The following is a 67,434-nucleotide window of genomic DNA, read 5'->3' on the forward strand; positions in this document are numbered from 1 at the left end:
CATGGGGTTGCTGTACAACAGAGGATGAATAAAAAAATTGGTGTTGCTTCTGTCCTGTGGCACTGCAAATGCAGCTGGCCTTTGGAGAAATACTTACTACCCACTGTTGTGGTATGGTTATAAATTTTAATATGGAACAAGAAATTTTTCTCTCTACTTGAGTGGCAGGGATTTAACCTTGGGTGGCTGTATATGCCTGTAAGTAGTAGCTATGATAAAGAATTTTTTTTCTTAGCACATAAATAGATTAATATAAGAAAAAGGGCAAGCAAGACTACATGAAGGAGTCCAAACAGTTCAGCATCTCAACATTATTAAAGAAGAAAAGTAAAACCTCAGGCAGAATTTGTTTTTCCATGCATTTTCTAAAATCTTTCAGTGAAGAGGATGATGAAATATATTACCTGGTAGCCTGAGATGGAGGATGTTATTTATGAAATTGTCAATTCATGAAAAAAAACTCACAGGGACATGTCAGAATTCATTTGATGGACAAGTCATCCCCATGTCTCCCTGCTATGCATCTCTTAACTAAGTGCCCGGGAAGCTGGGATGCAATTTGTATCCAAAGCTCCCTGGGAAAGGAGGAGGCTGATACGGTTTTGAATAGGAGAACTGCAGGGTTCAAAAGTCTCCCTATTAAACCCAGCAGCACCAAACTTGTGATTTTTGCTGAAGCATGTTTTTAGCTGTTCTATTAAAAGTTCTGCCAAGAAGCTTTTGTTTAGGTCCCTTAGTGAGCAGCCAGCTTTCTCAGGATTGCTGAGCCCTCAACTGCTCTGCTGAAATCAATTTATCAAACAGTTTCACCACTGACCCCACATTGATTTTAGTCCTGATCTGCATTTACACGAGGCTGTGTTTCCCCTGTCCTCCTGGGATCTGCCTCTGCTGCTCACCTGAATTAGCTTCCATGCATTTGCTGTTTCAGGCAGCTGGGCAGACCGATCCCCTCTTCATGATGCTGCCTTCCAGGGACGCCTCCTCTCTTTGAAAACCTTGATTGCACAGGTAAAAGCCCACAGGTAAAGAAAAGATTGGGAAGCAGGGTGGTTTCACATGATTTGCATCCATGAACTGGTAATAGACTGTATCAGGGCATAAGAAATATGACTGTATGAATAATATATCAGCACAAATGCTTTTGGGCATGTATTAGTTTGCTCAGTTAAGATGCTGGGGACAAGCCCAGGACAAAGACTATTACAGCTTGTAGCTTGCTATATGATAAACAATGATCCTTGTGCTCTTTCTCAATGATACACCATCAAACTGGGCTCGAGAATAGGGACAATAAATATATATAGACTATTAAAAAAACCCCCAACAAACAGTAGAAAGCTATAAAAGTGCATATTGCTTTATGTAAAGGGAGAGCTGTCAGCCTGAAACCTTCTGCTCCAAATGGAACCAGAGGAAAGAGAGGAGGAAAGAATACACTAGAAAGGACAAGAAGCTGGATATGAAAAGGGATAGGTTATGGTTCTTCATGCTTTGCCAATTGTCTTCCTTACCACTTTGATTAAACTCAATGTCCTCATCTGGCTTGAATGGTCAACTGTCATCCCTCTTCCCCCTTCCCCCACAAGGCAACTGCAGAGAAATTAATTCCCTGAGTGTAAAGCTCTATGACTTGGCCATCAGACCTTTTATAACCAAGGTAAATAATTTTTACCAGTGTAGCCACAGCTCAAATGGAGAACATCTTCAAGGAGTGGAGCTGCCGATGTAAAAGCCTCCACTCCAGACTTTTATTGAACTGCAGCTAAAAGATGTTGCTGTTTACAGACAGTGTATTTTTATGGAAAAGGAAGTGGTGGAGGTTAGGGATAAAAAAAAAAAAAGAGGGTTTATTCACTGAGGGATTTGATGGTTTTCTGACCCTCTTTCTCTCACTTATGCTGACCTTACACCATCTGATTAGTGGAGCACCTGGAGTAGTGGTTATTCACTAGATGCCCTGGTTATGCACTGGTCACGGTTATACACTGGAGAAGCACGCAGTGTTATGGTTATCCATCATTTAGTTAATCCACCCTTTCTCCTTCTCTAGAAGACATTTAATTTTTGGAGTAAAGGATGAGGGTCCTTGCGGATGAAAAGAGATCAGGGCAGTAATGTCTGTAGAGCCTGAATTGGAGCTGATTCACCACGCCTTGATAAATGTAAGGACAAATCTGTTCATGGATCAGCACAATCACTGCTCATTGCTTCTAATACAGTTACACTACTAGCCTAAAATTAAATGTTGGACTATACTTGAGTATATATGGGACACTCAGAAGTCTCTATGGAAGGACCATAGCTTTCAAGAAAGCAGTGAGGCTTTGGCTCCATAGGGAATGCCTGGACATAAGGAGATTATGTAGTGCTGGAGATTGAAAAGAGCTCAAGAACTCACCGATGCCTGTTTCAGCACCCAAACAAGAGTTTGATTTTTCATGTACATTGAAAACAAGGTTTAACATGAGCAATGTTTGGCAAACAGCCACAGTAAGATCTATAACTCATTCTCCTTTTCCTAATGGAAGTGATTGCTGTTTTGCCCAAGATATCAGTACTTATTCTTTCACTTGCAATGACTGAGTTTTATTTGTTAAATATATACGTATATATATATGTGAATAATGATTGAGAATAGGTCTCCTTAGGAGTCTCTAGAAGACATTGATCTTGAAGGAATATGCTGATCATTAATTATGAAACAATTATACAATTAGAAAATGGAATCATCTCAATATTTTTTCAAGGTTTTATCTATTCTTCTGGTACTATTGTAATGCATGGAATAATTTTAACGACAACTTTTACATTACTAATATTTTCACATGACCTAAACCCGATTGTTTTTCTATCGTAGAATGCCTAGCCTAAAGTGATTACAGTGGTTGCTTTTAATACTCATGACGTCAGGACCGATGACTTTTTTACAGTGTTATGCTGCTCCCAGGTATTCATTTCTGCCCATCCCAATGAGTACTGCATATCAAAAAGTGCGTTGCTGCCATCTTGTGAGCTGTCCTGTCTATAGCACATCAGGTGGAGTCAAACTGCGTTTCAAAACATGCCATCAAGCAGAAAACAGAGCTGCTTCCAGGCCTGGTTGTAAAATCTTAATTATCAGGAGATTTAGTTGCATTCTGGGGAAAACACACATGACTGTTGTTTTGTCCTTTGTGAATATGTCTTTGTGCAGGAATAGGTGTGGCAACTGTCATTTAGGTAAATACCTGTACTAATGTGTTTGTAAATCACTGTTCTTTCTTCCAGTGTAAAACATTTCCTGAGTGGTCTAATAAGAGGAACTGATCTGTGGATGAGATTTGTCTCATCTATCTTATAGGTTTACCAAGTACTTACCACCTCTGAAGGAAACAAACTAGGTACTCCATATAATCAATAAAAAAACTTCTAGGACATAATTCATCTGATCTACTAGAAACAGCTGCCTTAGCACGAGATGAATCATATCTTAGGGATATCTCCCTACTGAAGGAGCTGCCAGCTCCAGCAGAGCTGTTGATACTTGTGCCAGAGGCATCCTCATTCAGGGAGGTGAATCCTACCAGCTGTAGCTCCTGGTGGTGGACTTATTAGAGGGGGGTAATGGCACCCTTAGAAGTTTAAGAAACATGATGTCTTTCCTGTGATTGACTGCGCATCATAAACACACTAGAAACAGAAGGCATAGCTTGTCCTTGCTTCTTTTTTCACCCCATCACCAGCTGTGGTATGTGGGGACAAGAACTGAAGCACTAAACAGCACTAATCCAACCCAAGCACCTTCCCTGGACGCGCACCCAGTGACATGATGCTCTCCCGCCATGGTCTGACTGCACCCATGCGAGCTCTGGGGGAGCTGTGGTTTGTGTTTTCCCCTCACACCCTGACCCTGCGTTGCAGGGTTTCAACGTGAACCTGGTGACGACGGACCGTGTGTCAGCTCTGCACGAGGCTTGCCTGGGCGGCCACGTCGCCTGCGCGAAGGTGCTGCTGGAGAACGGGGCCCAGGTGAGTCCCGGGGAAGCCAGCTGGGACAAGGGCACCTGGAACTCAGGTGCTCCCTGCATCAATGGGGATGTTGGGCAGGCTGTCTGTGTGGCAGGGCCAAGATGCAGATGTCCAGGAGCGTCCCAGATAGAAACGTGGAAAAATAAAACAGTGCTTTGTTTCCATGGGTGATGGATTTGCCTTCCCCTTGCGTCACATCATTATTCTCTTTTGTTTTCCTTCTGTGTGTGAAACATAGTTGTGATTGATGGAAAAGGAATGAAAGATGCTAGGTGAAAATAACCTTGAAAAAGTAACTTATCCCTTCCCCTCCCCTCCAGTAATGATCTCCGGCATTATCTCTGGTTTTCTGTGGGATGGTTTGGAAGTCTCATGTAATTAAAAATAGATGTTCTTGAAGCAATGAAACATTTTATCTGCTAATAAAATAATAATTCCCACAATCGGACCTAGGGTAGAATACATGTTAACAATGGAGATAAAGGAATGGATGAAATATGTAAGAATATTTTTATTTTAACTGCATTTCAAGTACAATTTATATGGCAAGAAACTGAGCAACACCAAAACAGGCAATCAAGCTATCCTCTGCAGAAGGAAACAAATTTGTTAACTTTCTAAACTCTATGCCAAATTTTAATCCCTTAGAGGGATGAAAGGAAACCCCCTTTCTAATGAATTTTACTTGATTTTGGTATATTAATGCCATTGCCTTTTTATAACTCAGAGAATCATTTCTGAACTCTCTGTTGCTTTCCTAAGAAATCAGCCTATTCCTAGTGTAATACATATCTCCAGCGTTTTTTGGTTTTAGCTTTCCCCCCAACTCTCTGCTCATAAATAAAGTCAACAGGCTACTTTGTAACTTCTGGAAGAACATATGCCAATCTGCTGCTCTCCTTTTTTTGCTGTGCTTTCCTTTATTTCCCTGTGATACCAAACCATTCACTCCACAATGGCTGTCTTGCCATTCTGTCCTCTTTTACCAGTTAAACCAATACCCAATGAAGAGGGAAACCAAGGAAATAATTTTTCTTCTTCACTTATCTCCTTGCTTACCCTTGGTTACAAGCTTGCCTGCATTGCTGTCCCTGTTGTGAAGTGATGCTTATAGACCTCCAGTGCCTCCAGCAGCTCCAGCCACATCTGCCTGATGAGACTGGGGGGAGGTGGGGGGCAGTGGAGATCTATACAAATTGGCACATGCTTGCATAATCCATTGCTCTTCTCTGGTGTGCCACAGAGTTAGAGACATGCAGATTTGCTGCATGAATTGCTCCTGAGGGCTTGCTAAACACAAGCTGAGGGCTGTTAAACACAGCATAAACAGGCACACGGTGGGATTCTTGAGGTGTCCAGCACAGGGCCAGGAGTTGGACTCAATGATCACAATGGGTCCCTTCCAAATCTGCATATTCTCTGATTCTACAATTCTATGATCTACAGCATGGAGCACAGCATAAGCCAGGGATGCTGCTGTCCCAGCAGAGAATGGTGACAGTGGTTCTTGCCAGGTCATTACATTAGAGGTGGGGGAAGGAAATTGTTTCTCTCTTGCATAGACACGTGCATATGGACTCTTTCAAGCTCTTTTTCTGTTTGGGATTAAGACTATGTTTCTGTGAAAATTTCTTTTGCTGGAAACATGGTTTTGGGTGAAAGTATTAAATGTAAAGTAAATGTTTTCATTTGAAAAGCAAAGCTATTTTCATCTGATGCTGTTCTACCTTGAGGCCAGATCAAACTATACTGTACCCATTATGGGTGCATAGGATTATGAAGATATTCAACTTCTCCATATAAAAAAAAATAATAAAAAAATTGCATTTTTAGCAGCTCCGGGAGGAGCATTAATAGCAGGCAATGTCACTGCCTTCTGGCACTAGTTATCTGGGAAAGAGTGCAAACATCAAAGGAGAATGTTATATATATGTCACAACATATAACTCAGAAAGTTGTAAATAAGATAATTTCTGAAATTACACATGACAAGAGTCTCATTCTGGTGCATTTCTGGTGTGTACATGAGGCACAGTCCAATGGCGTTCCTTTTAAATTGGATTATCCTGAGTGTATCTTGCCATTCCAGGTCAATGCAGTCACCATTGATGGGATCACCCCACTGTTCAACGCCTGCTGCAGTGGCAGTGCAGCGTGTGTCAACATGCTGCTCGAATTTGGAGCCAAGCCACAGCTGGGAAACCACCTTGCTTCGCCCATTCACGAAGCAGTCAAGAGAGGTAATGTTCAGGGTGTGAATGCAGCTAACAATAACTAAATGAGGAATGCATCTTTCACTGATGACAAAATATTTTAAATAAATAACTTCCATACCAGTACAGATAAACAGGCTTAGCTTTTTCGCAGCTCTTGTTCCTCATAGGTTGCACCTGGGTGTGTTCTGCTCTGCAGCAATTCAACAACTCTTATCTCCACAGGTCACAGGGAGTGCATGGAGATCCTTCTGGCTCATGAGGTTGACATTGACCAAGAAGACTTGCAGCATGGGACCCCTCTCTACGTGGCTTGCACATACCAGAGGACAGACTGTGTCAAGAAGCTTTTGCAGCTAGGTACACCTGAAAAGGGGGCCAAGGGAGAGCTATGGTGGTGTGAGCCAGTGCTTCTGGTCTCTCTGAGCTGCCTCTCCACTGCAAACATCATGGGTTATTTCCACAAGTGGTGTTTGGGCAGCCTAAATCTGTGAGACTCATTTGAGGCTATTAAAAATTTCACCTGCATTGATGAAGAAATGATGATTTCCTCAGTTAAAAAAAAAAGCTGTAATTACATACACCTCCCTGGAGCTATCTGAATGTGAAAATAAAATTCTTTTACTTTTCTAGAATGATAACAGGAAGCACAGAAAATGCTGGCTAATATTACTGACCAAAATCAACTCTTGATTATGATAAACTGCCATGTTAAACATTAAATTCACCTATTTCTCAGGGGATGATGAAGGCAGCAGTAAAGCTGCTTGGAAGAATAATCACGGCAGGTCCAGGAACAGCCTCTGAGCTAGCATAAATTCTTCTATCAGTGTACATTACCTGACTTACACCTGCTTGAAGTGTGGCCCTGCTGTGCCCGGCCAGCCTATGGCAAACATTTTGCTTGCTGTGCTCTCAGAGTTATTACAATGAGATACCTAAAGATTTTGGGGTTTTTTGTTTGGTTGGTTTTTTTGTTTGTTTGTTTTGTTTTGTTTTCCCTGTGGCAATTAAATTAATATAATCCATGTTAGATTTTATGCTATAAACAAATTTAAAGAGGATATGGTAGACTTTGAACATCTGTTGGGTTGAAGGTCAAGCTGCTCAGTTCTGACCATCGCAGACAGGGTTTGGTGGCCTAGGGGACTCTGACAGTGCAGGTATTTGACCTGCTGAGTTTTGCACAGCTGCTATTGAGAGAAGGGAGTGAGTCCTGTGTGCTGTCTTTCTCCTTCATTTATTGAGGCTACTGGTGGAAACCAGCCTGTGTTATGTGGGTTCAGACAGTTTCTGCTGCCTCCCGGATCTAACCATGGACTCTTGTTCACTCAAGGAGCCAACGTTAACATGGGGAAGCGATTAGACACCCCCCTCCACGCAGCAGCAAGGAAATCCAGTGTGGAGATAGTTGTCTTGCTGACAGACTACGGCGCTAACCCAAAATGCAGAAATGCTGAACTCAAATGTGCCCTGGACCTTGCCACACCCAACAGCAAAGTGGAGCAGGCACTTCTGCTTAGGGAAGGTGATGATTTCCTTTCTTCTTTTATTTTAATTTTTTTTTTAGTAAAGCAGTATTTATTTTTTTACCTAAGTAGATTTTCTTGACAGCTTTTATAAGTAACGCTCAATATAAGTTCTCTTCTGGGTTACCTGCTCTGCTGCTTTCAAGCTTGCAGCCCATGACAGAAATGACTAAGAGAACTCTGTTTTGTTGCTAGATCTGCCATGTAGTGCCAAGGTTTTAGTGGACAAATTGTTCAGTTTTTCTGTGTTTTCATTTCCTGTCTACTGAAGGAAAATCATATGTATTTACCTATCAGGACTCTAAGGGTTAAAACCTACTGTAAAAGTTTATTCAAAGATAATATTTTAGTACCACCATCTAGTATTCAGCCCAGTACTGTGGGTCAATGTCCTGCTTCCTGCAGAAAAAGTGATGTGAGTGTGTGTGTCCTCGGCTGCCAGGAAAAAGCAGAGCTGTTTGCCAGGTGGCTATTCAGCTTCACAGCATGCAGCAATTCCATGTGGTTCATGGGGCTGCAATCCCAGCACAGACGAGCACTGCCCTTTGCAGCTTACCTTCAGCCTTCTTGCAATTAATTATCTTTCCAGCCTACTCAAAAAACTTCTGAGTAGAACTGAATGCAGATCCTCCTGTGCCTTTTTCACCTGCACCACATTTGGCCAGAACTTGATGCATCCAATAACAATAGCCCTGTGATATGGACTTGCTGAACTAATTCCGACCCCCCTTCCTCCAAACTCCGTGTTTCCCAGCTCACTAGTAGCTTGTTAGTCAGTCTGTGCCCACTCTGAGGCTTTGCCTGTGCAGAAGATGAATGATGCTCCTCCATGCAGTCAGCCTATACCTTCCCAACCCACCAAGGACCAAAGCATGATGTGCACAGAGGGCCCACCTCCAAACAGCTCTTGGATGGTTAATTAATAATTGTCGGTGTTGCACACAGGTTTTGCGCCAGTCCTTGAACACTGGTTGGCTTTATGGAGAAAATGAAACATTGGCTTAATATCCTTCTGTCCTATTCCCTTTCTTGATGACTTTTCATGCAGAGCTTTAATTTGCCATGTCGAAAACCTTCTGGGAGGACTTTTGCTTGAATGTTTCTTACCTCTTGTGACTCTGTCTCTGTATCTGAGATGCTCAGATGTGTGAGCAAAAGCAGTGCTGGCAGTTGTCCTGCTCCAGCTCCCTGTGTGAACCAGAGACTGTGGAGATAAAGAAATAGTCCAATATTAATAATTTTCTCTTCCTGAACTTTTCTTTTGATTTTAACTCTCAGCTTGTCACTCTCTTCTCCCTTACAGTCAGAGGGACTAGAGGGGCACTTCAGCTCCTGCTGGCTCTCCATTTTTCAGACATGAAGTTTCTTCAGCTTCCTCACCCTTAGTCACACTTTCACATACTTTGCTATGTCTAACATGCAACTTGCCTTTACCCCTACTTCTATGTTTTCTAAAGTTTCCTTCTGTTTGAAATAAGCATCAGAAGTTGTAGAGTTTTCCTACCTCCAACTTCTCCATTGTGGTTACTTAGATGACTCCATTTAATTGCTCCCCTTACTATTAAGTGATGTGAAATATAAACCATGTCTATTTTCCTAACTACTCTGGGAGATGGTAGCTTCTTTCTTCACTTCCAATCAGTAGAACAAGTGGTCTTTTCTACATATCTCATATTTTTCCATTAATTACTTCTCAGAGGGGACATTATCAGCCTGTTTAGGCTACTTTCCTGCAGTAAAAGGACAGATTATGGAGCTTATCTGTAAGATATAAGGACGGGCCTTTAAGCACACATCTTTACCCATTACATGTCAAACTCTGCTGTGATTGCTACTGTTTGGGCAGAAACTGGAGTGGCAGGGCTAAGACAGGGTTCAAAAACTGAGCACCTCTGGGCAGGTATAAAGGTTTCACTTGGATCAGCTCCAGCAAGAGGAAAGCAAAGGAGGAGCAGGGGCACATCCATTAGCAACTTGCATTTGCATGTGCAAACATACAGTTGCAGAAGCAATGGAGCCTCATATCTGGTGGGTTTGTGCCTGGCATGCCCCTCACCTGACCCATGGTGGGTGCGGTTGGGGCAGCTCCTGGTCCCCCTGCGGGGAAGCCACTGGGGCAGCACCACTGTGGGCAGTGCTGTGCCCAAGCTGACCTCACCATTGTCTGGATGAGTTATCCGGCAGTTTTCCTGCCAGTTGACCCTCTGATGTTTAACAAGAGCTTTTCACATAAAGCAGCCTTTACCTCGGGGCCTAGGGAAGGACAGAAAGGCCTCTCATCTTGGTGGTTTTTTGGAAGTTTTTTTTTTTTCCTCTCGATGTCTTTTTGCACAAAACTTTTGAAGACTTTTTATCTTTAATATGTTTTTCTTTCAGTCAGACTTAGTAAAAATTGGCTTACATAGTAAGAAAATATTTTGAGGAGCACTGATAGACTGACTGACATACATGTTCAGAGACAGTGTAGTCATATAAAAAGGCTAAGTTGTAATTACTATTTGTGCAGGTACCTGCTGAGACACCAGCAGTTGGAAGAAGCACATTCTATATATGTGAACAACTAACTGTATTTATCCTGTATCTTTATCTTTGCAAAATTGCTGGGAGTTGTCTTATGTCCTGAGCAAGGGCTATGTATCCCAGAGCTCTCTCCAGTGCAGACAACTTTATGGTATTTTAAGTGTTTGCTCAAGAAAAGATGCAGAAAAGCCTAGCAGTGCATACAGAAAAAGGATTTTTATGCTCGTAGTTTTCAAATTGCTGAACCAACTTTGACAACATAAATTAAATATGAACAATAATCTATTTAGCCATCCCTGACTTCAGCAAGTCACTGTGTAGTGCTTGATCTGATTTGCAAATCTTGCTGGTGTTTGTTGCTTTGGCTTATACTGCTGATGGGGTTGGGGGTGCTTATTCTTGCCTTTTCTTTTCCTGCCAGGTCCTGCCAGTCTTGCCCAGCTGTGCCGGTTGTGTATCAGAAAGCATCTAGGTCGGTCGTGCCTATATACAGTCCACAAACTGCACCTGCCTGAGCCGCTTGAGAACTTTCTCCTTTATCGATAAGTCTGTGACTGTCTTTATACCGGAAAAGAAAGAGGAACAAATGGTTGTTTACTGTAAAATTATTATAACAAAGAAAAAAAATCAGAGGCATCATGTACTGTCTACTGCGGATACCAAACATGAGCTGCTACGTGAAAGTGCAAATTGAAAACACCTTTTCACAGACAGTGAATGATATCGTGGATACAGTTCCCTCATGGTCTGTTGCCACATCCACTTACACCAGCCTGAGAGTTGTAAAACATGAACAGCTCTTGACATGTGTTTGACATCTTTGTAGATGCACATGCACACCTTCACCTACTACCTTGCCCTGCCCCCTCTTCCCCTCCTCCACTCCCCCCCCCCCAATTTTCTCTGCATTTAGGGCTATATTTATTTGTGTAGTATCTGTGCAGCTTCTTCCCCTTGTCTATCCAATCTCTATGTCAAAATCAAGGTAATGGCTGTTATTCTTTCACCGGTGTGAGAATGAAAGCTTTCAGTGCTGAACTTCAGCCGTACGTAACATATTGCACATCTTCTGTCAGATTTGACTTCACACCCTTTCATCTCTTTTCTATAGTCTAGTGGAGTCCTAGCAACTACCAGCAGGCTCTGGCTGTCCAGACACTGTACATCCCTGAGCCCAGCTGCCCCCAGCACTAACACATCTTGTCCATGGAAGTGCAAGTGATGTTACCAAAGCAAGAGCACAGGTTTGGAGTAAACCCACAAAAATGTGTGAAAGTCTTAAAAAACCCCACCTTTCATCTCTTCTGGAAAAAAATCCCTCCAAAGCTCCAATCACCTCAGATCTAGCTGCGTTCATTTCATGAACAATTTTTCTTAGCTTAATTCCAGAACAGAACAGTAAATGTTTTCACAGGCATAGCAGGTGAGATTTCAATGTCTGTCATTTGCAAGGTTTAAAGAAAAGCAAAGGAAGAAGTGTTGCATTTTTGGGCTTTGCATGCTCTGACATTCCTCAAGATAAATCCTTGGACTGTAGAGCAGGAGTGAAGCAGGGCCACTAAAGATGGCATCACCCAAATATTCTCTTTGTTATATTTTTCTCACCAGGACAGGTTTGCAGGCTTGTCGGCTCCCTCACTCCCTGTTCTAGAGGCTTTAGTTACTTTCCTGGGAGAAAGGATTTTTAGAGTGTTGTAACTTTGTCCATTGTGGTATTAATTTAAATAAATAACATCAGGGTTAGTAGTTTGGACACAGCAGAGCTGAAAACATGAACCTCTTTGAGCTGAGAAATGTGTGATCTAGTGACTGATGCAGTGCCGGTATGACTCTGTAAAGGTTTGTTTATTTTTCCTGTGGAGGTTGTTCTGAGGGGAGAAATGTTTTTTCAGAGCTAGGTTTTGGTAAACTTCTGCCATGAGACAGGCAATGATGTTTCATTAGTTGTAGTAAAATGGGAAGCTGAGTTAAAAGAAGGGTCTTTCTCCACTTTGCTCAACTTCACAGGTCCAAGAGGCTGCTGACAAGTTTTCAGGCTGTGAGAATAGAGGTTTCATTATGAGTTAGGCATGCTGATACTAAGTTTCACTGCCCATACAATCTTAAGTTAGGGGGCACTGACCTGCTGGACCCTGAATACAAGATTGGCTTCCAATCTTTGAGCCTTTGAGCTCCTGTCCCTGCTCCAGCAGCAGCAGTCTCTCTGGTTTGATGCTCATCCCTTAATGTTACCATGACAGTTTCCCTCTCTGAGACAAAGGTCGAACATTTCCTGTACTTCCTTATGATTAATTCAGCACAAGTAAGATAAATTGAGCTCTCAGCAGTTCATGAGACTGGACCTTCAATGTTACAGTCCAAATGAATGCAGTTTTCAGCCTATGTTTGCACATATTGAATGCTATCTGATGGCAAGAGCTATTGCTCATAAAGTTGTCGGTGACATCAATGACCTTGTATAGTACAGTACATCATGAATCTCAGAGATTTGAACACTAAATTCTCAAGAGCCTTTGAAAATCAAATACTATCAAGAAAGAAATGTCTATATTAATCTGATGTCAGCAGACCTCTCACAGTTCTATCTTTACTGCCAACTCACCTGCTCTATTTATAAGGTGGCAGTCAGAATACCATCTGCTATCTAAACAGAGAGACAGAGCCTCAGCTCCGTAGGTTGTCAGACTTGCATTGCAATCAAGGAACTAAGGCAATTTTTGGGATCTATTTCAGCCTGTGTAATGCTGAATTGATTTCCTGCTGCAATCATCAATGAAAGCAGTATTTCACTTGCATAGGATTTTAAATTGAAAAATGTGTCTCCATTAAGGAAATGCAAAGTCTGTTGAGCCTCTCAGGAAAGTTTATGTTAAGAAGCAGCACAAGCTGCCCTATATTTATTCCTGATATTAGCTTCCTATCAAAAAATCACCTCACCTTTTCTTCCTCCTGGTGACATAATTCTTCCTGAAATTCTCTATGTCAGAGGAACAGAGCCTCAATAAATCAGAAGAGAAGCTCAGAAGTCCTGACGTCAAGTAATTTCCTTAGAAACTTTACCTAGACTTTATTGCTCTTATGTCAAAAGATTAAGTTACCAATTTAATTCTCATTGACTATGCTTTGTGTTGTAGCAATGCATGGAAATAGCTGGAGGAGGTATTTAATTTTTTTGTGAACATGTTGTGTTATGTGAGGATAAGGAAAGACTGTGACAATTTTCTGTGAGACTACTGAATCTTGCTGGTGATTTTTCAGAAAGGGTTTGGAAAACATCTGTCATGCATGGATACAACTGCTTTTCCCTGGGCAGGAGAAGGGCTAACTAATCTCACAGGGTCTCTTTCCTTCAAAACTGGTGGTGTCTTCTCTGTCCTTCCATGATTTGTGACTGAAAACAGTTATTTGGGTAAAATATGGTTTTCATGAGAAGATAGATGTTTTTATGTGCTGCTATGTCCACTGCTATACAACATCCCTAAGACTTTACCCCAAACAACTGCCAGTACTGTCTGCTGCAGTGGAAAGTGCTGCATATTTCAACAGGAATGACTGCAAAATATCCTGGCTACTGGGAAAGTTTTTCCACTCAACAGCTGGGATAGTTTTTCCACACAAACTCCCACTGATTCTGAGTACAGACACTGACTTGCAGTGTAAAGCACAAGCTTGGGCTATGGATACTCCCTACCTGTAAAGTCCCTGCTCCTGAGTGTGTTTTGCAGGAGTGGCTTAAATAGGTTACTGATGTGCAATAGAAACCCAAAAGACTTCCTTTATCATTCTCAATCTGTTGGCACACTTTTCAGTTTTATTAATCATCTCTTATGAGAGATCCAGTTCGGCCTCAGAAAGGCCAGTGATGAGGACCTCACAGATCTCAACCTAATCAGATTTTGACTTCAAGCCATCATTCATTACTCAGTGTATGTCTATGATTGCTCAAGATCCAAAGCAAAACAAAATTAAATGGGCCTTTTATCAGCCCTGTCTTTATCTTTAAAATAAGCAAGCTTCTTGTCAGCATTCTTCCTACCACTAGATGTATTGTTGTCTCCAAAGTTCTTTGAAATCCATTTCTCTTAATTCCCACTGTATTTTTTCTCACACCACTGAGCCCTTGTTCATAAGCATGTCTCTCCTGATCAACTTTCTCCTGAATTCACATATTTCTTCTCTGCCACTAAGAAAATGGTTTTTAGTTTCCTTAGATTGAGAAATCAAAGTCTTCAAGAGAGGCATCTTAGTGAGGACCAGCCTTGTTGGATGTGTTATTTCCCTGGTTCACCAGGCTGCTGTGCTAGGGTTCCCCACCTCCAAACTTCGCTTTAGAGAAGGGTGTACTCCTGAGGCACGTGTAGTGCTCAGAGACTTCTCAGCTGGTGCATCCTTGTGGGAGCAGGACTGCACTTCTCACCGTGTTTGTGCAGTGCTGGAGCAAGTAATTTTGCCATACTGGGTGCTATCTGGTCCATCTTCAGGCACGGCACCTCCTCTTGCTGGCTGGCTGCACATAACCAGTTTGCTCTTATGTCTGATCACAGCAAGAGATGAGCTGCTGTTGTTCATGGTTTGCAGTAATTTGTAAAGATGGTTGTGGCAATGCTCCTCTCGCTCCCCCCCTTATTGTTATTTCAGCCTCTTGCCCAAAATCTGACCTGACAGGTTTCCCTGTAGTTGAGAGCAATTTTTCTCAAAGTCTTATCTGTGAGCATTCTGGCTAATGGACCACCTCCTCAGGAATATACAGCAGTGAAAATAAATAGACCTACAGATTTTGGAAGTGTTTAATGAACAGTTTTTTCTTGGAGTAGCTAGGAAAAGTTACATTCTAATTTGGCCTCTCAGTTCTCTGCTTTGATCTCCTGACCAGTTTCTTGGGTTCAAGGTGACCTCTGTCCCCTACAGTGCAACTCTGCGACTGGCATTTAAAAATACTTCAATCTCTCCAGGATTCAACTTTTCATAAGAGATGTGCCAGTCTCTGAATTTCTGTCTGTCCAGCTGAACCTGCCACTTACAGAAAAAAATTTAAAAGGTAGGGAAATGCTAGGCTGATGAAGTTTGCTGTCATACTATAAGAGCCAAAATTATCCACATCTGCCTTGAGGTGCCAACATCTGACCTTTCTAGGCAGATGCAGACTCTGAGGGACACTATCTGTCCATCCACCTGCGTGCTCTTTCTTCTTGTATTGGCACATGCTTGTCCCACTACAGGCAATGAGATGGGACGTTCATCTTCTCCCAGCTGTCTTCCCCCAGGGAATCTGAGTCTGGTCAACATCCACCTCATGGCATTTAGATTTCTTCTCGCCACACGTACTAGAAAGAAATATTGTGCTGCCCCCATGCAAACCCTTGTGAAAGGGATCAGTGTCCCTTCTGTGCCACTCTCTGCCCTCCACTTGCTGTCTACTGTGCAGGGCAGGAGGCACAGCAGCTGCCTGACACCTTTATGTCCAAACCTGACCAGTCTCCTGCAGCACAACTCTGCTATTGGGATTTAACACCCCTCCAGTCCTTACTGGATTGAAAATATAGGTGGTATGTCCCAGCACGGTGTTAGGGCAAGTCTGATCATAAAAACAAAACACATTCACTGACTCTTAGTTGAAAAATCTGGCCAACCTATATTCTGGAGTGACAGTTCATTATGCCTTTGTATATTTTTTTTCAGAAATTAACATTTTCCACATGACAATTGCTCCTCACTGTGATTTTTTTAACCTTCATTATGAGATGTATAATATATTATTGACAAATACAGATTATTCCATGCAAACCTTCTATGTAATTTCATTTTTATTTCTTGAAAATTTCTTTATCCTTAAATTTTGCACCATTTGTAGACACTCAGGATGCACATTGCAAGCAAATGGAAAATATGTCAGGTTTAGAATTAAAAGATCTTCAATAGAGTGTACCAGGAACTGCAGAAGAAAGCATAATTTGCATATTCAGTTGAGAATAGCATCTGGAAGGGGGGAGAGAGATGAATCAGCAAAACATGTCATTCAAGCATTTTGTTTAACAAGATGGCCAAAGCAACACAGTAGTCAGCAAATCATTACAACTAATATATACACTTAATAGCAATGGGTAAAGTTTCACGTGTGACAGATTTTGAACTTACTTTTCAGAGTAATCATAGAAGAGATTAAATAGAAAAAAACCTATTGTAAATGCCAAAAAAGAGCACATAGTCAATATAACAATTTTTGTTATTGCTGTACTTACTCTGTGGTATTATCATCTGCAAGTCTGGCTTACTATCACAGTCACAATCACTAATTTGTCTCACTTTCACTCAAGTGTGAAACTGAGGTCTGATAAATACAATTAAGTTCCAGCTAAGTGATTTTGGTATTTACGGTAATGATATATTTAATGCTTTTAGCTACAAGATGTACCAAACTCTGTGGTGTCTAGGAAGGGTAGAAAAAATAAAACTCCCAAACCAGTCTTTGTAGGGAAGAGAGAGCTTAAACCTGTGTTTTCTTGAAACAATCAAATGGAATAATACACAGAGCTTTCTAGTTTTGACCTTTCTCCCAGATGTACAGTCAGTGTAAAAGTTCTGAAAATTGTGAGACAAGAAATAACCTGCCCTTTAATAGTTTTCCCAGCCTGCAGGCTATGGCTGTTTTATCTGATTTTCTCCACAACACAAGCCACAGGACTTCAACCAATAATGGCCCTAACCAGGACCAGGCATTAGATTACTGCATCTTTTATAAAACATGGAAGTCATGCAGGCTTCCCTGCCCAGATGGCCTCCCTGGGAGCTCCTCTGCCACTGTTGGCACCCCAGCCCCTGGGAAGTGGTTGTTTGAGGCTTTGTCTTCTCCTTCACATACATCTGCTCTTGACCAGAGCCAGGAGCTGCTGCCACTGCCACTGTCAGCAAGATGGTGCACTGTGACAGTGGGTGGTGCCTGGCCAAAGCTTGTTGAGGTAGTGCCTGGGATTCTGGTAACCCAAACTTGTAGACAATAAGATGAAAATTAAGGTCAGTAAGGACAAACATTGATATATTGACTATGTGCTGGGTTTTCTGGCATTTGGTAGGTGAATTCCTAGGCACTGGTGATACAGCCAAGAGCAGCCTGAGGAGTATTAAGAAGGATTACAGAGCCCTGGGAGAGGTGATGAGGGACTTAAGGGACTCTGGAGCACAGGAATCTTTTTCATCAATTTTCCTGATCAAAGGGAAGGGGTTTGAAAGGGCCAGTCAAATCTGGTGAATGAACAAATGGTCACAGGACTGGTGCCACAACTGGGGTTTGGCTACTTAGGACGTGGGACTTGCTTTAAGAAACCCGATCTACTGGGGGAAGTCTGTCAGGGAAGAGGAGGAGCATCTTCAGTCACGGGCTTGCCAAGCTGAGGAAGAGGGCTTTAAATTACACTTGCAGGAGGAAAGGAACCTCAGTCCATACATAGCACTCCTACCAGTTTGATGTCAGGGCCAGTAAGAAAAAAACAGAGTCTGGAGAGGAATCAAAGGTCAGCAGGAGAGCCCTTGAAGAGCAGTCCAAAGGAATTTCCCCCACTCCAGACAGTCAGGCAGCTTTATCCAGGGCCCAGCTTAAATGCCTCTATGCAAACACACATAGCATGGGGAATAAACAAGATGAACTACAGATGTGCACACACCTGCACTGGCATCATGGAGATGTGGTGGGATGGCTCCTGTGACCAGAATGTTGGAATGGAAGGATACAGGCTCTTTAGGAAGAGCAGGCAGGGAGATGTGGAGGGGGTGTCTCCCCTATATCATTGACCGGCTGGAGTGTATGGAGCTCTGCCAGGGTATGGCTGAGGAGCTGACTGGGTCAAGATTAAAGGGATAAAGGGGACACTATAGTGGGGCTCTGCTACAAGCCACCTGACCAGGAAGACTGCATGAATGAGGCTCTCACAGACAGACAGGGGCAGCTCATGTTCTCAAATCCTGGTCCTCATGAGGACTTCAACCAACCCAACAGCAGGGCTTAGGCAATATTAGGAACTTAGGAAGTTCCTGGAATGTGTTGGTGATAACTTCCTTCTACAAGTGACAGAGGTGCTATGTTCTCACCAGTAAGGAGGGGCTTGTGGGGAATGTGAAGCTCAAGAGAAGTCTTGGCTGCGGTGACCATGGAATAGTGGAGTTCCTTAGGGCACCTGAAAATGTTCAAGGCCAGGCTGGATGAAGCTTTGAGCAACATGGTCTAGTGGAAGGTGTCCCTGCCTTTGGTGGAGCGTTTGGAAGTAGATGATCTTTAAGGCCTCTTGCAACAGAAACCATTCTATGATTCTCAGAATTTTGCAGCATACTGCCATATTTTTAGCTGTATGTTACCAGGGACTTGCTAGCAGTATATTTTTGTGGTGAATGGTTCATTTTCTGCCAGGTTTAACTGCTGGTTATAGAAGTTAACATAGCCTAATAGTATAGAAATTAGACAGAATGGGAAGGGAGAGAGATGTAGAGATTTCCAGAGAAAACTTGTTTTAACTTTTAGTTTTTGTCCTAGGAATGTTTGTGAGTGAAATGTGTTTTTCTCTTAGGAATTAAAGACTCCACAAGCCTCATGACTTACTTGTTTTATGTTGCCCATGTCATTCTCCACTAACATCATAAACATGATTCCAACTTTTTTTTTTTGTTTTTCATTGGTGGTAATAGTGTTTTTTGTTTGTTTGTTTTGCTTTTGGTTTAGTTTGGGGTTTTTTTGTTTTGGTTTTTTTTTTCTTGTGTGGTGAGGAACATGCTTTATAGTTTATATGTGGAAAAGGAAGACACATGCACTTACTGAATCCTGAAGAAAGTTAGAGCTAGGATATCAACAATTATTGTTCTCTGCCCTTTTCTTGCACTAGATGCTGACTAAATACCTATTTTTCTCCGGTCACAATGAACAAATTGTTCTAGGCAGTGACAATAACCCTGAATTTTATTGAAGGCTGGTGTACCACTCCCCATGAGGGTGATAGGTTTTACTAAACGTGGAAACAAGGCATACTTTCTTCACATTTTATGCATTAACAACAGGAAAAAAGTACACTCCTCAAATTCTGTGTAAACACTAGTGTTCCCTGTCCATTCTGTCTCCATCAGAATGTAAGTTGAAATATTTTTAAGGATATTGGCACAGAGGCTCATCCTTTGCATACTATTTGTATCTCATTATTCTGCAGAGAGATGCTTGCTCTTAACCGTTTCAGAAGGGGAGTTCCTGCTGCCTGTAGCCTGATGAGTGTAAAAATACTTTGACTTTGTCCCAAGAGCTTTGTGCCTTTCATTGATGAGTACCTGTCAAAGACCATTCATCCCCAAATGTCCCAGAATGGCTCCTAATTAAGGAATGTGATCATTTTTCTTTGCTACTTGTGTTTCCAGGATCACTACAGGTTTGTGGCAAGGCATATATATGAAAAATCCTAAATAATTACAGTGACTGAGGAACAGATTTTTTGGGTTGGGAATTTCCAAGACTTCAAAGAAAACTTTCCTCTAAAACAATGCCAACAAGTAAAAGTAAAGCCAGCTTGTTCCCACAAGCAGGTTCTCACAGCCTGTTGGTATAGAAAGGGCAAGAAATTTCCCCTTGAGCTGACACTGCTTTTTTCCTTGAAATGCTTTCCAATTCTACCCCCAAAGGGCTCCACTCCCCCTCACCCACTGTGGCAAGCCTCAGTTGCAGGGCACCACAGATGCTCTGCTGGGTGTCCAGTGGGGTGGCACCTTGTTTGACATTTATTAAAGTCTTTGAGCTGAAATTACTTATGAGTCTGCTACTGACCCATTGTAAATGGATGAAAAATACCTGGGCTTTTCATGCTTGTAGCAGCTTGGGAAGAAATATGGTTTTCCATTGACCATTAAAACGCTTGTTAGGGAATTTTTTTCTTTCCTGTTTTTTGTTTTGTTTTGTTTTTTGGGGTTTTTTTGGATGTGTCTCAAGAATGTGACTAAAAAGGTCCCTGCTTGGTACATTTTAACAGATAATTCTCTCTGCTGGTATAATTCTCTAGCAAAGTTTGTAATTAGAAGAAATGTTAAGGTGAGTGAGGGGCTTGCTCCAGATCTTCAGATGCCTGTCCCAATGCTGTCGCAAGAAGAGGTGATGAGAAAATAATACCCACCTTTTCAAGATGCAGAATGAATTAGAGAACTCGTTTTGTGGTCTGCAGGTACAGACAGCTTCCAAATCCACTCTGAAGAGGGCAGACATGTGGAGAACTGGCCTCTCCAAGGAATCTGAGGGGATCTGAGGATGCAGGAGCATATGGGTCTGGCCCTCACTGCCCCCCTGAAGCCCTGCCAGGACAAGAGCTGGCTGCAGACCTTTCTCTCCACACCACCAGCCAAAGGGTCATCAGGGTCCTAGGGAGGTTCTGTCATTCCTGGTTTGGGACATGGAGGATGATGCTGGGACCTGATGTGGAGTGGCCCACACACCAGGTTAGTGTAGCCTTGGGAGAGGTTGGCTAGAGTCTGCCGTGCACCAGGGATGTCCCCACAGCAGGGGGGAGGGTAGGGTCAGGCAGCCCTGCCACACATTTTGATCTTTATGCTTCAAGTAAGTCCTGCACTCCACATCAGTCTCCAGAGGTGGTTTCCCTTCTGCAACAACATCAGATATTCAGAAAAATGGCCAAGCTGTATGTCTGGTACTAAGACAAAAACTTGTATGTCTGTCAGTGTGCTCAGCTCATCATCCTTTAGGAAAGGAAACTCTTATTTTTACAATATCAGCATTGTGAATCAGCATCAGTTAGCTGTTTCAGAGGACTTTCAGCCTCATGCAAAACAAAAGCCAAGCTGTGCTTGGGGACAGCAAAGGAAACTTCTACCAAGGCACACTGCTACTGCTTATTGCAGTCCCAGCTTTGCATTTTCAACAGAGAAAATATGGATAGTTTCTGATCTGAGCAGATAATCTGTCTAACATCAGGTGAGTGGATTTCTTAGAACTGAAGAAAATGTTGGGAACAGTTCAGATCCTATGGGCTTGAATATTCCATACACCCTCTTCTACATTGTACCTCATGCCATCTTCCAGGATCAGGGCAGGGAGACAAGTATGTGGTTCAAGGGAGGCTAGGAATTTCACCCACCTTAGTAATATGCTAACAATCTTTACCAAAAGAAAATGAGAGTACCTGCTATGCCTGTGGGATGCTGGAGTAAACAGAACCAGATACGAGGTTTGGGAATATCTTCTCTGTCTGCAGTTATTGCCCAAGCAGTCGAACTGGCAGTGTCACTTTCTGCAGCACATTTTTGGAAGCCAACAGAGGCCCAGTTTTGGACAAGAGTTTAAGAGATCATGGGCTAACTTTTGTTAAAAGTTGTGTAAACCCACAAATTGCATTTTGTAAGGCAGTAGTGGCAAGGTGTTGGTAACTTTTCCTATGGGGAATTCCTGGGAATTCATGGTAGCGAGAATAGCTGGAATGTGCTGGCTGTTCCCATCACAAGGATGAAAAGATGTGTCACATGAGGGAAATTTTTAGAGGTAAGCTCCACCAAGGTCTGGAAAGCAGCCTGTGAGTGTGGGTGGAAGAGCTTATTGCAATGCAATGTGCTTGATGAGTAGTGAACATCTAACCCCAGTGAAACTGGGTAGAGAAGCAGAGGAGAGGAGACCCTTAATAAGATATCTTCATTCCATGAGCCTTTTTTCACTCTTCCATCTGCCTTTCCAATAGTTTTAGCTGTTACTGCTCTTGCCTCCTGGTACTGATAGGGAGTGGGAAGAGAGAACAGCTAGGGGAAGACATGCTTTGTTTGGCAAGACCCACCAGGGGCCTTTGGGCTTGGGAAGATGACTCATTTGCTGGCAGTCTACATGCAGGGAATATGCTCTGAATGGGATCTGCCATCATGAGCACTGCTTAGCAGAGCCAGCTCAGCTGACCTGGCTGAGAACTTGCTTGTTGCACATTTGGGTTTTCTCCACACTGGTCTCCCACACTGGGATTAATGGAAAACTATAATAATTTTCTTTTTAAATGCAAATTGTTTTTCAGATCAAATTAATGTCTTTGCGGACATAATTTTGCTTTCTTCAGAAATGGTTATTTTACACTGGAAAGTTTGGGAGCCAAAAAGATTTGCAGCAAACCAAAGAATTCCCACTGTTTTTCAAAACTAATAATGAAAAGTTAGAAAAGAGGAAGAAACAGAAATTAAAATCTGCTCTATGCCTGGATTTGGATTTCACTTAAATTTAGTATTGGACAAGTCTACCTTACAGTTTGCCAAATGCTAGCAGATTGTGACAAAAAAAACCACCACAGCTCTCAAGTATTAGGTTGAGACTTTTGCTGTTGTTACACCTACTGACTGCTTGCTGGCATGTACTTGTCACATGAGATATTTCACCACACTATTTACCTGGCAGTGTGGACAAACCAGGATTGCAGCCCATGAGACAGGACAAAAAAATACCAAGAAAGACTTGAAATCACTTTGAATCTTCAAAATTATTTGAAAAATAAAATAAATAAACAAACAAACAAAAAAACCCCAAACCAAAACCCAAGCAAACCACTAACTTTCAGGGTTTGGATTCTTTTTACCTGTACTGTAGTGTACATGTTTTAAATGTAGTTCAGACAGCAACGTCAAGACATATTTTGTAACATATGAAGATGCTTATGTAGATATTCACTGAGAGACAACTGGCACGAGTTGGTAAAAAATGGAGTGTTGCTGCTTTTCTCTCTATGAGGAGAATGCCCCTAATCCTCTCTTTTCCACAAAGAAAATACAATAAGCTTGTGTGCAAGCTTTCATGCAAAGTTTGTCCTTTCCGTGGGAAAATTTGGTGCTTCTGCACATCTGCAAGGAGTTAAAGCACCAGTCCGGGTGCTACTGACACCAAGGGGTGTTTGCTACTTTCTTCAGAGTTTATTTTGCTTTGATTTAGAGCCTCTCTTGTTAAGTAAAATGGCCATCCTGCATAAGGGAATAATTACTTACAGAGGTGTGTCTGGTCCCCAGTCAGGCAGATGGAATATTTGCAAAGGGAAGTTTCTGTGAGGTTGAGAGGAAGGGAAATGAAAACATTTCATGTCAGAAAAACTGTAAGAGAAGGAAGGCCTCTGGAGGAAAGACTTGATTTGAGGAAAGGAAATAGGGATAGAAGAACTGGACAATATTATCAGTTTCTCCAAAGGGGAACTTCTTCACTCTGTGTCAGCTCAAAGATTTCACAGCAGCTTTCCAAAGGAAACCCAGGTACCTCCGGAAATGACGCCAGTGATTTAATACTCCTATGGGCAAGTTCTGTCAGATTTAACTGCTGTGATTTAAAACATGGCTGTCCCAGATGTTTGCCCTGCTCCTTGGTTGGAAATTACTGCCTTAGAGGAGAATGTGGCATGTGCTAGTGTCTCAGGGCTCAAGTTTACAAGGTGGAGAACTCTTTTACAGGTTTTTGAACTTACATGAGGGACTGTGTACTAAGACAGTTGTGGCACCAGTTTGTTGCCAGTGCTGCCATCCCTTGCTTACAGGATATTGGGTAATCTCTGCTGAAAGTGAGGAGCCAGGCAGGGAGCGACAGCTTAGGCTGATGCAGTTAAATCTGTCTGAATTGTCTGTCAAAACCCTCCTCTCTGAGGTGTAGGCACTCCAAAGTCAGGGTTTGGTGGTTCAGGCATTGGACAGTGCTGGCCTTCATCCGCACTGAAGATGTTTCGCCCCGAGGCACCGGTGGGCTGTGCAGAACAAAGTGCATGACAGCACTGAGGGGTGATCAGAGCTGGGACATTTGGGTGTGAATTTAGCCATGTTTTTAAGGTGGGTTTCAGCTGATTATATGTACACACCTACATCTTTGGTCTTCATTTAGGGTTCCTTTATAATCAGTGAAGGCTTACTCTAAAGGCCCAACATCTAAAACAGGTAAGATGAATCATGGTCTGAAAATGGCTACATTTCTTCATTAGCTCTGATGAAAAGCTAGGATTTCTGGCTCTAATTCTAAAGCTAAATTGAACAAATCCTAAGTTCTGTGTCCAATTTTCCAAACATTTTCTCTAACTCTGTGGTTTTCATCCTCGGAAACCAATGCTGAATTTGCTTGCCAAGACAGATTTACCAGCAGTACACTTTTCATTTTTTTACACAATATTTATGCTAATAATAATAAAAATTGTAATACAATTGATGTGCACAATTAAAAAACTGATTAGCAAGTGGAAGAAAAAAATCAAGGTAGTAGAACATTTCATTGAATTACTTACAAGAATTACATTTTTGAAGAAGAATGCAAAAAGGTGATTCCATTTATAAGATATGCTGTAAACAGAAAAAGTAATAAGTGTCATAGGTTCCACTTTATTGTGCACTTTTATCCACTGAGGATGTTTGCATTTGAATAATAGGAAAGTGATTTCTCCAACCTGTCCTTGAACACTTCCAGGAATGAGATATCCACAATCTTCCTGGGCAACCTATTCCAGTGCTTCACCACAGTCTGAGTAAAGAATTTCTTCTTAACATCTAATCTAAACCTGCCCTCTTTAATTTTAAAATCTTTCTCCCTTTACCTGTCACTATCTGCCCATGCAAAATGTCCCTCTCCCTCTTTTTTATAAGCCCCCTTTAGGTACTGGAAGGCTGCTATAAGATCTCCCCAGAGCCTTCTCTTCATGCAGATCAACCCCAGCTCTCTCAGCCGCTACGTGTGTTATAATGAAGGTCTTAGGAGCCTCACAGTCTGATTTCCTCACTGCCCATACTGTTGTGGGAAAAATCAACACAAATAGAAAGGAATGCAATGGCGAAATTCATAAAAAATAAGATATTTCTTTCTTTTTTGCTCTTTTCTCTGTGTGATTAATTACCTCTTGTGCCTCTACTACAAACTCAGTTAGTAGAATTTAAAACTAGACTCCTTCCAACCTTGTTAATGTATGTGACACAGAAAATTGCTGAAAGATGAAATCTGGCCAAACAGAAAATAATTCTTCAACGAGAAGGTGTGCATGTGCTAGAGAGAGGCTGTAGTGGGCTCCACACAGGACAAATGCAAAGGGTGGGGAAACACAGGAACCTCCATTTTCACAAACTGTGAGAAAAAAAATTTATGGAGCTGTGATTTGAAAATAAGGTCTTACCATGGGTGAGGACCACAAAAGCATTTGCAGATGTGGCAAAACCTGGGAACTGAACTGGCAATACTATTTGAAAAGAGAGAGCAGGAGCCATTGTTTCCTTCAGTTCTTTGGGATCAGCTTGAAATCAAGTAGACCATCTTGTTCCCTAATAAGTGTAGATAAAACTGCAGTTTTCTGGGTGTTGGAAAAGGTGTTCACTTCTAATAGGGCCCTTTGCAGGTACTTTTCCTGTCCTTCTACCACATGATGTGAGAAACTTGGTTTTAAGTGAAAGGGGTAGGAGATGTAATTTGTTACATAAATATATATATATATATATACACACATACACATATGTAATGGTTTGAACGAATCCCTGATGTGGGTAGAGCTCCCTGCCCCACCTAAATCCAAACGGTCAAAGGGACCTGTGCTGGAATCCCCCTGCACTGTCCTAACCCTGCAAAGATATCTGTGCAAGAGTAGCAATGTAAAGGAGTCAGGCAAAGCATGTGGGAGATTGAACAATGCTGTCCTAGGGACTGCAGCATTTCTTTCAAAAGTAGGCTCTACTCCACTCTGTGCATAGAGGTAATAATCTCATCTCATCACTTATAAATTCTCTGAATGTCCTACCTAATGGCTTAATACAGTCTATGTCTGTAGGGCCTTTAGGATGCAAAGATAGGACAAAGTGTATTTTAAAATAGCTACATGCCAAGTAAGGGTCCCTTGTCTCCAGTTTGTCAGTCCAGGCTGGACAAAGATGGGAGAATCATGACAGAAACTGAAGATGCTGTGACTAAGCAAAGGCTTCAGGACCAGCCAGGGGACAGGTGTCCAGTTATTGGGAACATACCATGACCCAAAGGAGGAATCATGTCCAAAGAGTGAAATTACAGAGTGTGGTCCTGTAGCCCTGAAAGGAGCTGCAATTCTAAGGGAATGGATGTGGCAGTTGGATCTTGTGCTTTTTGTAACTTTGTCCTGGTCTCTTCCTCTCTAGTACTGGCAGAGGACAAGTGTGATCAAACAAGAAATTACTTTTTTGAACCCTATGTCTATTTACTCTACGAAATACAAACACATGTCCTGGATCAGGACATCAACAGCTCAGGATAAAGCATGCCTGTGGGTTACCAGCCTGCTACAGGGATCTCAGAGGCCTCCCTTTCAGAAAGGGTGATGAAGGGTAGGGATATCTGCTTCCATGGGAAGGGATGCAGGGTCACTGGCCCTGTTAGGTGCTCTGTGCAACCTTACCAGCCTCCAGGAAGAACAGGGAACAGCTCATCTGTCAAAGCACAGGTTTGTGTAACACAGTGTGACCAAAATATATGAAACCACTAACAGATTATGAAAGTGATTACTCTATCAGTCAGAAGGTCTCTTGGTCAAAGCATGAGATGGCCAAAGTCTCCCTGTCCATGGGTGACTAGGCACTAAGGGATTTCTGTCTTGCAGAATCCTCCTTACTATTGTTGAATTTAAAGGTCTTAGCTAATGCATCTCCACTTATAACCCTATCATTGCACATTTGGATGCACATGCTGACTCCTTTTAGTGGTGGAATTGCTGATATGTTTGTTAATATTGCTAAAGATATGATTATACATAACATGTGGCAACCAAGCCACTAAATTCAAGTAACATCAAAGATGAAAATTAGTTTTTCCACTCCTTTTACAAGTTAATCAACAAAACTCATACTTACACCACTTTCTCCATTTACACATTTTTCCCACAACAGTTCTAATGTGGAAATTTCAATGGCTAGGACACAAATGTAATTTCCAATCAGATTGAAGCATCAGCTCGCATCTAGCATGTGGGGCCAAACCCAGGAGGCAAGAGATTTTCAGCAGGGAGAGTCATGGAAAGGGCTGGCCCTATCCTCACCCATATCTCATCAGCAGTTGTGCACCAGCTTGTGCCCACGTTGCTTTCAAAGATTTCCCACTGGCAGGTTTTGGGGATGATGTTCAGCTGCTGCTTGCACCTTTTAACATAGCTGATTATTTTTAAAGATATGGATAAAGAAATCCTAAATATAATTCCAGATCTCTTGCATGTGTTACAGATAGGAATAAAAATGAAACCAAATTTCTTAGGCTCAGAATCCAACTAGCTTTAACAAGTTTGAATCCCCAAATACACAAACACAGATTTTGCTTTAGTAGCCAGACAGAACAAAAACGGAAATGTTTACATGGTTTAGACTTGTTCATGGAAGTTCTGCCTAATTTCACTTGCACACAAATGGGCAAATATTCAGTGACAGAAACAGGATTTTGTGCTTGGTTTTGGGAAAAGAAAAAATTTAGGAAAGAAAAAAGTGCAAATAGAGATGATCTGTGAGAACAAAACTTTCACAAACAGACCCAGAGAAATGAGGCGAAGGTCCTCCTGAACAAATATTGCGATTTTTTTGCTAGTAGATTCATGATGGTTTGTTTAGACTGAGAAATTGCTTAAAAATAAAAGGGTACTGCTTAGATACAAAACTCCTGGTGTGACTGTAACTCAGTAAAATCAATTGAAGAGGGGAAAAAGACGCAAGCCCACATAGGGCTGCAATTTCCACTCCACACAGAGAGCACAGGGCCTCCTGTGGGAAGTGCAGCTCCCCAGACATGTGGTTTCAATATCTGTGGAATATGCAGTGATCACTGCTGTGTAGCAGGCAATCAGCTCTCCCTTTCTTTCATCCTGTTAGGGCTTGGCAGATAAGATGGGTGGTTTTGTACAGCGTGCTGTGTCCAGGGAGGTGCACAGCAAAGTTTCCTGCACACAACTTTCTGGGGAGCGGTGCAGATCTGCGCTCTCATGTCTCTGCGGGTTTTCTTTGCAAATCCCCTGCAGGCAGAGTTTGCTCAACTAGTTGAACTAGCTCTTTCTGTCTTGTTTTTTTGGCAAACTAAGAATTTCCTTCCTGATAAAAACTGACTGCGGGCGCCCCGATTGGGTGTCGTGTTGGAGAGGATGTGACATCAGGCACATCTCTCGCTTTGCTGGATCGCTGGCTGCTGACCAGGGCAGCCAGGGAGCTGCTTCGTTAAATCCCAACCCAGGTACTCGAGTTTCTGCACGGAGTGCTGCCGGCACCATGTCCCGGGCTGCTGCAAAGTCTGTTTGACTCATGCGTGCTGAGCCTGCTTCATAGATCACTCTGACCGCTGGGGGCTCACCGGGGACGATGGAATTTGAACTCTGGAGACCAACCACAAAGTGAAAAAACAGAAATTGGACAGACAGAGCTGAGATGGATGATGAGAGACCAAATCAAAATGCCATCAAATTGCAAGCAGTTGGAGGCCAGGCGTCTGCAATGTCTCCATCAAACTCGCTGATGAGGGGTAAGTAACTCTCCTACCCCACCACAAGTCTTCAACTCTGCCGGAGGCAGCAAAGGACAGGGTCAGGCTGCAGTGATGTGCTGCTCCCTATGTCCAGCTTCAACAGGTCCACAATCAATCCCACAAAATGCTGTCATGCCTTTGCACTTTGGAAGGGATTTTTAAAAAGCTATTTTTACTCCATACTGAAATTTTGGTTGGTTTTTTTGTGTATCATAGAAAAGGGTATTTGACACTGTACTGCAGTTTGTTCAAGCAGAAACAAATGCAGCATTTGAACCACAGCACACTGAAAAACAAGTGGCAATGTGGCATATTTAAATTAAATTAGTGCCAGCTGGAAGCTCAGCCCTGGCTCAGTTCTTCTTTTCTTTTTCTTTCTTTTATTTTTAATTTTTAAATTTTTTTCTTTTAATTGTTATCTTTCTTCTTCTTTTTCCTTTTTTCCTTTACTGCATCGTTTCTCCTTTTCTTTCAGATGAGCAAACCTCAGTGTTTTTGTCCAGGCTGAGCCACCAGCCCTGGTGGGTTCTTCTGCAATGGCACTATGATCAGTTTTGACCAATGCTGTTGTGGTCAGATAACAGCAAACAGTTATTCAGACAAATGGTCTCACTCTAATCACTGCTCTGTGTCTGGACCAGAGCCACTGAAAATATGGCATAGTGAAAAAAGACAAGTAATTTATAACTTCACATAACAGTTTAGCTGGTCGTGTTCCACATAGCTGTTTCTATGAAGTTACTCCTTCATCTAGTGGTGACTGTAGAGGGAAAGAGGCAAATTAAGAAAATGTGACTTCACACTGTCCTCACTCCTTTCCTGGGCTGTTCAGGATGCTTCCACTCATACCAAATTGAAAGTTAAGACCATAAAACCACAATGCACAGTTGATCAGTCTGTCTGCTGTGTAGTCTGCTTCTCCTCATGTGTGTCATATGTGTGCATCCTGAGGCTGGAGTGGGAGGGAAGGGACAGTGATGTTATTAACAGTATGAATTGAAACAGGACCACATTGGAGATGAGCTCCAGCAAAATGGAGGGTGGAAGGAGGGGATCCCCTATGGTGCACTGCTGGACACAGATAATTTGGTCCTTTGAAAATCAGAGTTCAGTCCATTCCTCTTGTGTTCACCTGTCAATAAGCTCTGCCGGCAACTTCCAGCCAGAATGTATTTGCCTCAGGCAACATATATCACAAACTTTAAGGGATGGTCTTTGCATATGAAAAATACCATTTTTAGTGCTGTTCTATGTAGTGCCTTTATGTCTGCAAATATGTATGCAAGAGCATACCTTCACTGAAAGGACTTCAAAGTCCCTTTCAAGCTGCACCGTGTGTGATGAGCGTGGAAGGAAACCAGCCAGGGACAGGCACAGAAGGCGCAACACCCTCCATGTAGTCAGAGGCTGGAAGAAGTAACTTCATCCATCATTACAAAAAACAGTGCTCTAGAAAGATCCAGTGAAAGCTCTGTTGTCCACAAGGAGCAGTCAGAATTTGCATGGTTGTGTGGTTATTACTATAAAGCTCCCTCTGTATACACCACCCTGCCAGTGTCACATGCCCAATTGATGGCAATGCAATCAAATATGACCAGTGGTTTAATGTGACCTCTGGGCTGGCTGGAATTTCCTGTGGTGAAAGGGGAGCTAGGTGACCCAATGCCACTGAAAGCCAGTGAGATTTGGATGTCTAGATGCTGAACTACTGTCTTGGTAACAGAAAAACAATCTGGACCCTCCACACAGCAGAAACAATGCAGGGTCTAAGGACTGATGATATTCTCTGTTCTGTATCTTTTCCACCTTTCTTTCTCTCCTCCCTTGCTTGGTCTGGGCAAAACACAGCTGTCATATTCTACCCTGTACTCCATACCGAGGTGTGCTGTGGGAGTGGAAGCTTGTGAAAGTGTGTTGTAGCTTGTGAGCCAGAACCTTTGAGAAGTTTATTGTGGGAGTTGAGAGCTTATTGAATGTATCGTAAAAATGAAGGGCTTGTTTTGAGAAGAGTGTTGTAAAGTGTTAGCCAGCACTTTTTGAGTCTAAACAGTGGGCTCATTTCCAGAATTAAGGCAACTGTACAATAAAGCACAAGCGCTCCCTGACACATGATTTGGTGTATTTGTTCAAACTGACAAGAGTTTACAACAAACATCATACCCCTGACTGGTGGGTCATAACACTTGTCCAGAGGGCTGATGTGAGGGTCACTATCAGAAGTCTCACTATAATCCAGGAAAGCTTCATCTACCACCTTCTTGTCATCTCTAAGGTGAAGGGCCCTGAGGGGAAGCCATGTGAGGAATGGCTGAGGTCACTTGGTCTGTTCAGGCTGGAGAAGAGGAGACTGAGGGGAGACCTCAATGCAGTTACAATTTCCTCATGAGGAGAAGAGGAGGGGCAGACACTGATGTCTTCTCTCTGGTGACAGAACCCGAGGGAATGGCCTGAAATTGCATCAGGGGAAGTTTAGGTTGTATGTTGGGAGAAGGTTCTTCACCCAGAGGGTGGTTGGACACTGGAACAGGCTTCCCAGGGAAGTAATCACAGCACCAAGCCTGACAGAGTTCAAGAAATGTTTGGATGATACTCTCAGGCACATGGTGTGACTCTTGGGTCTGTCCTGTGCAGGGGTAAAGGTTGGACTTCATGATCCTTATACCCATAAGGTATACCCCTTCCAACTCAGCACATTATGTGATTCTGTGATTCTGTGATTCTGTAATTGGGGTCTGACTCAGCTTGCCTGTGGACTAAGGTGGGTAAATTTCAAATTTGGATGAAAAATCTTGTTTCTCTGTGAAAGAGCAGTTGTACATAATTTTGGCAATCAGAAATCCTTGTTCCAGTGGCAGCACATACAGTGAACACGATGTGTCACCCATGTACACTGGTCCTGCTGCTTCACAGGCAGCTTTAGAGGGCAGAAGGTTTTGAACACTTTCCCAAAAGTCACTAGTTCAGGATTTTGAAAGACCATGTCCAGCTGGAACTGGCATTTCCTTAGGCCTTAATCAAATATAAATACTGATCATTTGTATGACTGACAGTGTGCCTCCTGTGCTGTGTAGAAGAGGGATGTGAGATATGAAAATCCACTGCAGCCTCCCTCCTCTTCCAGGCAAGAAACACACATTCCAGCTGGGAACAGGCAGAAAATAGAAATTTTGTTGTTTGCCAAAAGATGATGCCCTTGGTGCAAAAGCTGGGGAAATTTGCCTTCCCTTCTGGAGGGCTTGCCTACCTGGTATTGCTTCAGGGTGAAGGTATTTGCTGCAGATGGAGATAGGGCAGGAGAGACATCAGCTTGGGGCCATGCAGTTCATGGCTGCAGATCTGGAAGTACACCATGGCAATTAGTCATCAGTCATCAGACCTCTCTTTGCAAGGTATCCGAGGCTCGTGTGGAGGATTCCATAGCACTCCACTTCCATCTAGAATAAAACTCTTGGTTCCTCTCAGTATAGAACTCTCAGCTGGATTATGATGAGTTAGCACATACCTCTTTATTTTCCACTAACATTTATTTTTGATGCTTATATGGTCAATCTTTCAGTTCATTGTTACAGCTTGGCAAAATTACATGCTAATGGTCAGTCCACAAATGATCTGGCTCTTTTTAGTATCAGTAGAAACCTATATTTTCTCAAACAAGGGCTGAATGGATAAAATCTGCACATAGATATATATCCCTCTTTGTAACCAGAATGCTGACATGATGATATAACAGGTCAGTAGACTGCACAAACCCCTGCTTATATTTGTGTGGCCAAAAAAAGATCAAGTTGCAGCTCAGAAAACTTGTTCTTCAATCTAGATTTTTAGAATTTCTATAAACATACTTCCCTCACAACTCATGCAAATTGGGCAATGACATTAGTTTCTAAATGGGACAAAGCTTTTTACAGACCCTGGAAACACAAACAACAGTAATACAGGCAGGATAAGCAAGAACAACAGCGCAGCCAGATAAGCATCAATTTGACACACATCACTTAAAGTAAAGTTATTTTAGTCAGTTAATTCTATGCTTTAATAATTGTAGCAGTTTGGCTACCCTTATGAGACCAGACCTGCAGCTTCTGGAATTGGCTGTTCATCTGCTAAAGCAAAAGGATGTTTCTGAACTTATTGAAACTATGTGTCTGTTGTGGGACATGGCCCATGGAACATAGAAGGAGGCAGGCAGAGCTCAAATGAAGGTAATAACAAAAATTACACATTTCTTTAGAAGCTAATTCATGGAGTCGTAACATAGTTTTGGGTTGAAGGTACCTTTAATGTCCCTGCAATGAGCAGGAATACCTTCCACCAGAGCAAGATCCTCAGAGCCTTGTCCAGCATGATCCTGAATGTTTCCAGGGATGGGGCATCTCCTGCCTCTCTGGGCAACCTGTTCCAGTATTTCACTGCCCTCAATGTAAGAATTTTCTTCCTTATATCTAGTCAAAATTAACCTCTTTTCATTTAAAACCTTTACCCCTTGTCCCTTTGTCACAACAGGGCCTGCTTTCTCCTCATCTTTCTTATATGCCTGTTTAAGTACTGAAAGGCTGCAGTGAGGTCTTCTCAGAGCCTTCTCTTCTCCAGGCTGAACAATCCTAAATCTCACAGCTTTTCCTTAGAGGAGAGGTGCTCCATCCTTCTGATCATTTTTGAAGCTCTCCTGTGGACCTGCTCCCACAGGTCCATGTCTTTCCCATGCTGAGAACCCCAGTGCTGTATGCAGTATTCCAGGTGGGATCTCATGAGAGCATAGGGGCAGAATCACCTGCTGATGAGGCTGTTTTTGATGTAGACCAGGATATCGTTGACATACTCCAGCCTATATGGATATCAGGTGTTGCCTCAGCTGAGATGCAGCAGCTTCCATGCTTGTGGGACCTCATGAGGTTTTCATGGGCCTACTTCTTGAGCTCGTCTGGATCCCTCTTGGTGGCATCCCATCCCTCAGGAGTGTCAGTTGCACCACTCAGCTAGATGTCATCTGCAAACTTGTTAAGGGTGCACTCAGTCCCTTTCTCTATGGCTTGACGAAGACATTGAATAACCCTGGTCCCAGTGCAGATCCCTGAGGAACACCACTTGTCACTGATGTTCATTGGGACATTGAGCCATTGGTCACTACCCACTGAATGAGACCATCCAACCAACTCCTCATCCACCAAACAGTTCACCCATCAAATTCACCTCTCTCAAATTTAGAGAGAAGAGTGTCATGGAGAATCATGTCAAAGGTCTTACAAAAGTCCAGATAAATGACATCTGTAGCCCTTCCCTTGTCCACTGATGTAGACACTCCACTGCAGAAGGCCACTAGGTTGGTCAGGGACTGATATACATCACCCAGATTTCCTGAGTTCATTCCTCTGTTCATTTCAAGTACTTATAATCATTGGGGTGGACATGAAGTGGCTCAAAATGTTGTGTTGTCATAGCAGAAATATCCTTTTGCCTATATGAACAACTACACAAATGTATTGCACAGTTTTAAAAGAGTCTTGCAAGAATAACTATAAATCTATAGCAGACTTTTTGCAGCCACAATGCCAGCAAAAGTCACTCCCCTTACCCAACATAGTTATGCAGGCAAAGATTTCTGTGTTTGATGAACAACATATTTCAGATACCAGCATCTTCATGTCACCATTTACATAGTTGCAGAATTTTTCAATTACAGACACACTTTAAGCCTTACTATACTAGACCTCATCTTGTTTAAATTTGTGCTCCTTCGCTGACCACCCTTGAAAGTGAGAGAGCAATAGCCCAGCAGGCTGGGAGATGGTTGACACAGTTGGTCATCACCTATTTACAGCACACCATGGCATAGTCACAAGGGGCAAGACACTGGTCGTGAGAGGTTCAGGTCTCCCATGCATGGTCATACCTGAGACGAGATCTGTGAATCTTGTATGAGCACTGACATCATTACCTTATCTGTAAAAGTTATTTTAAAGAATTATGGTGGCTTATTAGGATTTTTTTGCTGAAGGTGGACTTCTCACTGATAAGCATTCCATTCCATATATGTGGTCTAGTATAATTCCTGAAAACCTCAGCAACTCATCCAGCAAATCAGTCATTGGGGTTTTCTCTGTAGTTAGTGGAAGCAGAGTGGGACATCTTCAGAGAGCAGCAAAATGTATTTCCAAAAGAAGTTAGGTAAAGTGCCCTCTGAAAATGCTTCCCTTCCTTCCCAGGGGGAACCTGGGCTATTGACATAGACCAGGCACTGGGTTCTGAGTTGTTGAATGCTGAAGGAGGTAAATATCTCCTAGAGGGATTATTGCTGTCAGCTGGCTCTGAGCGATAAAATCTGCAATACTGAAGATCTTCTATTAATATTTACATGGTATATATGTTTTGTACCTCACTTTGTGGTTTCAATAACACAGAAAACATAGCTATCACTTATAATGCACCACTCACACCAAACACTGAACACTGAAAGGCAAAATTAATAGGTAACACAATTTACCTCTTTGTACTTTGGTACCTTCTCTTGCTAAGTACTGACCCTAGCCCAGCTCTGAGCAGGGGTAAATGTCTGGGCAGCCATAGTCTCTTCAAAAGTTCTTTTGAGTTAATTGGTAAAATGTAATGAGTTCATAAAAGCAAAGGCACTGGAAATAATTGAAAGAGAGGGACAAGTTCAGCCAGAGGCAGGTGATGTTCTGCAAATCCCTCTCCAGTCTTCTGAAAGGGAGTACAGCTGCCCAGTGCAAACACAGGATGAGTTAAAAACACACTCAGAGAGAAGTCATTCTTATCTGTCTCCCTCACAGCAGCTGCTCCAAGGAAAGCCTGGCAGGTCAAATAAATAAAATAGAAGAGAGGTCACAGAGTTGAAGTAAAGTATGCTGATGAAGTGGAGTTCCTAGCCTTCTTCCTGTCTTTCTTTTTATACAGACTTTGTTTCAGACTGGTCTCCTCTACATGAAGCCTCTATCTGTGGGCGTCTGCTTACTGTGAAGAAACTCATTGAACAGGTACTCCTCCACCAGGCTGATGTGGTCTCTGCTGGGTTTGTTCAGTGGTTGGATGCGGTCTGTGCTTTACTGTGAAACTTCCAGGGTGAGAAAATCATGCTGACCAGACTGCAGTGAAATTTTCGTGTAGCAGGTTTTTTTCCCAGTTCCTTGCCCAGCACAAGCTCTGGGCACTAAGCTGATGATGCATTGAACTATCCAGGGTAATACTTTAATTCTGGTGCAAGTAATGGTAGCCTCGTTGCCGGGATCTCTGGATGGCTGAGGGATTCCCTCTGCAGCTCCTGTGCCTGTGAGCAGCTTTCTGGTGCCCCATTTGGGGGACAGCTCTGGACTCATCTGAACTTGTGTTGAGGTTTCAATTCATCCACTCACACATTTGTTTCTGAAGTGCCCGAGGGTATCTTGGGGTCCTGCTGCTGCTGCAGAAGGATAGGACTAGGGAGAAGTGATTTCTGAATGTCACCACTTCATTTCTTTGAAATCCTTGAATTTAGTTAGTGGAGGAGTTGATGGAAAGGGAAAGGATATTGGACTCTTCCAGCCTAACCTTCTGAAGCCCTTGCTAGAAACAAAAGATCTTGTAGAATGAAACCAATGGTTTCTAATACAGGGACTGGCTTTCCTTCAGTGGGTACCTTGCTGCAAAGGGCAGAAAACACTTCAAGAGCGTTTCTGGATTGGACCCAGTCAAACAACTGCAGACTCAGTGGGCAGGAGGTCAGAAGGCTTAAGCAGTGATATAAAAAGGCAGCAATCACAACCTTGCCAAGAGCTTTAGTAGCAATTTTTTGTATTTTTATTATTATTATTTATTTCATATTTTGCTATTCATGGTGTACTAGAAAAAAAATCATGCTGAGTTCATAACAGGATGTCTGTATTGTGCCATTGGACAGTCCACTACAGCTTTCTGTGGTGATTAGCAGTGTGTAGAAGAAAAGACCTCTTGTATGCTGTGCCAGTATCCACTCCAGCCAAAGCATCACAAATATTTGGTTACTTTTTGAGACAAGAACCTACAGGCAGTTGAGGAAGTCTGATTACATACAACTTTAAAGCCAGAAAGTGGTTGTTGTTGTTGTTGTTGCTATTGTTGTTTTGTATGGGCCTTTTGGTAGCTGGTTGTAATGATTTTTTCTGTTATCTTATCAGGGGAGTGATGTTAATCTTGTTACAGCGGACCAGGTGTCTCCTCTCCATGAAGCCTGCCTAGGGGGTCATGCTGCTTGTGCCAGTGTCCTGTTAAAACATGGTGCTCAGGTGAGTACATGATGGACAGGCCGTTGCCTCTAGTGTTATATGTTGTATTACCACATTTTAATGCTAAGTGATGCCATGGCAGCATATCACTGTGATTTACACTCTGTACTTACCTCTGCTTAAGGTGCTTGTGTAAAATGCATTTCTTTACATAGCAAGCCAGAAAGCACGGACATAACCAACAGGTATTAATGTTCTTTAGATGAAGATGCAATGTTCTCGTAATTTACAAGAACAAGGGAAAGTTCATCTTGCAAAGGGTTTATAATCTCTCAGCAGTTAAGGGTGTATTTTATTTTCTGCACACATTAATCTCATTGGTATCAACATGCAGAGTCTCAAGTAGAGGTGTAGGGCTGCTGGGACCAACTGATAATAAAATGGAAAGAAAATGAAAACAACGTGCAAGTAAAATGGTGAAATGGTGTCTCATGGTCACTACTTTTGAAGCTAATGTCAAAATTATCGTAAGAAAGTTGACTCACGCATATACTATCTTTTAGTTTAAAATTAAAAAAAAAAAAAAGAAAAAAGTAAAAGAAGGGGAGTGCTGCACACTTTCATCCAGAAATGCACAATTTCAGGAGAGAGCTTTGGGCAGGTGTGTTTCAGCTGAGATGACTGAGAAACGGGCACACATTTAACTTGATAACTCCCAAGAGACCCCGGAGTGGCACTGAGAAAATATATTTTTTTGCAGGAGAGGCTTAGGTGCAATTTAAAAAAGTGTATTTTTAATGATCATGTTAATAAAGTCATAATCTTCAGAAGCACCAGAGAGTTTTGGCACGGAATTAAATAAAAAGTATTGAGAACCCTATTACCTTATGAGAAACTGGATAATTGTCATCAATTTTGAATAACAAGAAGACAAATAAAATGCCTGATTGAGTTATTTTCCCCCAGGTGAATGGAGTGACTGTTGACTGGCACACTCCTTTGTTCAGTGCTTGTGTCAGTGGCAGTGTGGCTTGCTTGAATTTATTGCTGAAGCATGGAGCCAGCCTACACCCACCCTGTGACTTGGCATCCCCCATCCATGAAGCTGCTAAGAGAGGTAACCTCACAGGCATCAGCCCTCTTTTCCAAGTTGCTAGCAGTGTGTTGAGGTAGAAGAGAGAGATAAAGATAATTTTCTCAGTTTGGGTCATGTAAAATGCCTTGCTAGTTGGTCTCATCACGAGGGGTGCAGTTCTTCCCACCCCTACTGCTCATCAAGGGCAGGTCAGCTCAGTGTCAGATCCTCTGAGTTCACATGGTGACACCTGGAAGGGGATGCATTATCCAAGTCAGCTGCCTAAAATGTGGACATTTGAAGGAGAAGTCTGACTATCTTTAAAAGCAGTGGAGAGAAACACAGAGGGATTAATCTCATCTTCAGTAGACATCTGAAATGAATCAGATAAAATCAGATAAAATATGAGGCCTTTTGCCTGTTTTGCTGAGTGTGGCTTTGCAGCTCCTGTTCTCCAGGCTGGATACACTGGAATGGATGAAAGTATTACACTACCACCTCTTGACAAAACATTGAATCTTTGCCAAACTTCACCGTTGCAACAGAAAATTTGCTGGGGAAAAAAAAAGTCTGATCTCTCTGAGTTGACTCTTCCTTTATCCCTTTTAAGGTCATGTGCAATGTGTTGAACTCCTTGTGTTCCATGGGCTAAATATAGATCACAACATCAAGCATCTGGGTACTCCACTTTATGTAGCTTGTGATAACCAGCAAGTAAACTGTGCCAAGAAGCTGCTCGAGTCAGGTAAAAATAAAAATAAAGAATGATGTACTTTTGTTTCCTGCAACAGCTATCTTTGGATTATCTTTGCATCAAAGACTCAGAGACCCTCCTGCCTTGGGACCTGGAGAGGTTTCACTCCTAATGGCAGTCCTGGGTTGAATGTGGTAGTAGGGTGACCAAGATCTTCTTTACGTAGGAACTAAGCTTTACAGCTTCCAACAAAATGATAGTTGATTCTGTATTTCACATGACTGATGGTGCCTGGACCTCTTTTCTCAAGAAGTCAAATATAACTTAATCTAAATATTGAATGTTTGCTGTTATTTTCTTTTTTCTGATAGTTTGTTTTTTGCTGCCTCCTATATATAGAAATGTGTACTATAAAAACTTTATAAATGGTTTTGAATTAACTCTGCAGCTCACCCTTCTTAAGGTGTTTTAGGAACCATTATTCCAGAGTAACAAATGGGGGAATTCTCATCAGGGATGCTTATATCCTACCAAGGGCCTCTAGAACTTTTCCATCTTTACATTTTTTACCCAATAGATACTTTGGCATTTGGGGATTCCACCAGCTTAAGCCTCCAGTACAGAGCATGTTGAAACCTTGCATGTATATTGAGGGATGAGGAGTAAAGGTGGGACATAGGTGGAACTATACCTTTGTCCTGCTTCAAGATATACACAAGCTGGGCTGTGGATGAAGGACTTCCTCATGTACCATTCTTCTGGGATCATTTTCTTAGTCACAACCCCACTGCTCCTCAACCAGTGTGAGTTGTGCATGTGCAAGTTGTAGTACAAGCCCAAGCATAAAGCAGTCCACCTCTGCCTGAATATTACATCATTTATGTGTTATTCGGAGCAGTAGCAGCTAGTACAGTAAATGGAAATAAGCTACCGTATAGTCATTATTCTTTGACATTATTCTTTGTCATCTCTTGGTGTTCAGGAGCAAATGTGAACAGTGGCAAAGGCCTGGACTCCCCTCTGCACGTGGCTGCCAGGAATTGCAATGTGGAGTTGGTGACGCTGCTGATGGACTTTGGAGCAGACATTTGGGTGAAGAATGCTGATAACAAGAGGCCAATGGAGCTGGTCCCACCTGGCAGTCCTGTGGGCCAACTATTCCTGCAGAGAGAAGGTGCCCCTTAGTTCTTGTATTATTTAGGGAAAAACTATGCAGACTGTTGCAAAAGGCTATGCTATTCCAGGCTACTAACACCAGAAAACCTTGAATAACTAAGGTTGCCTCTGTTCCCTGGCATAGGGACACTATGTTTTCTAGTGCCAGAATATAGTGGATCTCTAACAGTGGTTATGGTAAAAATAATAACCCATCTTGAACCTTTGGATTGTGAATCTACTGCATTGGGGAGCAATCTTATGGAGCTTGCAATATAATGAGTAATAGAGTTTAGGGTGACAAAAACAAGCAAAACACTCCTTAAAAATTAATGGTAGCTTTTTCTCATTACATAAAACAGTGAATTTAGGGAGGATCTCTCAGTTCCTTTGTGTCTGAGATGGGAGTAGAGCCAGGAGTGTTCTCTGGAGCAAATGCAGGCAGCAAACCACCTCTGATGGGAGTTGAGGATAACCAGTGAGTGACTGGCATCTTTGGTTATACAATCAGTTTTGTGCTGGATATTGGTCTCAGCACAAACGTATAAATGCAAATTTGCAACCAGAAAAATTTTAATGCATGTGATAATAAAAAAAAGGATATCGAAAAACTTATTTTCTAGTTCTTTGTGCTAAACTTTGATTCTTGGGCCAAAGTTCTTACACAGATGCAAAAGTATCTTTAAAATGAAAGACTATATTATTTTATTTTTTTGAGGTGGGCATTAAGGAAAATTGCGCAGGAATGATATAATGAATATATATATTTATATACATTTAAACACTAGGCTTTTTTTAAAGGCCAACACTACATGCTGAATAATCCAGCAGTATAATCATAAACCTTAGGAAGTATCTATTTTGTATATGTAAATTAAATAGTTCCAGGTAATTTTATTTTATTGATTATGAACTCTTTAATTAATTATGGAGAGAAATGTTACTTGCCATTCTTGAGGGAAATTAGACTAAGGTCTCTAGTGTCTGCTCATTTTTGTATACTTGTCTTCTTTAGAATTTCTCTCAGTCATCAAGCTATACACATTACTAAATAATCTGGATTTTCACTGTTTTAAACAAGCTGATGATGGTGTGGTCCATGACTTTATTATGCCAGTTACATGTTGATGTGATTGTTGCCATGGAGAAATTTACACCAAGGTAGAACTGGAATAATAAAATGATGAATCAGGCTCTGCTTGAAATAGTAATAGGAAAATAATAGCATGGAAGCAACTGTGCTGTCCATGTTATGCATGAGCAACGGATATTTCGTTTCCCAGCCTAATCTATGGTACACAGAGCAGTGATCTTTATGAGTTCCAACCCTGCTCTGCTTGACTCCTGACTTCCATGGCACTGTGTGTGTCCTGTTTATTTGAGATAGAAAAACAGGCACACCCTGTGGAGCTGGCCCAAGACACTCTGCTGACAGCTCAGGCAGTAAGGAACTTTTCTAAGTGAAACTCAGCAATCAAAATCAGAAACAATAAATGCCTAAATGGATTTTTTCTGTGGAATAGTGTTTTGCTGTTCTCCAACATGCCCTTCTCTGGGTAGGGTCATGCCTGAAGGACAGCTGATATCTGACTTCTTTGGCTGGCTGAATGATTGCAATCTGGAGAGTGGTGCAAATACCACCTGTCTTGTTTCACACAGAGGTTTGGAAATGTGCTGTGGGGATCATTCACCCCACCAGCCCCATGGCCCCTCAGCACCAGCTGATTCTCCCCTGCCCTGCCCCCAAGCATGGCTCCTCTCCCCCCACAGCCCAGATGCTGGGGAACAGGAGCCCCCCAGCCCATGGCTGGGCAGGCTGCAGGGAGTGTGTTTTACCAACAGAGACAAGGTGGTGAGTGTGCTGACCCGGTCGCCTTCCCAGAGCAGATGTAGTACATGTTGTGGTTTCCCTTCCCACACCTTCACCATGCTTCTGGACCACCTCACACTCTCCTTGCATTGTAGGGAGGGTCCCACGTATGGGTGGAAGCTAATGATCCAGAAAATGTGCTGTGTTTTTGAAGAGTATGCTTGTGCTTGCTAAGTATTTTCCAGTGTAGTGTCATGGCTTGTGTTATGATAAATCTTCATGTTTTCGGTTTGGTTGCTTTTTCTTTTAATGGAAGCTTTTTTTTATTTTAAATGTGAGGTTTATAGTCACATTTATCTTTGGGATCAGAATGGTGAAGTACAAGTGCACTGTTATAGTGCAATAGTCAGTTTAACTTGCCCCATATTGGCTTGCCTTGTTTTGTACCCAAGGACAGGGTAACTAAGTCACATGCTGACTCCTAGCAGAAGGGTGCAGCCCTTTGCACAGTCTTTTGGTAGCACAGCAGTTTTCAGCCTTGAAGAGCTGTTGGAAATGTGGTGTCCTGCATGAGGGAAGTCTCAAAAGCTGATCAAAGCTGCGACCTCACTGCATTTTTGCTGTAACCTCCCTTCCTTCCCACTGCACGGCACTCCTCTACCAGCACCAACGCTTCAGCTCTCAGAGCATGGCTATCTCAGCTGCCAGGTGGGCAGGCATGGGCGAGTGGCACCTAAACTGTCCCCTCCCAGCTCACTTACCTCCCTCTTGCTTTCTGCAGTGTGTCTTCTTATCTCCTCCCCACTCCCACCATCCAGCCCCCACATCCATGCTTGTCCTTCTTACCTGCCCTCCCACAGTCCTCTGCCACCCTCCACACTGCGGCCCCTGTGCGGATGATGCCCTGGGGGGCTGAACACTAACAGGTACAATAGTTAAAATTTCACATAGGATCTACCTCTTCCTGAAAAAGATAAGTGACCCAAATAAGTGTATTGTGGGTGTACAATAAGTGTATTATACTTAGATTTTTAAAAAAGTGACAAAGATTCTTCAGCAGGGCTTGCATTTATCAACATGGGACAGGTTAATCTGGAAGTTTAAATAAAGAATTATATAGTGTTTCTTCTGCTATGTGTTTGTCACTGTTATGAATTACATCTCAAGAAAGTAGTGGACTGAAAATTTGGATCTCACAGGGGAAGTGAGGGAAGAAAGGACTTTTAAGGTAGTATCAATCGTCTCAGACAACTAAGTGCTTCACACTCGATCAGCTTAAAAGGAAAGGCTGATGCTGTTGGTGCTAATTGCAGCTGTATAATGACAGAGTGGATTAGTCATGGACTGGACTGCTGGTTGGCTGATGTCATTTGGTGGGTGAAGGATTGGCTTTTCACTGCTGAATGTGAAAACCTGGTGAGAGGTGGGTTGCAGGAGGTGGACAGAGCAGTGATGCACAGCTACTGTTTCAGTTTTATAATTTTGACACTGTAAAGCCATGTATGTAACTTTTTCCCTACTTCTTTCTACAGGGCCACTGTCCTTGATGCAGTTGTGCCGTCTGAGCATCAGGAGGTGCTTTGGGTACAAGCAACATCAAAAAATATCTGGACTTCTCCTCCCGGATGAGCTGAAACATTTCCTTCTCCACATTTGAGCCTTTAATATTCAAAATGATGCCTTTAACAACACAGCAAGGTTTGTTGGCTCTTTTTTCATCACTAGTGTTGCCAGTGTCTGCAATGTTAACTTAATGGCAATTTTGGATCTCTAGTAAAGCCTGCGTCCAAGAAGCACAGGACTGACTGACTTGCTCAGTCCTCACTGCTGCCACTCCCACCAAATCCATAATTTGGAAAGAAACAATCCTGCATGGTTGCATGGTGAATCTTGGAAATGTAACTTGAGAACCCCCTTGAAAGCATAGAAAATTAACATTTTAAAACAGATCTCCTGATTATCTGGCACAGTTTCAGAGGTCTTGTGGTTGACAACCCCCAGTCCAGCACTAACAGCACTTCACTCATATGTTAAGCACGCTGAGGAGTAAGCAGAGCTCACGAGCCTATCATCTGTGAGGGCTGAACTCACACCAGTGTACGGGTAAGGGAAGAGAACCCAACTGAACCTACTTGCCAAACAAGAGAGGCCCTCTGGCAGAAGTTATTTATTTTCTAAGGATATCACACTGCAGACTGCAGACAGATAAGCACCAACCAACAATCATCTGCATTTAGGCCAGCATCTGAAATAGGCATTTCTGTCATGACAGCAAGTAGGTCAGTGCTGATGGCAGCTTCCTACAGTGCAATAATAGTGAGGGCAGAGTTTTTAATCATCCATTAAAATCGCTTATTCCTGATACTTTGAGACATAAAAGAGCTACACTTCAGAACTACACATTTTGTCCTTGTAGCATATTATTTTTCAAGGACACAGGCTAACAGGCTATCAGTTGCAGGCATCGAGTGCCTCCCTTTTTTGCCCTGAAAATTAGGTGATATTTCCTAAGCATTTTTCAGCATGCATCAGAAAAACAACAGCTTCTATCTCCTTTCCCCACCCAAGAAAAGAGATCATCTTAAGAGTAAGATAATCTTTTTTTCTTGGAGAGTTGCTACCTCATAGAATTTTCCATGGGAGTGGTAATAATAACACCTCCAATGTGTGGTCATAAAACAAACAATGAAAATACGGAAAATAAAATCCATTCCAAAATATAAAAATAGTGGACAATTTCTGCCCCCTGCTCAGTTGCTGAGCAGCTGACTCAGTGTATGATATATGTGGTTCTTATTCCACTGAGGTCATAAGAACACATATGCCCTCCAGCTAAACTTTAACACTGGGCATTTTTCTTTCCCTTTCAGAAACAGGTCCTGCTGCCACAAACCAAAGAGAAGTTATGACCACTCTATGCTCTCTTGGGTGCTCCCCTGGAAATATCAGCTACCTGATACTTGTGGGAGCAAGGATGAGGAGACTCCAACTCTTCTTCCCTCTTGAGCTTGTCCTGTTCCTTCTTGAGCTGTGAACCATGGTGCATCTGCATCGCCTGAGAGCAACAGTGTACCCACTGCCTCCCATGACGAGTTACCACCACATATTCCCTGTGTTGGAGGGGCAGGCCATGCACTTTGGTGCTTCTGGAGATCCTTTTCTTTTTCATTTCACTGTGGAGCACTGTAAGAGTGGGCTGGGTGTGCAAAAAGTGTGATGACATTGTTAACACTGGCAATGACATATGCAGAGTCTTCATCTCTTAAGTAGAGAGACTGGCAGCCTTCAGACACACCAAAGCTTATTTTGATATTTACCGCTGTGCCAGTGTGTGTGGTGCCAGCCTTCCTTTCACATATGGGAAGTTAAAGAGGAGGGATCAAATGCTGCCTTGGATGCTGGTATTTGATGTAAATTACAATTCAAATCCTCGTCTGGACAACATGACTGCTGGCTGTAGGTATCCAGTATGATATTTGATTCCTTTGTGCTGATCAAACACAGCACAGTTCTGTTGGTTTTGTGGGACAGTAAATCATACCCTAATGGGACAAAATGACAAAACCACTTATGTCTGTAACTACTCTGGTGATAGAGACACCTGGAAATGTTCATTTATCTGACCCAATTCATCACACATATTTGAGCCATGTAAAAATTAACTGGCTGGTTTAAGATGACCTTCTAAATTATTTCCCTCCTGCTGAGGAAATAGACATCTGTCTTTTCAGAGGTTGAATAGAATAAACCTATTCATGATGAAGGCGAATAAACCTATTCATGAAAAAAAGGCATCTTGAATGGGAAAGGTGGATCCTTCTAAAATTAGTATCTTAAACCCAATCCCCTGTTTAAGCTGAAGAGGCTGGGAATGGACAATGAACCAGTGCTTAAATATTGAAGAATAAAGTGTGAAGAATCCTTGCTTTGGTGACACATTGGAAAGCTGAAGATTCGTCTTATTATATTTGAGATGATGGAGAAACATTCTTTTTACATACCAGTTTTATCTTTTACCTTTAGACATCTTATTTTGCAACTTCAGCCAATGGGTTTATAGGAGTAATGCTAATATCAGAAGAAAGCTGCTCTGAGAATGTAGTGAGAGTGTTGCTTCCAATTTGATTTTCTTCTGGAAATTTCATGATATGACACTGTTTACTTGAATTTTCTCTGACCAAGTGTAATTAGGATGAATTCTGTATGCTCAGCTTGTATCATCTTGGCATATTTGCTTATTTATTTTCATATAAACTGTGATCAACACTGGTGAATTATAGCTTTATGCATCAACACTTATCCAGTTATAAACTGTAAAAGTTGTACAAGATGCAAACTGAATAAGCTCATTATAGGTGAGGTTTGAATTTTTTTTCTGTATTTGAAACCATTCAAAGTGTAATGCAGAACTTGAATGATTGTGAGGAATATATTCTATCAGATTCTTTCCTATTGTTCTAATAGCAGTTTAACAGTAATTAAGTTTCAATTCTGTAGGGTATTTTCTCAAAAATAAATGGTTTGTACTCTTTTGTTTGTTTTTCACTCATTTTTTAAATGATAGGCCTAATTTTGTGGATTGTCTAATACTGTGGAATTTTGGACTGAATTCTAACTGTTTGCAATCCTGCATACAAGTGGGTAGTGTACAGAATAGTTCCTTTAAATAGAACAATAACAAAGATAAGACTAAAATGCAAATACTCTGCAAATATTGCATTTTGCTGATGTTTTAAGGTGGAGCTGGACTCTGGCAATTTCTTTTCTGCTCACTTGGGGGTTAGTGAAAAGGAGACAGAGATTACACAGAGTAGGAAAAGATGTGAATTAAGATGGTCCCTGTCTAAACTAAAGTTTGTTTTGATTTGGTTGTTTGGGTTTTTTTTAAACTGATTTTCATCAATTAGTTTCCTCTGCTACCTCGGCAAAAGGCACACGTAATGTTCTGGGTGCCATTGTGCGTGTCTACACTACAGGAACCCTCTACTGGATGTGAGGGTGTGGAGATCCCTGTATGGTCATAAGTCCAACAGGTGTCTGTCAGTTGGGTACACTGTGGGGCTGAAGAGATGTGGAAGGGCAGTAATTCCCTCTCCATCAGATACATCTCTGGGAGTCCCTGCCCACAGAGTCTGGCTGACAGAGAGAGGGCAGTGCCAACAAATCACTTTACGTGATATTGCTTCTGCTGGATACAGAGAAAACTGAAACTAAACAACCAACACCTCAACAGAATAAAACAACAGAAAATGATCCTTTTTTTAATTGAAATATATCTGATGCAACAAATCATTGCAAAGTTGTTTTGGCTCTACAGCAGTTGCTAGGTGGGATCAGACATGGACCAGGACTCAGTTCCTCATTTTGCATTTGTGCAAAGGTCCACAACTGCCCTGCCCATTTCTTGTAATTTCATATTTTCTCTTACCTGGAAACCACAGACATCCTAATCCAATAAGTGTAACATACAGCTTTTCAGAGGATGCAGAAAATGTCCTCTTGCTGTCCACTGACATGAATTTGTTTCGAGGTGACTGAGGAGGAAATAAATTTTACTTTACTAACTTAGCAAAATGAGAAAAACTGGGTGCAAAATAGCAAGTTAGTAGTGCCAAAGAGAGGGCTTCTATGCCTAAATCGGGATATGCTCAATTCCCCTCTGACCCATGTTCTCGAGAGCCACGGGTCTGAGACTTGATGCTTCCAAAGCCACTTTTTCTTGCTTAACACATGCACTGCATTTGTCAAAATGGAAGATACCTTGCCATGCAGTTCCAGCCTGAACCCTTCTGGCTTTGGATAAAAATTCTCAAGAGTTATTTCTATGCATATCAAGCAATTATTTGTCATTCTTTGACACACAGATCAGCTCACTGCTCCAAGGGATACTCTCTTTCATTCACAGAGGCAACGTTTGATGCAAAAGTGCTCTCTAGGATGCCTAGGGGAGTCCACTTTTCCTTAAAATGACAGCAGTGAACTATTACTGGGAAGAGAAATGTTTCAAATTCTTATATCCTGATTTAACACTGTAACCCTTACCCCAGCCCTACCTGAGTGCTGGAGAACACCTGGCTCATGTCACTGTGCAACAAGGTCTTGTCTCTTTTCTATGTCAGGTGAAGCCTTTCCTTTCTGAACTACTTCCCTTTGCATTTTTAACGGGGTTGAAACTCATTAATCATCACTGATTCAAGAGACATAGCACTAGATTCATGGCTTTAGTGCCTGTGAAGTAAAAATTGAGTTTTTAATCTGTCAGCTGTCTCACTTCACAAATTAAACTGTGGAGTCTCTGCCGAGTCTGGGGCTTTTGAAATCCTTAGAGCTTTTCTTTTTGTGGTCTATAAAATGCAGTGGTAGCAGTTAAAGCAGCTCTTTGTCTCATGAAAGCACGCTGACTCTGAATCATGAAGGATCACATAGACCCTGGAAAGATCTTATGGATATGACAAGCGTGGGGTTGTCTCATTGTCATTGAAACTGCCCTTTTTATTAACTTATTTTTCAGAAAGGGTATTGTGTTGGTTTTGTCTTTGATTAAATAATTGTACCAAAACAGGAACAATTGGTGTTAGGAATTTCTGCATGGGGCAAAGCTCCCAGCAGCTGCTTTGCTCTCTTCGGTCCTCACTGAAGGAGTGTCACCCCTGTGCATGACTCCCCTTTTTCACTCTTCTGCCAAGCACGGGGACTGAGACTGACAAACTCTTTGTCCCTTCCAACTGTTTATGTATAATTTTTCCTGTAAGTTGGTAGGCAGAACCTCTGCCTTTCCAAGTCTCCTCAATGAGAACTACAGACATCCCTTTCTGAAATAACTCCGTCAGTTTAGAATATGTGCCAAACGTATTTCTGCTCCTCAGCTAATAAGATGTGGTGAGCACAGGGTGTGACCACATCCCATCGTCAGTGGAGTTGCATCTATTTGTTTGTCCCATAGAAAAGGCAGAGCACTGCTCAGGCTCTGGAAGTACCAACTCAGTCTCTTTTTTCAGTGACCTGCAGAAGGGAGTGGCTTTGCTCACAAATCCATCATCTTTTTCAGTCATCCAAATGCCCTACACAAATTCTTTTCCTCGTAGACCAAAGGTTAAGAAGCTTTTCTTGTCTTTCAAGCTATAAATTCTTTTATTATTTCTCAACCAAGAAAGCAAACAAAAACAACCCCAAATGGTTCCATCCAAACCAAACAAGTTGCTCATTTTTCTGGTAGGATCAGAAAAAAAACCATGAAAAATTCTATCTACCAGTTGGTCTATTGGGACATATTCTTTAGAGGTGATGGAAGCAAGGTCCTAGAACTAAATAGATTCATTCTCTGTCTTTGCTATCCCTGGTTCTTTTGAATTATATCTTCCTTGGTTTTGGTGAATCCAAGCCTTCCTCTCACCTAGTTTATCTAGCAGGCCTGTATGACTTGAATTCACTAACAGTTTCTCACTGATAGTGTCTCAGTGAGGCATAAGACCAGATGTTTGGATTAGGGCATCCCTGGGGCAGGGACTGGCAGCCACAGGGGGCTGATATGGGGTCACGGGTCCTGGGACAGGATCAGGGGGAGCCCCAGGCAGTTGCCATGGGAGTGTAAGTGCTGGTGGTGACCTCAGGGCCTGGACATCTGGGTAGCCATGCAAATTCTCAGCATCCACAGCATTCATGGGCAGGGCAAGAGGAGATCTATAGCTCCACCACGTGTTTTTTGTATGGCTAATCCCCCCGTTTGTTCTGCAGATGTTTTCAGTTAATTTTATCTAAGAAAATCAACAATTGTTTCTTACTCTCATTTTTACTCCCTTGATAGTCCTCTATCTCATCCCTCCCTAATAACCTCTCTTTTTCCCAGACTAGGCTCCCAGCCTCTTTCACCCCTCCTTGGACAGAGACCTGGATGAAAAAGAAAAAGAAATAGAAAAAGAAAAAGAAAAAGAAAAGAAAAAGAAAAAGAAAAAGTGGCCATAGCTATTCAATGCATCTCCACTGCCTTCCCTCAGCGTCCTCTGTGGTTTCTCAGAGAATTCCCTGTTCTTGGCTCATGTAACCTAACAACTTATTCCTAAAGAAATACATGGTGAAAACACCTTCAGCTCAGTCCCTGAAGGGGTTTTACATAAGCTGACTACTTTCAGTCATCTCATTCCATACCAATGATCTGAATTGTTTTGAATGCTTATCCTGGATTAAAGGGGGACTGCTACTGCAAAGCTCCAGCAAAGGGCACATCACAGAGAGCTCTTCTTTTCCTGAGATATGGAAACGGGGTTGTTCCTGATCCCTGTGCACAATCCGGACTTTTTGTTTGTTTTTCTGTGTGCCTGAGCAGCTGAGTGGAGAGGTGGCCAGGCAAAGCATTTTTCCCCCATTAAGTGTGATAATTAAAAGCCCTCAAACCCTATGAACCAGGAGTAACAGTCAGAACATTGAGAGACGGGTGGGATAGGAGCAACTGAACACATCTCTGGCTCCGAAGACTTAAGATCAGGATCTGCTGTCTTACTCCTGCCACATCAGCTCCTCCCCCAGCGCTGGCTGCTGCTGCCCCTGGCACAGGAACCATCCTGGGGGAGGAAGGTGAGGGGCAGAAAAGTGGCTGCCGTGGGGGCTATCAGACCCGCTGCCTTTGCCCACTCCCCCGGACAGTGCTGGGTTTAGCCAGCAGATGGTATTGCTGGCACACGTCTCTGCAGAAAAGTTTTAAGAGAGGAATAATCAGAGTCGAGATAGAAAAGACGTGGTGCTGGGAGTGAAGGCAACCCCAGGCTCTCATGGACCAGGGAATCGGCCATCATTGCCACTTCTATCTGAAAGTGGTGCAGCTTTTGTTTATTAGTGTCCTATTGCACAGCCTTTCTACATCTATTGTCTGAAAGTGGAATTTGACAGGATGCATACAATGCTCAGGGTTTGTCTTAACTGTTAGACTAACTGTGCTTAATGCTTGTCTTCCTTTTATTATGAAGTCTAATGTTTTTACCACTTATAAATACTGTGAAGAATGCACTGGAGAACTCTGAAAAAAATGAATGCAAACACTCTCACTTGGTCACTGGTTGTCAGCGACCTGGTAATTAGAGGTATCCTGCAGCACTCCTGGCCTTTGAAAGGTCTGCTCATTGACTTAGTTTTTTACATAGCAGTTTGCTTAATATATTTTCTATATTAATATTGCTTAATATATTTTCTTTATATTTCTAACCTCCATTAGCACTCGACAGAAAAAAGACCAGTTCCAGAAAATGGAACATCCATACCTACTGCAATTACATATAATTAACCAATTAGAAACAGAAATCTGTCTCAGTGTTCAGAATGAGCACTTAATGGAGTATAATACCTTTCAAAACCCCTTCTCTCTTCTTAGGAAATAATTACTGTTGCTGGCTTCCTAATTTCACAGGCTGGCTGTTACCACTTTTCAGACAGCAGCTCTAAGCAAGAGTCCTTCCCATAATTTATTTTGTGTGAGAGTGCTCCTTGGAGCCTTCTTTAAAACACATGTAGCACAGAACTTTACAAAACCATTTGGTATCACAGACAGGACTTGTCACATCTGTGCTCCATGCTGTGCAGTGACTCTGATTTCAGGGAAATGTCTTCTTTCCATGTCCTCTCTAAAATGTTTTGTGTAGCTCATTTCCCACAATCTACAGCAGGAGACCTATGCATAGCATATGACAATCTAATTCAGTTTCATGTCATAGAAATAAATGTCTTCACATACTGACTGCATGTAGGCTAGGCCTTTTAAATGTAATATATGTTGTGAATTATGGCAGATTCTCATGCACCCTCCTATGTAAGGTAATTTAGTAAGAGACCCAAGTGACTGCCTGGAGATGTGCTTTTGCCTTTGTGCAAATGGAGGCAGTTACTCCGACCTTGCTCTCATTTCTTTGAATCTTCTATGGGAGCTGCTTAGAACATTACAAGTATCAGTGAGTAAAACATAAGGGGGTAGGAACAGCATCACAAACTTAATGTGTTTGTGCTACTTCTGTGCAACAAATTGTAGCTTGTGGATGTATATAGGGTGCACAGCTCCTTCACCAGTCTCTTCTGGCTCCACAAAAGCCATGAAGGAAAGGAGACTGGAGCTCTGCTTTGCTCTCTATCACCTGCACGCCTCTGGGCTCCCTGTGTGAGAGGGGGAGGCTGTAACCAGCTAGATGGAAGACATGCACCACAGAGATCTAAGCACTAAAGAGCTACTATTTCATTTAATTCGGGCCCCATGTTAAAGTGATGAATATTTTAATGCTGAACTCCAGCAATGGTCATCTTGAGGCTGCTGTTTCCTCAGCAGCACTGATTTTGTGTGCCGGTTGGTAATACAGTGCGTCTGGGATGGAAACCTCGCTTCATATCACACATTACCCGTTGAAGCTACTTTGGTTGTCAGTAAAAGCATAGTGGTTTAACTACCATTTTGGCCTCTTTAGACTTTTACTGAAGTGCAGATATTCTAATATAATCAGAGGAAAAAAGAAGATATTTTGTTGGAATTTTGTACAAATTACTTCTGTTCTCCTCATTGATAGTTTTAAGCAATTTTCTCTCCAAGATCCCATTCCTCTTTTCACTAACGCACTTATTGACTCATATCTATGGAAGCACCTTACCCCCTGGCTCCTTTTGCTGGGTCATTACTTGTATTTATTGCTGCATTTCTCTGAAGCACTTTCATTAAATTCTGCTTTATGGTTATCACAGAAATCTGCTGTTAGTATACGGTGCCCTTTCATGCTCATAGCAAGTGCAAGTTCATTCTGTCTCTTAAATTTCATTAGTCTCTTTCAATCATTTAAAAATTAAAAAAAAACCCCACAAACAGTTGTTACTGCAGGATTTTTCTTCTTTCCATTAACAGCAAAATAAAACTAATTTCCTGCAGCTTTCTGCTTTATAGCTTAAAGCTTTGGTGAGGATTACTTTTTTTGAGAGCTATTATGATTGCCCACAGGCAGAACAAATTCAGTAAAATATCAGCTGCTGAATCTCCAAAGAAACATTCATTGGGGAAAAACTTGGAGCTCTTTGTTTGCAGCATTTTGTGGTTACTTAAGAGGCATTTATGTTACCTTCACCTCATGAAGGGTGACTGTTAGCATTGTTATTTTTGAAGTGGCACAATTATGAGGTATGAATGTGAACACTGTGAGGTAATTTGAAAGCACTTTTGAAAAAGTCCAAAAGGCAGATAAAAAGATACAAAACCCAAAAAAACCCCCAAATGAAACAACTAACCAAAACCCCCAAAGCTGAGAATTATACATTGTCTCAAATGTACTTTTACATCTATATCCAGGACAAAAAACCCCCACAAAAATAGACACCTGTAGTGGTTGGTAACTATTGTTGGTGCTCCAAATGACACTGTCACACAACTTCCCTTGACAACTAGATCCTCAAAGCTATTCAGATGCCACAGTACACAAATTTTTCTTGGACCAGAGTGTGAGTGAGAGGCCCTATGGTCTCATGGGTGGCCAGACCTTAATCTAGGGACATGTTCACTACCTTATGCAATCCTATTGCATTTTCAAACACATCCCATAAATTAGTTTCAAAGAAATCCCCAAATTCCTCTTACTCCACAGTGCAAGTTGGACAAGTGTACCCTCCATCTCCCTGGTAGGTCCTGGATGCTTTACAGCCAGCTTCTGTGACTACAGGGGAACTCCCTCTGACATGTAGATGACCTGAGGAGTTAGGTTCATGTATCTGCACTTGCATGGCAGCATTTCATCCATATGCAAGTGCAGTGCATGATGAAACTGGAATTAAGGATTGCCCTCAGGTGTTTCATAATTGCTAAGAATAAGCCCATCGTTGATTTGGCTACACTGAGGCTGAACAGCCTCTGGGTGCTACAGAACAACCTGGTTTCTGCTCCTCCCATTGCCAACGTCTGGGACCAGGCTTGGGAATGCTTTTGCTTCTTTCAGACCATTGTGACTGTCTTTTCCATAAGGAGGAAGTGGGTTACAAAGTGGAGATAGTATTTAACTGAATTTCACCCAGCAGAGGCAGAATGATGATTCTACACGTCTGAAACAGCATTATGGCCTGCACTAACTCCCAAACCAGCCCCTTTGAGGAAAACTGCTTTTCTAACAGCATAACAGTATGGGAATAGATTTGAGTTTGTGTTTCTGGGAAGTTCTCTCTGTAATATACTGGTAGAGACATAGATACAGAATTTCTCTCCTCTGCCTGGCTAGCTGTTTTCATGACCTGTTAAACACAGTGATTCAAAATTTAATGGGGGAGAGGGATGGCATGTACATGCCACATGATTTCATCTATTTTGGAAGTCATGATGCACTGCATGGAGTGTGCACATCCTTGGGATATCTTTTGTGCAAAAACAACAGAGATGAGAGATGAGCCAAGGAGAAAGAAAGGGAGGGACTGTGAGCCATTAAACAGGTGTGTTGAGGCCCTTCTCTATGAGGACCTGTGGCAAGCACTTGGATTAACCCACACAGCCAGGCAGGCACTGGGACTCAGGACAGACCTTCCTCAGGAGAGGAGCAAGTTCTAGAAGACATAGCTGAATGAAAGCTTTGATGCCAGTGGTGGGAAGTTTGTTGGACTTAATCTGAATACTACTATGAAAGGTAACACCAATTTTTCATGACTCTTATTCTTTTCTTAAAGTCTATATTTTTTTAAAAAAGCATATATGAAGCAAAATAATTTGAAATGATTTCTCCTTTTTATTCCTTGCTATCTTGCTATCTATGCAATTCTTACTAATCCATACCAACTAATTACAATCACAACAAATAAGGCTTCATGGTGACTCCCTAAAAAGCTGGGCAGTGCTAGGACTAATGCTACCCCTTTCAGCCTCAATTCAGTTTCCTTAGACCTATGAATCCTGCTCTTTAACTTTAGGATAGCTGTCCTTCCTCTAGATCCTGCATTGCCCCTGCAGATACGTATGGAGTAATGGGGTTCCTTCTTATTGCTCAGTGTGTTGGCACTCTGCCTCATTCATTGTGGGCTATTTAAACCATGCCCTGATGATAAGATTATCAGTTTCGTCCAGTGCTTTTCTTTGGGGCTGATCACTGTTGTGACAGTCTCCTACACAAGCATTAGTCAATGCATTGTTATAGTTCCTCAGCAAGGAGTCCCTGCTGTACGATCAGGGAGCAGAGTCACAGCAAGATTCCTAACTTTGCATGCTTATTCAGGGTTTACAGGCATAATTTTTTCCCCCAGCTATTTAGTGTTACATAACACGGTAGAGACTTAATATGCAGCTGGTTTGCATTCCAGTTGCAACTGTTTCTGGTAATGGGAGATGGTGAGGTCTGCTACTAGCCCTGCATCCACTTCTGTCACCTCTCTCTTCCCTTTCTTCCTTCCTTCCCTTTTGTTGCTCCTTCCTTCACTTCTCTTTCCCCCAGCAATTGGCAATGACTGGAGAAAACCAGCTGTGAAATGCAAACCAATAAGACTTTATTAATCTGGCCTCTGTTTTCACAGCTCAAGGGTTCCTCCTTGAGCTGTCTTTCTTTACCCAACCCCCATACTCATTCTTAGTTCTTCCTCTTTTCCTCAATAGCCTTCTACCTGTCCATGCACACCTTTCCTATGTTCATCCTGAATATTTTCCTCCCATGGTTTTCTATCTTGCTCTGCTCCATCCTCCCCTCCCCACTCCCCGCCATGCTCTCAGCTCCAGCCATGATTTCCTTTCAAGCATTCTCTGATTTAGCTTTCCACACCTAGTCTCTTTCTGAAGTCATTCACACTCTCATACCTTGCAAGTACGAGTTACTCATTTAAAAGAAGCGTGTTTCTGTTGTACCGTACTTGGGAGCCAGTAGAGAGAGCACAAAGGAATGGTGCTTGCTACTTTCTTCTCCAATGGCCAGCGTGGCATGGACACTGGTGTTTAGGAAAAGCAACTAAAAGGAAATTCTTCTTCACCTGAAAGTGGGAATGATGTCAAGAAAGGTTTCATTTCTAGCCTTTGATTTCCAGCTGCTATCAGGTCTCGGCAGATCAGCATGTGAAGGATAAAGAGATGATCTGAAGTAGTCAATATGGATTTATGAAGGTAAAGTCTTACTTGACCAAATTGATAGTCTTTTATAACAAAATTACTGGCTTACTGGGTGAGAGGAGAGCAGTAGGTGTTGCTTACATCAGCTTTATTAAGGCTTTTGAGACTGTCTGCTGTGAAATCCTTATAGATTTGCTGTTGAATGAGCAAATAAATTAACAGCGAGGTGGACTGAAAACTGGCTGAACTACCAGGCTTGGAGGGCTGTGATCAGCATCATGAAGCTGACCTTGAAACTCATCACTTATGGTGATCAATACCAGGAATTGATACCAAGGCTGAAGATCTGGATGACAGGGCAAAGTGCACTGTCAGTGAGTTTGCAAGTGACAAAAAACTCCTGATGGAAGAGGCTTAGAGGGTTCTTTAACACCAAATTAATCATCAGACAGCAGTGTGTCCTCACATCAAGGAAGGCCAAGAACCTCCTGGGTGTTAGGCAGAGTATGGACGTTGGGTCAAGGATAGGTGATTGTTCTTCTCTTCTCAGCTCTGGTGAGACCACACCTGGAGTGCTGGGTCCAGCTCTGGGCTCCACTGCACTACTAAAGTGAGTCCAGCCAGATGATTAGGGAATTGAAATACCTCTCATAAAAGGAGAAACTGAGAGAGCTGGTGCTGCTTAACCTAGAGAGAAGGCAGTACATGGGAATCTGGATGAGATCTAACTGCTGTCTAACTACCTAATGGGGATCAAGGAAAGAGGACAGAACTGGGCTCTTCTCAGTGGTGCCCAGTAACAGGACAAGAAGGAGCGGGCACAAACCAAAACACAAGAGGTTCCACTTAAACATAAAGAAAAGAAAATTACTGTGAAGATGACTGCACACTGGTACGTGTTTCCCAGAGAAGCTGTGGAGTCTCCATTCCTGGAAATATTCAAAACCTGACTGGATGTAGTCCTGAGTAACCTGCTCTCGTTGACCCTGCTCTGAGCATGGAGTTGGTCTGGATGATCTCCAGGGGTGCTCTCTGACCTCAATTATTCTGTGATTCTGTGATGTATTCTGCTAGCACAGGGAGCTTCCAGAAGGAAAGAAGCTTAGTTCACACTGCCTACATTTCTCCATACAATCAGAAGAGCAACATTCAATTATCTGCATGTCACCTTCAATTTCACACCTGGACTAATTAGAAGTAGATTTATGTGTGTAAACCTGACCTTTGTTTCTGATCCTGGAAGGCACTTTCTCAGAAATTGAAGGGAATGCTGCTGGTTTGGGGTTTTTTTGTTTGTTTGTTTGGATTTTTTTGTACAAGTTTGCAAACTCTTCCCAGAACAGGCAACATCATTCAGCTTCTCCCCATATTTTTTTTTTCTTTAGAATTAAAACAAATACAGAATAATGTTTTGCAGGACAGGAAAGTGAAGATTTGGTGTGCAAGGCAATGGATTTTAATGAAATTTTTCTATCTCCCTGAAAAAGATTTCCAGTAATAAGCAGAGCTCACATAGCAACAGCAGAGGCAAACTGTTTATCACTGAGGTTCTCATTTGAAAAATATTCTTATATGTATTTTAACATTTTTTAAGCATAATATGGTGTTACCACTGCCAGTAATAGGCCACGAGCTTTCTGCAAAGTTTGCAAGGTCTCTGTCCTGAGGCTTGTCAGGCATGTTCTGTATGAATATCTTGTGACTTTTCCTGTAGCTTTTTGTATGGATCCTGGGATGAGGAAGAGAAACCATCGATGTGAACATCATGTTCTTCAGAGCAAATTCAAATGCTGACATCTTGCTGTAAGCACCCCCCAGTATTGCCAGCATGCAACCACTTACACTGAGGCCCAGAGGAGCAGGGAGAGGATCAGCATAACTCCTGAAAAGGGGTGGAGAATAAGAAATGTTTGTCTATCAGTTCTGAATGTATTGTTGTTCTTTCTTCACTTGTAATAACTAAATTTTGACTAATAATGATTATACTGTTAAGATTTCAATTATACCAACAACAAATTCTTTAAACAGAATTTTGACCATAACAATTCCTAGCTTTTAAAATCCAGATTGTAGTATCTTGTAATATCTTGATAACCACAAACAAATCCACAGGCTGTGATCAATCTTAAAACCCTCATGATTTCCATGACTGCAACCAACTATAAACCAAGATGTGATAGTTCTGCAAAGTCCTCCAGCAACGCAGCTTCCATAACTCTACTAGACATGTAAGACCATAAAACAGTATTCTTGATTCAAACTGAGTCCAATTTAGCTTTCACATGCTATCTCATTTAAGTTAACATTTAATTAATTCACAATAATGTGATGATTGTTGCAAAGGCTAACTAATTTACTCAGTCTTTAAAAGCATTACTTGAGTTTCTGTACTGTTCTGTCACTTTGCTGACCTACCAGGAAGGAGTGAGAGATGGTCTGTAAACCCAGTAAGGCTGTTGTATGTTATGACTTCCCATGCAGATAAGCTTTGAAAGAGTTTAATGCAAAAACCTGCAATTTTTTTCATAGCTTTCCTTTTATTTTTCCCCTTGAAGGACAAGGAAAAAAATTTGTGCTAAGGTGACCTCAGTACTCAGAGACATTAATGTCCTCATGTCAAGGGGGCAGATCACGTCTACCGTAATAGACTGGAAAGCTCACTGTAAGAAGTTGTAAGATTTCTATCAAGGATAGAAGTCATTTAACTGGAGAATTGCTGACACTGCATCTATCTTCAAAAAGCAGAAAAGTGCAATCTGGACAACAAAAGAATTGATATGTCCTTCTCCCTCCAAATAACTGCCCTTGATTTTACCTGAAATTGCATGGGGAGGTGCTTTAGTGGTTGAGGAGGTAAAACATAAAAATATATTGGTTGTCTTAGTAGCCCTCTGTCCACATTTTTCTTCTACCTTTGCTTCTTGTCTCTGACAATAAGGTGACATCGTCACTGTTGGGAAGTTTCCGCTCTATAAGCAGTTTGAGATCTGAGTCATTCTGTGGGATCAAGAGCTTGCTGAGTAATATCTTGTTTTAGGGGCATCCTTTGTAAGAAAAGGACTGTGATAGTGTAAGTAAGTTGTCCATTCATGTAAGAGACTCTTGAAGAAAGCATCCCAAAAGACAAACTGTGAGTCATATTGGTTCCTCTGCTAATATAGGACACTTTGGAGATATGATCTGTTGTTTAGGCAAATGTGATGCACAGGGTTGTTCAAAAAGGTGAGGTGGCTTTTTTCTCTTTCTTCCTGTGGGACATACATTAGATAATGCCAACTAAGGCAAAGGCAGAAGGGAATTTCCAAAATTTGCACTTCTTAATATTAGTCCTCAAAGTTTTCCTTTGTGATTTATCAGAAAACATAAAGTACTTGTGGTATAGGACACTCTGAAGTGCCTGCACACACTGTTCTTTTTGAATTCTCTGCTTTTGGGAAAACAGACAATTATATGCTGATCCATAATTCACTCTGCAACAATGGCAATATGGAGGCATATTACTAAAAAAAAAAAAAGGCAAAAATTGTACATTGAGACTTCAAGGTCAAGAACTATCAACATAGCTTCTTTTCTGTCACATTAAAACTAGCCTTTAGGGTTGGTTTTAAGCTGTATTGAAGAGAAACATGACTGATAACTGATAGTAAACAAGCCATTAACAAACAGTTTTACAGTCAGCTTCTCTTATCTATTATAGCAAGTGGCACATACTGTGAGAGTAGGTAGTATCTTGGGCAACCACACTTTCTTAGGACTGTACACAGTTATTTTTACATTAAAACATAAGTAATTAGCGAGGACGAGTGGTCTTCAGTGCTGAAAATCAGTAGCATTCTGCATTAGCTGAAGTTCAGTCCATCCTCACCAAATTTTCTTCTTTTAACCTCTACAGTATACGCAAAATTCAAAGAGAGGTGCCCACTAAAAGGGAGAATAAAAGTTATTACTCTGCAGGGGACACCTACTGGGTGTTCTCTCCTCTAAATGATTCTTCAGCTGTGAGGAATGTTTTTACATATAGGATATGGTTAAGCGGGTATAAAGGATCTTTATATCTCAAAATACCGCCCAAGGGTTGTCATTCAGCTCTATTTGGAGAATAGCACACATTTGGAAAAACAGAGGATACCACTCCAACTAGGGTTTGAAGATGGTCACCATTATTTTAGAGAGAGAAGAGAGAACACGAATTGTAGCAGGTGAATACAAGGAATCCTTCTTAATAAGATACACATTAATATTTTGAATTCTGGACCATATGCCATATCCTGCTAGGCATTTTCAAGAAAGGACAATAAAATCTCTACTTAGAGAAGTGTACCAGTACAACTCCCAAGGGAAAGAACAATTAATGGAGAAAGAAAATAAAAAGCTGGCCTCACAGCCACACCAAGGAGGTCAATGTCTTCTGAAGTGGCAGCAAAATAGGGACTGCATTCACAAGCAGTCCCACCGTGTTGAAAGGTTTTATTTGAAGAGCTGCAAGTTAATTAGAGGAAAGTAGAAGGGCTGTCAGATAATGCTAAGCTTCATTAAATACTGGCTTCCTGGCAAAAACCTGAGAGAGAGACAGGACGGATACATTTGTTTTAGTTGTTCTATGCTTTTACTGCATCTTGGCCACTGTAAATATCAATTTCTTATACAGATATAAATGACCCTATAAGGGACAGGATAGTAGGGATGCATCGCTGTCTTGGCAGGGTTTATATTAAGCCAAAAAAAGTAATTAGTAAATTTATTTTTGTTTCCATCAGACTGACAGACAATGTAACAACAAAGTACCCTCAGTACACACTAGATCTGTCAAAGACCTAGGAAATGAGACATATGAAATGTGACAAGCAGAGTCAAGCAGAAAGAATTTTTCCTCCAACTTGAATAAAATCACCTGATTTTACTTTCTGTAGGCTTATTGGAGTATTTTTTTTTCACTTTCAAAATGTTCTCTGCTGTATGAATAAAACTTTGGGATTTCAGAGAATCCAACAGGATTTGGATTAAATCTGAAGTATCTGGGCAATTATGGATGCCTGCTGAAGACTAAACAGAGTAGCAGAGGAGTGATAGGGCATGAACTCAGAACTGTCATGGGATCAGAAAAAAGTCATTCAGTGTAGTGGTTTTGAGGACTCTCAGATCCATAAATCCATTCCCATGGCTATTTCTACAGCATACAGATATGGTAATTAGGAAGAGCAAACTGTTTTTAAGCACTCTGCAGTACCCTACTGAGGCTTATTGGAAAGTATTTAGGGGTCTGCAGATTGAAAAAGGTTTGGTTTTGGTTTTTGTTTGGGTTTTTTTGTTTGTTTGGTTTTTGTTTTGTTTTTCTGTGGTTTTGTTTGGGTTTTGGTTTTTTTAGAGGTTTTTGTTTTGTTTTGTTTTGTTTTGGTCTGTCAGACCCTCCAACTAGAGTGTCCTAATCATAAGGCTATGGGCTAAATGCAATCTGAGATGTGCTTTGGACATGAGGGGAGATAAGCTTGTTGAAACTCCTCTATGTTCAAAAAGCCTTAGCAGATATGTGATCTAGTAGCTGGACAGCTGGTTTTGGAGGGTAAGGCCACAGGATGAGTCAAGAGAACACAGCTCCTGCATACTGGCCCTGCCTCTTAGCTATCATTGTGCTGTGATGATTCTGAGCTCATGTGGTGTAAAAATAAATGGCGGATTGGGTTCCTCCACTGGAACAGACAGAGGTATCTAGCTTTTGAGTTCCATGAGGATACAAGCATGGGCCAAGAGAGGGGGACACATGCTTTTAAGGCTTAGAAACATAATTTCTACTTGAAATACTTAAATCTAACTTGAGTTCATATGGACGCTGCACTAAATATCTATATACACTTCTGGGCTTTCAGCACCAGAGGAGACTGGTTTAAAAGGATCACAACCTAAGACTTAGGCAAGATGTAAGCACTAAAAGCCTTTTGTGACTCTATTCCCAAGTCATTTGGAGTAATTAGCTACCTATTCTCCAGAGAAAATGGAGAGCATAAGAAGATATATATAAAAGGTCAGCAGTTTCCCATTAATCTCTCAATAAGGCTCGTAGATGTAAGAAAAGCTGAGCATTGTCCCCTGTCTTCGTTTCTGTGAATGCTAATCTCATCTGAAGACTGACTTGGTCTCTACTGCACTTCCCAAGTTTTGTTGGGACCACATCCCAAAGGAAGTGTTCTGCATTTTTAAGGATAGATCTCTTTTTGCCAGGTGCTTCCAGCATACTGATTGTCCACAATAGACATATGGGACATCATCTAACATAGACACATGGAGCTTCATACATGAGCCATCTGGAGAACACCACAACTAGAAAAGAAATGGCTGCAGCCACAGGAAAACATGATCTCCTCTAAGAGGGCCTGTACACAGAACAGAATGTCTTTGTTCTGGTGCAGCTTGTTTGGCTTCAGCTGTGTTGCACAATTCAAAAGGAAAAAAAGGAGAGATGAAACCCAACATTTATTCAAATTAATCTTTGCTCTTTTCTGTTGGAAATATATGTTTAGTCTGAAAAAATCCCCAACCCAGAATCATTACGAGAATTTTTAAATGTTTCTTTCTAATGCTTATATATATTGGCCTATCTTGTCCAGCATATCCTGAGGCCTTAATTTTAATCCAAAGATGCTGTAATATTGCAGAAATGAATCAGCCAAGGCACTCCCAGGTTGAGTTTTAATCAGTGGGTAAGCCAAATTGTCCTTTCAAAATTATTTTAATTAAGGTACCCCAGACTGAACATTAATATACCTGTGCAAGTATGACCATTATTTTAGGAGAGTCTCAAGTAAATCTAATGAAATGTCTTTCCAACTTCCTCAGGCCTTAAGTAAGTAAATCCTTCTACACTGGGAGTGAGGAATGGGGAGGGCAAAAATTAGAAATAAATCTCCTTAATAAAATGTAAGTAGGAAGTTTGTATTGTTTCAGATTATTTTAAAGGACTACTCTATGTTAAAGCACTAGAAAGCATACAAAATAGATAATTTATGCAACCTGAGTTGATTAGAAAGTGTTTTGATGCAGTAAAAATTCATTACATAGTAAAGAACATACAGTTTTTATAGACTTCTGGATTAAGATGAAAGAAAATACTTGTCACTGAACCTGTTATTTAAATGACTTTTCTATAACACTAATCCCATCTTAATTTCTAGTGTGATATTCCTTCAGATGTGATAATGACTTGCAGATATTTTAACATCATCAGTTTTCGAGGACTTCATTAAATTGTCATTAATTACATCCAGATGCTATTTTTCTTGCAAGGACTGTTTAGGAAGGCTTGGTAAGTTTCATGAAAACTAAAATACCTCAAGAATTATTAAGAGCTCTCTTGGCAACAGCTGAATTCACAGCTGGAAGAAAAGGCTGTAAATGAGCCTAGTTTTACCTCTTTGCCTCTGTGACCAACATCAGTGCTTGAATAGAGCACATTTGCTCTGTCACTGCTGAGGTCCAGAGCATTGACAAGTGCCCTAGAATGGCAACTGAAATTTGTCTACATAAGAGATCACTAGATCTACATGTGAGATCCACTGAAGTCTGAAAAATTCAGATCTCACCCAAATAAACCAAATTTAGTGGACTGTCTGTCCTTCCCTTGGAAAACTGAATGTGGTAGAATACTGCTGGTATCATTCCTTGATTCTGCCAGAGAAACATCTGTTTCATCCAGAACCAGAATAATAACTTTTAAAAAAATTAGTATCAACAGCAAAATTGTATTTCCACCAGATAAACAAATATTTTGTGGTAGTTGCAAATTAGTTTAAGTTTAAAGTTAAAATTTTTGCTATAATTAATCTGTATCAAGTTTGAAAGGAAAAAATATTTAAACCCATGTAAGATGCTTAGTTTATAGCATCAATTCTGCTTTTACATTGTTCTCTTATGAAACTAGAAGTTGGCAGAGGGTGACATTTCCTAAGAAACTTTGATGTTCGTAGGTCACAGTGGAAGATTCAGGAAAGCTTTTCTGGAATCTTCTTAGTCTTCCCTATAGATTGTGTTGCAATGCCTGTGTCAGTACAGATGTGCAACCAGAATTATAAGCTGTCTCCTCAAAGTCTGCTTCCAGTGACAAGCAGAGAGAAATTTTTCTCCCCTGATCTGGCACCTGATATCCCTTATACCTGAATTGATCACTGTGGTGAAAGGACATAGGGAAAACTCCCTCTAAAGAATTTTAAACCCTCTTCTTTGTCTTAATGAGATTTTTAATAAGATTTAATAAGATTAATAAGATTTTTATAAGATATTTAATAAGATTTATAAGATATTTAATAAGATTAAGAAGATTTTTATTACTTACCCAGCAAACTGATTGGGTAAGTACTTGTTTACAATTGCACGTTGATTGCTCCGTTACAGTTGTGAAATAAAATGGAAGAATTTATGCAACTTTACTTTTTCTGTTACCTGAGATTCTCTCATTTATCATATTCAGTGGTCTAGAGGAAGGTACATGCCCTTGCTGACAACAGTTTCATCAAACCCCTTTAAATTGTATCCTTTTTGAAGAATGTGTTCAATGACACTACTAGAGGTTGCAGGTTGATCAAAAGTCTGTCCTGTGCTGATAATTTTCTACGGTTACTGAGTCCATGGTGAGGTTTGTGACTGTATGGGCTTTACACAGCATGGATTTGGTAGCAGGGGAACTGCAGAAGTGACTTCTGTGAGAAGTTGGTGAAAGATTCCCCCATGTCTGATGGAGCCAATGCCAGACAGCCCCAAGATGGACCCGTCACTGGCCAAGGCTGAGCCCATCAGCAATGGTGGTAGCAGCTCTGGGATAAGGTATTTAAGAAGGGTGAAAGAGTTACTATGCAACTGGGAAATGGCATATGGAGACAGAAATGAGAATACATGACAGAAAAAAACTCTGCAGACTCCAAGAAAGGCAGGGAAGAAGGAGGAAGAGGAGATGCTCAAGGCACTGGAGCAAAGATTCCCCTGCAGGCCACAATGAAGATCTTGGTGAGGCAGCTGTGCCCCTGCAGCCTGTGGAAGTCCACAGGGGAGCAGAGATCCACCTGCAGGCCCTGGAGGACCCCAAGCCAGAGCAGGTGGATGCCCAAAGGAGGCTGTGACCCTGTGGAAGCTCCTGGCAGGACCTGTGGATCTGTGAAGAGAGAAGCCCATACTAGAGCATATTTGCTGGCAGTACTTGTGACCCTGTGGGGAACCCAGGCTGGAGTGGTCTGTTCCTGAAGGACTGCATGGAAGGAACCCATGCTGGAGCAATTTGTGAAGTGCAGCCTGTGGGAAGGAGTCACGTTGAAGTTCACTATCTCCCATGAGAGGGACCCCACGGTGGAGCAGGGGAAGAGTGTGAGGAAGAAGCAGCATCAGAGAGCACATGTGATGAACTGACTACAGCCTTCATTCCTCTCCCCCTGCACTGCTGTGGAGAAGGAGGTAGAGAGCTTGGGAGTGAGGTTGAGTTTATTTTAAGATTTGGTGTTATTTCTCATTACCCTTCTCTGGTTTGATTGGTAATAAATTCAATTAATTTTCCCAAGTCAAACCTGTTTTGCCCATGACTGTAAGTGGTAAGTGATCTCTCCCTGTTCTTACCTTGACCCATGAGACTTTCCTTATATTTTCTTTTCCCTGTCTAGCTGAGGAGGGGAGTGACAAGAGTGGCTTTGGTGGGCACTTTTCATCCAGCCAGGGTCAAACCACCCCAGTGACCCAGGTCTTGATGGATTTTCTGCTATGAAATTTCACTCTGGGGACAGATGAAAATGATTATTATGTGTGGTTATATCGTATCCCATCAACAATCCAGAGCAGAAAATAGGAGGAATCAAGTTCTGCCTTCTTAGTACTTACGTTTAATATCTGATGTGCTGACAATCAGGCCAATATATAGATGTGAGGGACAGATTCTGACCTACTCTCTCAAGAGTTCTTGATTATAAATCATGGCTGCTATTAATACATGCCAAAGGAATAAGTGTATACCTGTGTGCATGAGTTCAACTGCATGCATGCATCAGTTATATTTGCTGCTCATCTTAGCTAACACTTGCTTTGCAGCTGTCATGAATGTTGACATAAAACCGCATGAGAAGGAAGTGAGAAAGATTGGAGCTATTGCCTGACAATGGAGTGTGATAATTTATTGATCTGGGATTCATGTGAAGTATTACACTGTTAATAAGAGAACTTACTGAAAAAGTAAGCTGTTTGTATTTCATAATCGATGCACACTCTTGTTTGAGAATAAATGAGTTTCCTACCCCTCAAGCTGCCTCTCTGACTTCTACTGTATAGTGTCTTGCTCTCAATATACTCCATTTCACTTATCACTGTCAACTAATATAAGGCCCCTCTGGCTTTTCCTGTGCTGTTTTCCTAATGGAGTTTTAAAAATTAGTTTATAGCTTTCTGTTCTAATTTTTCTTCACTTCTCTGGTTGTACTTGTTTTTATTCAGCTCTGAGCATTTCTAGAGCTTGTATGTTAAAGTAGAAAGTCCTAGAACGGAATTTTTTAAACTGTTTAAGATACAAAATAAAAAAAAAAATAGAATAATAACTCATATTAATTGTTTTAAATGGAGGTTAAGGATCACTGGAAGATATAAAAAGAGATCAATAAATATGTTCATAACTAGATTAACTCTGTCAACTCCACTTGAAGAACACAGCAGAATTACAAATTTGTTTTTCAGACTATTGGTACCTTGCTTGGACTTCAATGATTTTTTTGTGTAAGGAAAAATTGGAGGTTAAATGATCAGTAATTGCAACTGGTGCTAGAATGGAAATTATTTTGTCAGCCAACACACTTCAAGGTTTTTTGAATGTATTTGTTCTGTACTGACTCACAAGTACTAGTGAGGAATTGGTTCACTCAACAGAGGTTTTTCTCACTGCACTAAGCTTTTCTGTCAGGAAAAAAATTTTGCTGGTATGATTTGAAAAATTCAGATGTTACAGCAATATGCAGAAAATGTTCAAAATTAATGATGTGCCAAATGAATGAAAATTATAACAATTCTAAAAGAAGAAAAGTAATATATAAAATCGGAGAAACCTGATTAAGAAATCAAAAAGAAGAAAATATATGTTTAGGCAGAAATCTTATGCCTCCTACTTCAACAATTAATATGAGTGATGATATTTGCAGATGAGAACCTCTGAATGAAAACAGGTTCAAGGTCAGAGGAATGAAAGTGGATTCTGGTCCTATCTTTCATTATCTCAATCAACTTTTATAAGTAAATTGGATGTGATCAAGACATTTCATCTTAGTCTAAAAAGGTAAAAAATATTGACTATTTAGCATTCAGAATATTTCTTTTAATCTATTGCCCATAAACTGTGGCTCATCATTTGCTCACTCCTCTATAATGTATTCATCCTGTAATCACCACTCAATGTAAGTATAACTAGGTTGATGGATGCTTCCTCTAGAAGGTAAAGAAAAACTATTAAACCAGCCATACTCTTATTTATTGACTAACGGTTTTTATATTCCATTTCCTTCATTATCTGATGTTAAATATTACCTCTTGCCCTACTGAAGGGGAAAGGCTACATTTGTTTCACCTGAGCTCCAGAAGGATGAATCAGCAGCTGTAAATTCGGGGATTCACAATGAAGACTTCAGTCTAAGTCTCCTGCATCTCAGAAACACACCACTCAATGAGCTGTAGACTCCTGTCAAGAGAGCAGAAAGATGGATAGATAGATAGATAGATAGATAGATAGATAGATAGATAGATAGAT

At 41.6% G+C, this 67,434-nt stretch overlaps 2 protein-coding genes across 2 annotated transcripts in view; both read left to right on the forward strand.

Moving 5' to 3' along the window:
- The window catches only part of ASB11 (ankyrin repeat and SOCS box containing 11), a 13,119-nt gene extending 2,227 nt beyond the window's left edge, over positions 1 to 10,892 (forward strand). Inside the window, exons 2-7 of the mRNA XM_027640645.1 lie at positions 932 to 1,011; positions 3,904 to 4,011; positions 6,101 to 6,251; positions 6,450 to 6,584; positions 7,561 to 7,752; positions 10,695 to 10,892. Of these exons, the coding sequence (XP_027496446.1) occupies positions 932 to 1,011; positions 3,904 to 4,011; positions 6,101 to 6,251; positions 6,450 to 6,584; positions 7,561 to 7,752; positions 10,695 to 10,819 (791 nt within the window). The 3' untranslated portion in view covers positions 10,820 to 10,892. The remainder of the gene's footprint in view (positions 1 to 931; positions 1,012 to 3,903; positions 4,012 to 6,100; positions 6,252 to 6,449; positions 6,585 to 7,560; positions 7,753 to 10,694) is intronic.
- Positions 10,893 to 28,342: 17,450 nt separating this feature from the next.
- On the forward strand, positions 28,343 to 46,191 carry ASB9 (ankyrin repeat and SOCS box containing 9). Its single transcript, XM_027645746.1, has 8 exons — positions 28,343 to 28,730; positions 35,646 to 35,725; positions 36,881 to 36,988; positions 37,895 to 38,045; positions 38,614 to 38,748; positions 39,680 to 39,871; positions 43,195 to 43,360; positions 44,533 to 46,191. The coding sequence occupies exons 1-7, from the start codon at positions 28,637 to 28,639 to the stop codon at positions 43,317 to 43,319; spliced, it is 885 nt and encodes a 294-aa protein (XP_027501547.1). The 5' UTR covers positions 28,343 to 28,636; the 3' UTR covers positions 43,320 to 43,360; positions 44,533 to 46,191.
- Positions 46,192 to 67,434: the final 21,243 nt, after the last annotated feature.

This window comes from Corapipo altera, unplaced genomic scaffold (assembly GCF_003945725.1).
Source record: "Corapipo altera isolate COAL_440 unplaced genomic scaffold, ASM394572v1 0, whole genome shotgun sequence".
Lineage (NCBI taxonomy): Eukaryota > Metazoa > Chordata > Aves > Passeriformes > Pipridae > Corapipo > Corapipo altera.

What these genes read in the sequence shown, in the direction of transcription:
- ASB9 (XM_027645746.1), top strand. Translation starts at nt 28,637, where the DNA reads ATGGATGATGAGAGACCAAATCAAAATGCCATCAAATTGCAAGCAGTT. An exon ending in TGAAGAAACTCATTGAACAG is followed by an intron (nt 35,726 to 36,880) that starts GTACTCCTCCAC and finishes TTATCTTATCAG; the next exon opens with GGGAGTGATGTTAATCTTGT. An exon ending in TGTTAAAACATGGTGCTCAG is followed by an intron (nt 36,989 to 37,894) that starts GTGAGTACATGA and finishes ATTTTCCCCCAG; the next exon opens with GTGAATGGAGTGACTGTTGA.